The following is a 70,682-nucleotide window of genomic DNA, read 5'->3' as shown; positions in this document are numbered from 1 at the left end:
TATGAGCCTCTGCCCTCTATCTCGTCTTCGAACATATCTCTTGCAAAAAACTTCCTCAGAGCCTAAGCTGCCCTTTGGGCAAAAGGTGGTGAGGGAGTTGCCGTAGCCTAGAGGCGTAGGCCGTCTCGTAGCTCGGCCGACCTTTTGGCCGTGGGACAGACTTTCGATCCTTAGGGTTTTTACAATCGATTTGTCAGAGTACACGAGAGAGTTTGGCGTAGAATTTTTTGAAAATGACTAAAAACAGTGTCTAGGACTTAGGGGGGGTCCCCCCTAAAAAACAGTGTCTGGGACTTAGGGGGATCCCCCCTTCTAGCCCCTGAGGGAGGCTCGGTTCTACAGAGGCAGAGCCAAGTCTAGTTCGAGCTCCGCGGTGGGCACCTCTGCAGAGGCAAAGCCGAGTCTCCCTTATAGCATTATCGTAACGCTGAGCCCTGCGATGGGCTCGAGGGGTTTCTCAAAAAATTAGAACAACTAAAGAATGCTTCTTTATTTTATTTTGAGAAACAATGTATACAATGCTTGGAAATTTAAGGGTAGAAGAGACGTAGCTGTTCTATGTTCCAAGCGTTGGTGAGGATTTCACCCTTCTCGTTGGCTAGCTTGTAGGTCCTGGGCTTTAGCACTTGGGCGATGATGTATGGCCCTTCCCATGGTGGGGTCAGCTTGTGGCGGCCCTTATTGCTATGCCTCAGTCTCAGCACCAGGTCGCCCACTTTCAGGTCCTGGCTTTGAATGCGCCAGGCTTGATAGCATCGTAGGGCTTGCTGGTACTTGGCTGAGTGTAGCAGCGCAACGTCTCGGTCTTCCTCTAGTTGGTCAAGGGCGTCCTTGCGGGCAGTGCGGTTGCTCTGCTCGTTGTAGGCCTATAGCCTCGGGGAACCGTACTCCAAGTCAGTGGGGAGGATGGCCTCGGCTCCATAGACCAGGAAGAACGGTGTGAACCCCAAGGCTCGGCTCGGAGTGTTCCTCATAGCGATCGCCTTGGTGCGGGTGGTAGCCTCAGGCAGGCCCATTGTTGTCGTGGCGCCGTCGCCTGCTGACCACATCATGGTCGCCTTGCACCTTGCGTCAGTTGTTGAGGCGGTCATGCACCGAGGGGGCCTTGTTGGCTGTCGGTGCCCAAGCAGGCTCGGGACGAACCGAGGCCTCTCTATTATGCCGAGGCGGTGCCATGGGTAGTTCCAAGGCGCCCCTGCGCCGTCGAGAGGCGGAGCTTTTGGCTAGCTTTACCGCGGCGGCGTTGAGGGGGTCTCGGAGCTCGCCATGGACCTATCACCCCTCTGAGGTAGAGGGCTTGGGCATTGTTCAGAGTAGCATCGCCGCTGCTGCGATGTTCTGGCTAGCACAATTGAAGATAGGGGGTTGCTCGCCTCCTTCGTCGTTGTTGATGCGGTGGTTGACATCATGAGCCCTCCATCGGGCGGCTCCACCATCACCGCAACCCTGCTGCTCTTGCTCGAGAGTGTCTCGAAGCTGCTGCAGAAGGAGTTGGTCTTGTTCGACCTTGGCCTGAAGCTCACAGAGCTGCTCTAGGTCCAGGCGTCGAAGTTCCTCAGGGGCAAGGTTCTCGTCCCGCACTGCTCGGGGCTCAACACGTGGAGGTGCGGCGCCGCCTGCCCCCTTAGGGGGCGGGGAGTGATTGTCTACCCCTTCATCCTCATCGCTCACGCTTGGCATCTTGAGCTTAACGTTGAAGCACTCATGAGTGGGATCATAAGTGCCTCCGTCATTAGAGTCGGATTAGCCGAAGTAGTAGTCGCTCGTGGCCATGAAGCGGCGCATGGCTTCAGGGTCATGAAGCCTAGAGAAGTCCGCTCTAGCCCATGCCTCATCCTCCTCCAAGGAGTCAGCATGGGTGTGGGTCGGGGTCATGGCGATGAGGTCAAGGGCAAAATGTTGGTAGGTGGCGGTGGCATTGCCCAACCTGAAGGGGTACGGGGATGATGTCATCGCCAGGCTCCACTCCACCAGAGTCGACTCCTCAGGAGGTGGCGGGGCAGAGCTTGATGACGGGGCGTCGCTGCGTGCCACTAGTGTCTTTCCCTTGCCCAGGCTTAAGCTAGACAGGTCCCCAGCCAGGGACTCTATATAAACAGCCGGGCATGGGATACCGGTGGAGCGTGGTGCGTCACCCTAAGCTCATGTGGTGTCAAGGTGGTCCTACCCGTGTCATGCCTGGCAAGCGCAACAAGAGCGGTGGCCTGGGCGTCGCCTGCGCCTAGGCTGCTGGTGCGTGATGTCGTCATTGGTTGATGGGGCTCTGGGTGGGAGGAGTACCATATCGTACTCATGTCCTAGAGACATGAACTCTAGGCTCCCAAACCAGATCACCATGGCGAGACGCAGTGGTCATACGGGGTTTGCCATCTGGAACTTGTTGGGATGACTAAGCTGACACACAGTAGCTCCCCTATCTGGCGCACCAACTATCGGTGTTTTGGGTCCGACGGATCCTCAACCGGCTAGTGAAAGTGTACTGTGTGCCCCTAATCCTAGATGGTGATGCAAAGAGACACAAGGTTTATACTAGTTTAGGTAATAGGTGCCCTACGTCTAGTCTAAGAGAGCGATCTTGTATTCCTTGCACCGAGATGCTTGTAGTAGGGGCTTACAAGCTGAGTGAGAGAGAGAGCTAGTCCCAGGTCTCTACGAGGAGTGGTGTGGATTGCTTGAGATATTGATCTCTTGCAGTGAGGGAGCGCGTGTGTTTTAGAGCGTTGTGCGTTGCTTGTCCCTGTGAGTCCATTTGTCTCTCTTGCCTAGAAGCGGCCCCGGTCACTCCCTTTTATAGTCGAAGGGAGGCATAGGGGCGGTACATGGATTTGCTACGTGGCGTTTGTGAGCAAAGGCGGCATGTCCGAGCCCTATAGCTCGTCACTATGGCAGTATGGTCGGTGGAGTGGCCTTGTCCTCGGTGCACTGGAGCGATGCGCCGATCACGCCTGATCCTATGCGACGTGGGAGCTCCTATGGTGGCATGCATGCCTTCTTCTGTTGGAGGCATGCTGGTCACTATACGTTTGACCGATGCGAAGAGCCGAGGCTAGGTAGAGGCGACGACGTGGGTGTGCTGACTCCGAGGATATAGGAGCTTGGCCCTGTGCACGACATGGGAGCTCCTGCGGCTTGACGCAGGGTATGGTGCGTACAGCGGACGATGTGCCGATCGCTGTATGTTGACAACATAGAGAGCCAAGGCCCAGTCGGTGCAGAGGCTAAACCATTGTGGGGGGCTCGGTGGGCGCGAGTCCCAAGGCTACAGGGGCCCGGAAGCGGATAGCTGAGGCTTGGAGGGAGCAGTTGGTCTTGTACGTCGATTCTTAGGCTACAGGGACCCAGACTTGACTCTCCACGCCACACTGTCCTTGGAGCAGGGGTTAGGCAGCACAATGCAGCATCGGTGTCAGTCATGGGCATAGTGCCAAGCACAGCGGCTGGTAACCCCTGCCTCATCCTGTCCCGGACGGCATGGCATCGATGTGACTCCCATCTTGTTGGCCAATCCACTGTATCGAGCCATCGTTCGGCTGATGTTGCGGGAGTGGTTGGACGCGTTGGTTGGATGTGACGACCTGTCAGAGAAGTCGGTCAAGGCGGAGGTGACAGGGTTGATGCCGAGCCAGCCTCGAGCGAGTCAGAGAATTGGTATCTCATCCAAGGCCTTACGGGCAGGGCCTCGGGCGAGGCGGAGAATCGATACCTCGTTTGAGGCCTTACGGGCGGGGCCTTAGGCGAGGCGGAGAATCGGTACCTCGTCCGAGGCCTTACGGGTGGGGCCTCGGGCGAGTCGGAGAATCGGTACCTCGTTCGAGGCCTTGCGCACGGGGCCTTGGGGGAGTCGGAGAATCGGTACCTTGTCCGAGGCCTTGTGCGTGGGGCCTCGGGTGAGTCGAAGAATCGGTACCTCATCCGAGGCCTTGCGTGTGGGGCCTCGGGCGAGGCGGAGAATCGGTACCTCATCCGAGGCCTTACGTGCGGGGCCTCGGGCAAGGCGGAGAATCGATACCTCGTCCGAGGCCTTACGTGCGGGGCCTCGGGCGAGGCAGAGAATCAGTACCTTGTCCGAGGCCTTACGTGCGGGGCCTTAGGCGAGGCAAAGAATCAGTACCTCGTCCGAGGCCTTACATGTGGGGCCTCGGGCGAGGCGGAGAATCGGTACCTCATCCGAGGCCTTGTGGTTTCATTCTAGGCCGAGCTCGCTTTGGGTGAGCCTGGATATTGTTCAAGGTGGGCCGGGCGGTCCAGCCGAGCCTCGGATAAGGTGGCGGTTTACCGGTGGTTGTCTCTTGGCTTTGATTTTTATAAGGTCTAAGCAATTTTTTCAGTTCTTGCTTAGGGGACCCCTTTTTATGGTACCCGACACCGAGGTTCCCTTTAAGCTATCCAGTTATCAAAACACCAAATCTCACAGTCATACCCACAAAGGGTCCAAATTACCTCCTAGGCGATTCTATCTAAATCACCCAGGGGCTCGGGGGCTACACTCGATGGGTGCGCTCACGCACACCCTCTGGCGAATTGAAATACCCCCCAAGTGATTCTATCCGAATCACCCTGGGGCTCGAGGGATACACCCATCGGGTGCGCTTACGCGCACCCTCTAGCAAGTCAAATCACCCGGGGGCTTAGGGCTACTATCGGGGACCAAATACTAGGGTACCCCATGAGGTGGAGCTAATAACCATCAAATGCTGATGCTTCCGAACAGACAAAAACATAGCTACGCTTCTTGCTCGAATGACTGAAGATTGGCTCCGCCTCGCCCGATGTCTAGGGGGCAAGCTTCGCCTCGCCCAATGTTCGGGGGTAGGGCTCCGTCTCACCCAACGTTCTGAGCTGGCTCCGCCTTGTCTGATGTCTGAGGGTAGGCTCTGCCTCGCCCAATGTTCGAGGGCAGAGTTCCACCTCGCCCGACGTTCCGGGCCAGCTCCACCTCGCCTGACGTCTAAGGGTAGGCTCCGCCCCCGCCCGACGTTCGAGGGCAGGGCTCCACCTCACCCGATGTCCAGGGCTGGCTTTGCCTCACCTGACCCTCGAGGGTTGGGCTCCGCCTTGCCCAGCGGCTGAGGGCTGGTTTTGCCTCGCCTAACATCCCGGGATAGGCTCCGCTTCGCCCGATGTCCTGAGGCTAGACTCCAGCTAGCCCGACATCTAGGGGCAGACGCCGCCTCACCCAACGTTCGAGGATTGGCTCCGCCTTGCCCGACGACTACACCATGCTCATTCATAATGATGAGCACATGGTAGGATAGGACATTCAAGTCAACCGCAGTACCGAGGACTATGCCCTGTATGCCTATAGGAAAGTATCATTAGGACACGATGGGATGGGTGCTTTAAGCCCTCCTAGGCGTGACAGAGTCCGAACAGTGTTGTAGGCGCTGACTTTATTCTTATAGTGTTGTGGGTGCCGCCATCAGCCCTAGGACGTGGATCCTAACATAGGTATATGACAGCCACTACAATCCAGGAGGGAACTCACATCATCTACAACAACGAACATAGGGTCACTTCCCCATCTGCTCCCTGTTGGGTCACGGCTTAGCACCCTGGCATGTCATACCATCTGCCAGAGTAGGATGGGTCACGACCACTTGCTGAACAGAGCCAGATCATAGTCCTATCAGGATCGATGAACGTGCTGTCCCTGGCACCATCTGCCATGTCAGCAGGGTAGGGTCAAGGTTAAAGGAAAACCTGGGACCTTTGAAGGACCTTCTCTACCACTAGTTTTTTTCCTTTTTCTCCCATATGTAATCCTTGCTCCCCCTTGGTCTATAAAAGGGAGGGCAGGGCACCCCCACTAAAGGGACGGATCAATTCAACACACATCACACTCTCAGCTTAGCAGCAACCGAGCTCTTGGCATCCTTTCGATCTTTTCATTAGAGACTTGGGACATGTCCCTCTCTCGACCATTTGTACCCTCTACTATGAACCTTTTTTGTGCTAATAACACGAGCAGCAGCAAACTGGACATAGGGACATTCTGCCCGAACCAGTATAAACCTTGTGTCCTTTAGCACACCATCCGGGCCTAACGCGCAACAAATATAAATTTACTAGATGGTGTTTGTTCGAAACACCGACAAGGCGTGTTGCTGCATACAGGGAGGAGAGGGAGGAGAAGCTTGAGCGTGCACGCCAAGCGAAAGCAGCGATGGAGGAGAATCCCGATGCCCTGAGGAAAAGAAAGTGGTCTCGTTGCACTCAGTAGTCTCCATTACTTGCTAATTCTGTGGTTTATTCATGAACAGTGTTGTCAACTGTTGGATTTTTTATTGTGTTGTCATGTAATGCACTTTAAGTATGAGCATGCTTAGGTCATGTACTGCGTTTATTTAGTTTGTCGGCACGTACTTCTAGTATTATTGTGTTGTTTAATGTATTATAGTATTGGACGCACAACCACGCACATTGCAGCTGGCTCTTCATAGTCGATCTCACATAGTTCTCTCACTGATCCGCACATTCAATTAGGATCATTCGCCTGAGAATCTTGGGAGGAGAACCTAGGTGCAGTACCCCCTCAACTGCAATGCCATCATCATCATCTCCAAGGCAATGCAGCTCCTCCCAAGCCCTTGCAACCATCTCACTAAATGAAGGCATATTATTGAATAGCATAGACACACTTTGCATGTGAACAAACTCAACATATCCATAGCGATCGCTTTCAACGGTGCCTTCATGATATATGGTCACTAGCTTGTCCATCTAGTTCAAACACATAATGAAACACATGTCCTTTAGTTCAAATTAGATGATAGATAGTACCTAACAAATACTTTTTTAACTACAAACTAAGTAAATAAGATAATAACTACATGTATATATATATACAGTGTACTCACTAAATAGTTAGATCCTATTTAGTTAACTAAATATATAACTATATTTCTAGGTAGCTATCTAACTATATCTATGTACCTATGTATCTATGTTTTAATCTATCTATATATCTATCTCACTAGATCACTAACTAAATCAACTACCTAAGTCATCACATTAACTAGTAAATAACAAATAATCGAACTACTACACTACAATCAAAGCTAACTAAATACCTACATTGCATATTCATAATTTTTATTTGTCTGACGAGTTTAAGAGCTTGAGCAAGCGACGATGTAGGCAAATAGCCAAATCCAAATTGTTCGGGCATGGCGGCTGCTGCATCCTTCTAGGCGGACATCACCCCCTCCCCTCGGCCCTTGCCAAAGGCCATCGCCCTCGGCCCTTGGATGGCCGACGGCAGGAATGTGGATGGGGTCGCGGACGTCGACGGAGTCGCAGCGGACGCCGGGATCGATGGCCCTAGGACGGAGTAGCAACGGACGCCGGGCGTGGGTGAGGGCGACGAGCCGAACCGGTGGTGGCGCGGCCAGGCGCTGCAGGGGCCGGGGCTGGCGATGGCGGGCGGTAGGCGCGGGACGGTCGGCGCTCCGTGCGGCGAGGCGGCGCGAGCGGGTTGGGGCCACGGGCGGCCGGCACGGCGGGCGCAGGCGTGGGCGCGAGAGGTGACGGCCGCGGCAACGCGCGGCTACGGGCGCGGCGGCGCGGCAGCGGTGGCTCGGGAGCAGTATAGAGAGAGAGGAAGAGAGAAAGTAAGGGAGGGTCCATACGTAAGACAGGGCTTGGCGCCAATAATCACGGTGTCAAGCTCTTCGCCAAGATCCACGGCGTCGAGCTTGGCGCTAAAATCCATGGCGCCGAGCTGGCTGTCATGTCAACGTCCACACGCGCCAACGTGGCCTTGACCTAGGCGCCAGAATCTATGGCGCCGAGATATATAAGCTCGGCGCCACCAACGATGGCGCCGAGTTAAGAATCCAGATTTTAAAATCATAGCTCTAGGGGCATATTTATGAAAAAATTTTAAAAAATAAAAGCTAAAAATAAAAAATTTGGCCGGCCGGCCTGCCACCGGTGGATCGCGGCCCAGCACCCGACTGCCCTGGCTCCATCGGCACCATGCACCCAAAGCGATCCCACCCCCGATGCATCCTTTTCGTCTCCCCTGTCAGCTGGGGCCCATCCAGCCAGGTGCCGCCCCGTCCCTTCTCGCTTCGCTCCGGGCGGGGCTCGTCCCCGGCACAGGCTGATCTATATATACGCCCCCACGAGCTCTCCCACTTCTCCACGTGCACTTGCTGCAGCAGCCGTAGAACACAAGCACACCACCACCTCGACTCCACCTCCCCTGTTCTCAGCGTGCTTGCCCTGTTTCGACCTCCTCTGTTCATCCGCCTCGCTCGCCCGCCGTACAGTACAGTGCAGGCCAGGCCAGACAGCCATGGTGGTGCTCGCCAATCCGCCTGTCATCGACCAGATCCCGCTCCTGCGGTCCCCGGGCCCCAGGGACACCTTCTCGGGCGTGCCGGTCGTCGACCTGTCGAGCCCCGGCGCGGCGCGGGCGATCGTCGACGCCTGCGAGCGCTTCGGCTTCTTCAAGGTCGTCAACCACGGCGTGCCCGCGGCCACCATGGGCAGGGCCGAGTCGGAGGCCGTCAGGTTCTTCGCGCAGGCGCAGGCCGACAAGGACCGCGCCGACCCGGCGTACCCGTTCGGCTACGGCAGCAAGCGGATCGGGCTCAATGGCGACATGGGGTGGCTCGAGTACCTCCTCCTCGCCGTCGACTCCGCGTCGCTCTCCGACGCCTGCCCCGTCCCCTCGACCGCCGCGTTCCGGTGAGCATACTGCTATACGAGTGCCTTGTCTTCGCAGGCAAGCCGGTGCAGCACCGATTGAGATTAACCGCTGCTTGCTGTTCCTGCAGGAGCGCGCTGAACGAGTACGTCGCGGCGGTGCGGAAGGTGGCGGTGCGTGTGCTGGAGGCGATGGCGGAGGGCCTGGGCATTGCGGACGCGGACGCGCTGAGCTCGATGGTGGCCGGCGCCGGGAGCGACCAGGTGTTCCGCGTGAATCACTACCCGCCCTGCCCAGCGCTGCAGGGCCTGGGCTGCAGCGCCACCGGCTTCGGCGAGCACACCGACCCGCAGCTCATCTCGGTGCTCCGCTCCAACGGCACGTCCGGCCTGCAGATCGCGCTCCGCGACGGCGCTCAGTGGGTGTCCGTGCCCTCCGACCGCGACGCCTTCTTCGTTAACGTCGGCGACTCGTTGCAGGTAGGCGTTTTAATTTGGCACGTGATGTGACACCGATTTCTTTTGTTTTTGAGGCCCGCGCTCGAGTGCGTTTTTGTATCCGCCTTTCTTCTACAGTGCTGCACCAGCAAAGCTAGTTGCTAGATTCTGCCTTCAACATGCTATTAAAAATCTAGCGCGCGCTTTCGTGAACAAGTCAAACTGAAAAGGCCACACACGGAATGCCGGCCGGGCGGGCGGCCAGTCAACTCATCAGTCATCACGCATGAGTGGCATTAAAATAAGTGAACCACACCACACGACGGCAAGAACGCGTTAGATAGCTGCAGAGCAACGCACCTTGATCTGCATGTCTCACAGGGATGCGTGACTGGCTTTGTGTGCAGGTGCTGACCAACGGGAGGTTCAAGAGCGTGAAGCACCGGGTGGTGACCAACAGCCTCAGGTCTAGGGTTTCCTTCATCTACTTCGCGGGACCGCCGCTGGAGCAGCGGATCGTGCCGCTGCCGGAGCTGCTGGCGGAGGGCGAGGAGAGCCTGTACAAGGAGTTCACGTGGGGCGAGTACAAGAAGGCCGCGTACAAGACGAGGCTCGGCGACAACAGGCTGGCCCAGTTTGAGAAGCATAGTAGTGGCATCTAGCTACCAGGACGGCGACTACTCCAGTAGCTAGATTTTTGTGGTGGGTGCAGGGTTTCCGCAAGTTGCTAATGGCCTGTGTTTGGGGCGTGCGGTGGGGTTACTTGCCTATTTCGGTATGCTGGAGCCGGACGGGCGATGAGCCGCCGCCGCCGCCGGTAGTTAGCGTTAACCAAAATAGCATGGCAGCGAAGGGACCATCCTTCCTCTCTGGCTCGTTAGCTTGCTTCTGCTTTGCTTTTCTAGTTTTTTTTGTGTGTGTGTTTTTAAGCATAAAAAAATCGCGTGTATGTATTGTCGTGTAAATGGAGGTTTGTGTGTGCGCCTGCCTATGTGGACCTCCTGTTTACCTCTTACTCGACCTGCTGCCAATGTTCCATCCACTGATCCACCGCCATTCCTCTCTCCGTCGAGCAATCGCTTTCGGGCACTGGACTTCCTAGCGCACTTTTTGGCCGTTTAAATGCACTTGATGGCAAGATCTCTGTATTCAATGGACTACGTACAACATAATTGTGCGAGCATATGCGGATCAATCGAGCAATGAGCACCGCTCCTGCAATATTACCTGTACCAAAGGAGTTGGATCCGCATGCCTCATATGTATTGTCATGTTGTCTGGTAGTAAATTACCATGAAGCATGAAGCAGTTACTCCCAAGATGATACTAAGCTCCTACTCCTAGAATTACCATAAGTAAGGCTATGTTAAGTTTGACCAAATTTTCAAAACTGACAGCATTATGACACCAAACAAACATATTATAAAAAATACATTTTATGATGTACCTAGTGATACTAATATGATGTCATAAATATTGATTTTTTCTATAAATTTAATCAAATCTAAAGTAATTTGATAGTATAGGACAATTTTACTAGTTGTTTTATTTCAGGATATTTTTTTTTTAATTGGGTCAATCTCAAAATAATTTGACTATGGATAATCTTAGAAGTTGATTTATTTTAGGATGAAGGAGCAATTAACCTTTTTTTAGATGACTCCGTGATTAAGGCCAAGAGACGATAGAACAGGATGTAATTTGCGCACGTGCCGAAGGCGTGGTACAGCGAGACGTACCTACTGTACCGCAGATCTACAGTACAATGTTTACGTACATACGGGTCCCTCTCCCTCACGACGGACAAGTGTAGGACGCGACGTGTAACCGTAGGAGGTGGGGGGCCTGGCCCGCCTGGGGAGAGCAGAGAAGCCCAGAGCCGCGGCCTGCAGGACAGAAAGGGGCCTGGACCCGGACAGCGACGCTGTGCCCGGCCGGCGGCTGCGACCAGGCCAATCGGAAACTACGGTGACCGGGCACGCGCATGTGGCGGCACTGGTGCCAGCCCAATCGCTGCCGCTGCGGCCGCCTGCCTTGCCTGCGTACCGTCCCCTGCCCGTGCCCGCCGTGGTCAAAAGATAAGCTCGAAACAGGTGGACGCCGCTTTCAATTCACCAACGTACGTGTCGTGCTCCACTTCACTGCACGTCGTTTAATTTTACTACTACACGATGCCGTGCCAGGAGCATGCAGTATCGTGGTGGCGTGCAGCGTACGATGCTGCATGCCACCGGTACTACCAGTATGTGCGTGTGCAGTGCAGCAGCCATAAAACACGTCCGACCTAGAGAGCGATCGATCGAGACCGAGACGAGAGCTAGGCGATGGCTCACGCGTTCTGTGTTGCGTGGCAGGCGGCGCTGGCCAGTAGGGCATTGCTACCGATGAGTGATGACTGCTGCGGCCGGGCCGGGTCCCTGTGCATTGCGGAGTTTCTGGATTCGGAGGGGCCACGGCCGCTGCCGCTGCCACTACCGGCTAGGGCGCTAGGAGCACCACCCGGACCGGGCTAGGGAGGGAGGAGTGACCTGTGACATGCTGTCTTCTTATCTTATATCCACGATTAAGTGCTTGTTTAGTTCAAAAAAAAAATTCCCAAAAAATGCTACAGTAGCCATCACATCGAATCTTGCGATACATGCATAGAGCATTAAATGTAGACGAAAAAAAACTAATTACACAGTTTGGTTGCAAATTGCGATACGAACGTTTTGAGCCTAATTAATCCATGACTCAACACTAATTGCCAAATAAAAACGAATTCCCAAATTTCATGAACTAAACACAGCCTAAATGAACCACTGTTGCAGTCCCCTTTGCGGCAAAGTTCCGGACAACGATTTTGCATAACTTGTAGGAGTATCTTTATCAGAAATGCTATACAACATACGTATGTTTTAGCATCAAAAAATACATGGATTTTTTATCTATGACGTCTAGGGCCCACATGTCATAACTGGCGTGCATGGAGGCACCACGCCCGTGCCTCCCCAGCCTGCTGCTCGCGCTGCTTCCCTGTTGCTGCCTGCTGCCCCGCGCGGCCCCGCAGTCCTCCTAGCCGGCGGCGGACAAGGCGCAGCTGCTGCTCCAAATCAAGCGTGCATGGGGCGACCCTCCCGTGCTCGCCGGATGGAACACCTCGGCCACGGGCGCACGCTGCGTGTGGCCATATAAGACGTCTAGGGCCCGCGTCGGCCATGGCAGTGGCGGTGGCGGCGGCGGCGGCAGTGGCGACGGCGGATCCGGCTCCATGTAGGCCTCTCCTCCTCCTCTGCGATCTGTGATTTGTCTTTTCATAGAAAAAATGTTTCTTGTGATCTGTGGCCCTATTCGGCTTACCTTATAATCCACAATATTTAGCTTGTTTTTTCAGTTGGAACAGTATTTTTCTCTCACAATAATTCAACCAGAATAGTGTTTTTCAGTCAATTCAACCAAGTTTCAGTAAGCCGAACGGGGCCTGTGATCTGTGATCTTGTGATTTATGATTATCTGGAGATAGAAGAAGGCTGGAGGTAGAAGAAGGGTGGAATATGTTGGATCTTAATCCTATGGTGCAAAAAAAATCATGTGTTGAAATTGCATAAAACACATGGTTATGTAGTAGACAGACTCTTTGGCCTCGTTTGCTTTGCTGAAAAAATAAGCCGAAACACTGTTTCGGCTGATTTATTGTGAGAGAGAAACATTATTCCGGCTAAAAATATCATCCTCCGATCCGCCAACGTCGTCGTTGCCCTTGCAAAATATATACACCTAGCAAGATTTATAGAAAATGTGCCGGCTAAGTCCATGTGGTTTGGGTAGTAGCCTCAAGTCCATGCCGGAGTAGGACGTATATGAAAGTGCATCTAGCCCTTTAGAGGGTTTTGGATGATTGAATGACAACGTGATTAAAGGTCTAACCTATTTACTAAGTGTGGATAGGTAATAGGTTATCTCATAGGTACTTAATGAAAGTCAAAATGATATGTTGTTGTATAAACAATCTAGTTCAAGCACAAGACAACAATGCAAGTGGAATTCATGCAAAGACTTATTTATTGTGGGATTTCTATATACTATATGAAAGCAAGCTCATAAGAATTAATTAATGAGACATGAGGGATTGCATATGGAATGGTCTCATATTTGAAGCTTGCTAAAATTGAAATGAAAAAGATAACAATACAAATGAATGGATAATTCAACACAAGATGTGACTTGATGGCTTGAGATGGCGAAGATAGCAAGGAAAAACTTTGAGGTACTAAGCAAGGGTGAAGGGCAAGCAATGGCTTGGCGGCCGAAGAACCTAGTTAGGATGAAGAAGAAAGTACTTGCATTTAGTTGAGGTACTAATCAAGCTATAATGGTCATATTGATGTGGAGGATCAAATCTATATTGGACAAAGTGTTGAAAGTGACTTGATGCATTTAGAGTTATTCATATTTAATGAATGGAATCAAGTTACGTGCTCAAGATGACTATGCTCAAGTATAAAGATCAATATCAACATGTTGGCAACCTCACTTGATGAAGATTAAAAGAGACGGCATCATTTCGAAAGAAATCAACTCAGGTGGTATAAATTCATTTTTCATTTGATCTTGAGTTTAATAGGTATGCCGTACTATTAAGAGGGATGCATCATGTTGATAGATGATTATTCATAAGTGCTCAAGCCAACCCATGTGAGTTTTGAGTGTTTGAGAGACAAAAGAGCTAACCTGTTTTTGCTGGTCTAGCAATACCGGACTTGATACCGGACGTGTCCGGTATTTGCCCAGCAATGGTAAAGTTGTTGTTCTCGGGTTGGTTCGTCGGCAGTTCCAACGTGAGTTAGAAGTTCCGACGATCAGGAGTTCTGGCAATGGTCGGGAGTTCCGACATCTCATGCTTAACTGACTTGGAGAGTTCACTGTGGTGGTCATACCGGACATATTTGGTATTGATGGCCAGAAGCCAATAGCTAGTTTTCAAATGCCTTGAGGGTCGGGAGTTCCGACATGAGTCGGGAGTTCCGACGGTCGAAAGTTCCGGTATGAGTCGGGAGTTTTGACACCTCACATACTTTAACTCAGTTACCATAATTTTCAAATATGTTGAGGGTTAGGAGTTCCGACGTAAGTCAAGAGTTCCGATGGTCAGAAGTTCCGGCATTCATCGGGAGTTCTGACGCCTCACAACGTTACTATAACTTAGTTACCGTTGGCGCAGTGTAAGTCTAGCAACGGCTATAAAATAGCTAGTTTTTCTATAGGGGCTATAAATACCCCAAGCCTCCACCTTTGGAGGCTACTGATTCTGCTGATCCTCTAGCATGTTTTTGAGCTTTGCCAACTCTCCCAAACCCTCTCTTAGTGAGTGATTCATCCAATTGCCAAATTTATTTATGGGTTAAGAGAGAATTTGAAAAAAAAAAGAGCAAGCCACCACTTGGGCACCTGTACATATTGTCAATCTCGTGATTCACATTTGTTACTCTTAGACTCTTCGATCCTAGATGGTTAGGCATCGTCGGAGAGAACCCGAGAGATTGTGGTGTGCATCAGAAAGTTTATAACGGTCGATTCTGCCGTCTCAGAATCAACTAGTGGAAGAAGGAAAAGGAGTTAGAAAAGACTCCGGCTAGAGTGACCTTCGTGGTAACCTCTAGGGCTGACCTTCACTGGGTCACCCACAGCCCCCTCAATGGAGAGTAGGACTCGAACGAGTTCGAACTTTGGTAAAACAAATATCGTGTCTCAATTCACATTTAATTTGATATTTGTGTTGCTCTAGCTCCTGTGCAGGTTATCTGTGTATATTGTCATCTCCAGTAGATACCTGTAGTTTGGTTTGAAGATAGAAATCAAAAGGAGCAAGTTTGGGGCTGCTCTACAGAAACCGTGCATACCGGACATTTCCGGTATTTCCTGCCTGCGTTGAATATATTCATTCTCTGTTCTAACTTTGTGTTGCAGGGTTGTAGCTTCTATATATAGTCTTTATACCTTGTATACCATGTGTCTAACTTGTGAGGGGTGGTATTACTCTTAATTTGGAGTTTCCATTTTGAAAACTCTCTTTACTAATCGTTTCCGCATTTAAAGCTGTTAATTTTCAGAAACACCTATTCACCCCCTCTAGACGGCATCCTAGGTCCTTTTAGTACAACATCAATTTTCTTTCCATTCTAATGAATCATGTAGCAAGAGGATGGACACTAGCAGTGAAAAGAAAAGAGAGGGAAGAGTCCGACTTATCTACCAGAAGCGCATGTCGTTTAGGCCGTGTTAGCTTTTTTGGGTTTTGAAAGCTAAGAGGACCCACAAGTGTGAGATGAAGAAGTGTGATATAAAGTTGTGCATCTTGATCCCTCCTCATTCTATGATGTTAGGGGGCATGCCCTTCTAACTTTGCCCCTAGAAGTAACCCGGCAACCGGTTGCTCCCCTGTTTTCCACGTTTATCATATATGTTTTTGCATTTCATTTTCATTTTAAAGCAACTATAGAAGTGGGAAGGATAGGCCCGGTTCATTTTCACACCAATAGTTTGTGCCTTCTCTACATTTGTTATATCGTTTTATTGAAGTAATCATTCTGAAGTTCTTATATGGGCTTTTGAAAGCATCTTGGCCCCTAGTTGGGTTTCGGTGATTAATCACAATACAAGATTACTATGACTAATGTGCGTTTTGCAGAGGCAATTAAGTTAGGTCATGGTAATGGAGATCAATTGGGCAATCAAGGTGGTCATGCCCCTACGATGGAAATCATTTTGGTTTTCAAAGGATGGACGATAAGGTTAAGGATGACTAGTTCTAAGTGTCGATTGGAGTTGGAGTGACACTTAGAGTAGTTTAGGACTTTGTTTTTCCTTTGGCCGTACTATTAAGGGGGGTATGAACGGGTAGCTTGACCTAGATGAGTCTAGTAAGTTAGGTGTGGTGCACACTTGTTAAAACTAGCACTAGGTAGCTCCACAACAGCCCTATGATCCTATGGAGCAAACTTAATTCACATATGTTCGAGAGTTGGATGTGAATAGAGGGTCAAATGTTGACCAGACGCTGGCTCCGGTGCGACCGGACGCTGGCCGCAGGGTCCGGTCAGTGCATTTGATCAAGGAATTGTGTTCGGTGTGACCAGACGCTAGAGTGGTCAAGTGACTGGACGCTGAGAGGCAGTGTCTGGTCGACTCCAGTAAGGTTTCAGAGAAGGAATTCTGCGATCGAATGCGACCGGTCAGTACTGACCGGACCTTGAGGATCCAGCGTCCGGTCGAGTACAGTAAGCATCCAGTGAGGGTTTAATGCAATCGGACGCGTCCGATCAGTGGTGATCAGACCCTGCCAGCGTTCGGTCAACACTTAAACACTAGTGTGCGGGTTGAACTGACCGGAGCATCCGGTCACCCCGTAGAGGCACGTAACGGTTCATTTTTTAGGCTGCCTTATAAATAGAAGCTCCACTCGTGCGTGGAGTCACTTTTGCTCATTCCAATAGCTGAGAAACACGTTTATGAGTGCCAAGAAGAGCAAGGTCCTAGTGAGGTGATTGAGATTCGTGAATCCAAGAGAGTAGCCTCATTAGTGAATCAAGAGTAGCAAAGTGTGCATCCACCATTCTCATTAGGCTTTGAGTGGTCAAGTGAGAGTTCGTGCTTATTACTCTTGGTGATTGCCATCACCTAGATGGCTTGGTGGTGATTGGGAGCTTGGTGATCACCCAACGGAGCTTGTGGGTGACCCAACTCAAGTTGTGAGCGGTTTTGGGTGATTCGCCACGACGGAGTGTCAAAGAATCAACCCGTAGAGAGCACTTGATCCTTGCATGGATCAAGGGGGAGCTACACCCTTGCGCGGGTGCTCCAACGAGGACTAGTGGGGAGTGGTGACTCTCCGATACCTTGGTAAAACATCGCCACGTTCCTCTCTCTCTATTTACTTTGAGCATTTACTTTGAGCAATTCAATACTTGTCTTTATATTCATAGAATTGCCATGCTAGAGTAAGTTTAGAACATAGGTTGCAAGTCCTTTGTGTGTTAGATCAATAGAAATACTTTTCTAGGCAGAAGGGGTTAATTGGGCTAACCATAGGATTTAATTATTGCAAGAAAATTTAGAATTAGCCCAATTCACCCCCCCTCTTGGGCATCTTGATCCTTTCAGCTTTCACATTACATTGTTTTAGATAGGAGCTAGTACTATCTAATAGGATATGCTTCCCATATTTGAAAATGAGACTTGCTAAAATCCAAGTGCCTGAATTTTTGATTCCTTTTAGACGATAGTTGTTGCATATATTTTAAACGAAAATTGCAGGTTTAGTTCCTTGCAATTTATGTAAGAATAAAGAACCCAATAGGCAAAACCACAAACCCGACAAAATTTGATCTATGTCGGCACAAAGACAATTGACAATTTACAATTATTTCTATAGTCAGTAAAAGACAAAAAATTGAATGTTCCGATACAAAGACAAATAATAAATCACAAGAGTAACAATTTACTTGTACTAGTTGGTTGTACAAGAGTGTTGCCTAAAATCATCTTAAAATTCAGACACCAGGAATATAGAAGTGTTAGAAAATAAGATGCATGATTTCACTCGGCATTGTTTTAGTTAGACTTTGACCCATAACTTAGTTTGACGCTACAATGTTTATAGCGGTAAAACATGCCCCTCCTACATCCCAATTTTATGAGCATGTCATAAAAGAGAATTAGGATGTTTTATAAGAGCTTTACAGTTAGTTAAATATGTCGTAAGAATCAGGTTCTCTTGTCGACATCCAAACTTTTAATTATGCCAATTATACCTAAAAATTAACCTAAGTAGCCACCATAACTCTAGTAAAAGTCGAGCGTAAATCCAGCATGAGTCGACAGGAACTAAAACCAAGGTGTGGGAGAGATTTATTTCACTCGAATTTAATTTTATATAACGTTCCCATCTCTACATGTTGTTTAATATGTTGATTTTATATAAGATGTGTCGGTGCAGAAAGTGACCAACAAGTAAATATTTGTAGATTTGTCGTATGTTGAGATCGAGGGTGGCCTAGCACTCAATGACACAGGGTTTATACTGGTTCAGGCAACGTGCCCTACGTCCAGTTCGAGTCGGTCGGTGACTTTATTCCTGAGCCCAGGTGCTCGAAGTTTTGTAGTAGGGTTACAAACAAGAAGGAGAAAGATGGGGTGCATGAGAGGTCCCGTTGGCTCCAGTCGGAAGGGCCGAGAGCGACAGGAGCTCCTCTATGAGCTAAGTGTTCAAGCATGTGCTTGAGGTCCGAACCTGGTGGTTCTGTGGTTGTGAGCTAGTGAACTTGGTTGATCTAATGAATCTAGAATGACTTATATGAACTTGAATCTACTTAGTCTCTTGGGAGAGAGTGCATCCCCTTTTATAGATGAAGGGGATGGCCTTACAAGTAAGAGGGAGAGAGTTCATATGCTTCTAAGTCTTGTTGCCCATGCCGACGGGTACAGGAGGATGGTAGGCGCCCACAACATTGTTGGATGTCAATTGTGTGTGGGAGGTTATGTCGTCTTGTTTTGGGTATGGCAGATGTCGGCACCTGCATATACTGTTGATGCCCAGAGGCATGTGAGGAGTTTTCACCATGTTCACTTGGTACGGTAAATTCTGGCGCCCACAACACTGTCGATGCCCAGAGGCATATGGGGGGCCTTACCGTATGGGAGTTAACGACACCCACAATACTATAGAGGAAAATGTCGACGCCTACAGTACTATTTATGTTAGGGCAGTTGTAGAGTACTGTTCCTATAGGTGACAGGATACGGTTCCTAGTATCATGGTTTGACTTGAGCGCCTTGCCTTGCTTTCTCCGTTCATTCCCTGATCCCTTTTGAGTGGGCAGCCCTAGTCGGTTGGTCCTAGTCGACTCTGGTTACACCAGTCAGAGAGGAGCAGTGAGCAAGGTCTTTGCATACCCCGGTTGAAGATGTGGGGTTGGAGTCAGAGGTAGTGCTTTGCTAGGCCTTCTGGTTAGAGAGACCGTCCTGAGGCGCTGGAGACCGAAGTGAGCGCTCTGGTCGGAGAGGTGGTCTAGAGTCGACAAGCGAGCGCTATTCCTCCTTGGCCTGACCTTCTTGTCAGTGACTGGACCACCCTTTTGGCCTATTATTTTAGACACTTGGGCCGGCCCATGAGTTATGCGATGTCTGCTTGGGCCGAGCCTTTGTGGGGAAGCTGGTCTGCAAGGGACCACGGGTTTATGAAGCTGACAGGAGCCTCCGAGCGATTTGGGCAGAATCGTCTGGGGTTTTTTTGTCTCGACAGTGAATGCACGCGAGCGCACCTATGGGTGTAGCCCCCAAGCCACCGGGTGATTCAGGCAGAACTATCTGGGGGGGTTTCGTGTTGCCAGCGGGGGAGGTTTTCGTTTCGTCGGTGGGTGCGCACGAGCGCACCCACGGGTGTAGCCCCCAAGCCCCCGGGTGATTCGGGCAGAACCATCTGGGGGTGTTTGTTTAGCGAGCGTGTGTGAAAGGTCCTTGTTTAGTTTTGGTAATTGAGTGACAACCTAGGTGGACTAATTGTGTTTATGTGAGATACACAGGTGATTAGTCCACAGGTACATGTGTGTGAGCAACATATGCCATGGAGGTGAAAATGGCTTGGAGATGTTGCAAAGCTCACACATGTGATGATGAAGGAGCTTAAATGCACATGAGACATGACATTGAGTCATGTGATCAAGGTGGAGAAGATCAAGACAAGACTTGGCTTGATAGACCAGTTGCAAATGTGAAGGGCAAGTCGAAGGCTTTGGAGTGATGGACTGCGTGGCGGTGAAGCTTGAGCAAGACTTGGCGCCGATGGACGATGGCAATGGTGAAGAGCAAGTAAAGTCAAGATCGATGAACCAATATGATCACGTGATGATATGAAGTGGATCATATCATTGTTGATCATGTTGGTGCATGTGTTGCATCGACATTGGAGGAGATGGAATGGAATGCGTAAGGCAAAGGTATAACCTAGGGCATTTCATTTCACCGGTCATAAGTGTGTAGAGAAGTTTATGACTAGGTTTAGGATAGATGGCCGTACTATCAAGAGGGGCAAACTTGTTTGCATATCGGTCATCTAGTGCCACTCGAGTGATCTAACTTTGCATCGTCGCTAGGATCGAGTGGCGTGGCAAGTTGAGTGGCTAACATCCTTTAGGAAATGATTGTGAAAAGCTAACACACATACACATGGTGGTGTACACTTGGTGGTGTTGGCACATCTACAAAGGAGGTGGTGTTTGCAGGGTTGAGATGGGTTTGGGTCCCTCTTGGGAAAATAGAATCCCTATTTTCTATTGCGCCGGATGCAAATTCTTATGGTTGGCACATTGGAGCAAGGGTGAAGAAGTTAGAAGTGAAAACGAGTTGATCGCGAAGACGCTGGCGTTGGTCAACTGACCAAACGCTGGGTCTAAAAGCACCAGACGCTGGTAGGGTGTGTCCGGTCAGGCTGATGTCCGGTCAGTTGAAGCTGATGTGTCTGGTCAGGTCAAGTGACCGTTGGAATCGAGACACGTGGCCGTCTGTGGGCGACCGGAGCGTCCGGTCGGCCCGATTTTTGCCTAGTGAAGGGGTCCATGCTTTGTGTCCATGCTTGAGAGTGCTTAGGAGCCCTCCATCTCACACATACTTGATAGCGATCATCTGATTGTGTGAGCGATTCTAGTGCGATTGCATTGTGAGGTTGCATCGAGTGGCACTAGATGATCGAGTTGCAAGCCGGTGGTGCGTGTTACTCTTGGAGGTTGCCACCTCCTAGACGGCTTGGTGGTGGTCTCCGTCGAAGCGCGCAAGAAGCTTGTGCGGCGCTCCGAAGAAGTGCTTGTGAGGGGCATTGTGCTCGCCCCGCGGGAGCCGCAAAGAGCAACTCTAGTAAAGCATGTCATTGAGCTACCCTCACTTCCGGGGTAGGTTCTTGTGGCGCCCGACGTGCGGGCTTAGCGGGTGATGCTAATTAGCCGCCGAATCACCAAGTGAGCGGTCGACACAACAGGGACTAGCGTGTTGGCAAACACGTGAACTTCGGGAGAAAAATCATCATGTCAACCTTGTTCTTCCCGTTGGTTTGCATCTCTATTACACAAGCTTGCAATTACTTTTATACATATTAAGCTTGTGTAGTTGCTCTTGTAATTAGATAGCTTGTGTAGCTTACTAGTTACCTTCTTGCTTGTGTAGCATAGAAGTAGCTCCCGTGCGTGGCTAATTTGGTTTGTGTAACCTTGTTAGTCACATTGCTTAGTTTGTGTAGCTAAGTATTTGCACTCTCTAATTTGGCATTGGTTGCCTTGTTATTGAGCATTGCTAGTGAGCTTAGTTGGCTTTGTGCTTTTGCTTACTAGTATGTGTAGGAGCTCCCTTGTTGCTTAAAGTACTAGAGGCATAGGTTTGTGTGACCTTGCTCCTAGCATTGGTTAGGTGAGCTCTAGCTAGCCCGGCACCTTTGTTGCTTGATTAGTATCTTTGGAAGGTGCTAGAGAACATAGATAGAGGGGTGTAGTCTTGGCTAGACCGATAGTTATAATTCCGCACTTGTTTCGGTTAGCCGACACGATTAATTTTAGAAAAGACTATTCACTCCCCCTCTAGTCGCCATCTCGACCCTTCAGTGTGTGCGCATTTTTCAGTCGAGACAGAGTTGTCGACCAAGGCGTCATTACGCAGCCGAGGTGGTTAGTTTCGAGGGATTGGGTGAGACGGAGCTTGTGGGTCCTGGCATCGGTGCATGTCGTGGGACTAGGCGAGGTAGTTAGTCTTAGGGATCAGACGAGATAGAGCTTGTGGATCCTGGCATTGGTACACGCTGTGGGATAGGTCAAGTAGGAGTCATGGATCCTAGCCTCGATGTAGCCCGCACACACGAGGCAGTTATTTTTTGGGATCAGGCGAGGCAGCAAGGCAGTGCTCGTAGATCCTAGCATCGGTGCAACCCGTGTAGCCAAGGCAGTTAGTTTAGTTAGTTTAGGGATTGGGCGAGATGGTAAGGTGGTGCTCATGGATCCTGGCGTCGGTGCAGCTACGCAACCGAGGTAGTTAGTTAGTTAGTTTAGGGATCAGGTGAGGCGGCAAGGCGATACTCGTGGATCCTAGCGTCGATGCAGCCCGCGTAGCTGAGGTAGTTAGTTAGTTAGTTTAGGGATCGGGCGAGGCGGCAAGGCGATGCTCGTGGATCCTAGCGTTGGTGCAGCCCATGTAGCCGAGGCAGTTAGTTTGTTAGTTTAGGGATCGGGCGAGGCGGCAAGACGGTGCTCGCAGATCCTGATGGGGCGAGTTCGAGGTCACAGACCTAGGTGTTTTGTGTCTTGAACCCCTAAGCCCCATTGGGCTTTAGTAGGGGTCGGTGTGAGTTATGTGCATTACCCTATCCTTGGTTCCTCACAACCAAAGGGGCTGAGTTTTGTCGCTTGTCCCGATCGCTCGGGCTCGAGTGACGCGCTCGGTGAGTTCGCTAATGGGTATGATCAAGTGGAATTCGGGTCCGTCGTTCGTGACGGGGTCGATATAGCCCTCTTGTGAGATTCCACTGCTCCTTTACCAAGTAACCTGGCATATGCCTGGGTCATTTTGGAGACCAACCCGGGTGGCCTAACGGCCTCCCCTAGATGGAGATTATGTGGGCTTTGCAAGAGGTTTAAGATCGAACAAGAAGGTTGAGATGACCCTATCTACCAGACTGGGCGAGGGCCGCATGGGGCTCGTCTGCATTTTTCTTCCCTGGCTCTATTGGTTGCTCATGTCGAATGAGGCAACCACCGCTTCATGACATAACACAGAGCATTGTGATGCATTTCGCTGCATGTGCGATGCTTAGTTCCCGAACCCCCAGACGGTTCAAGGCCCGAATCATCCAGAAGGTACGGGCATATGGAATGAATGCACATATGGATGTATGAAATGATTTATAAAGAAATATAGGGGGTGTGGTAGTGTTACCTTAATGACTCGAGTGACAAGGTTTGGAGAGCTCCAGTCATAAATGTCCGACCGGGACCCATGCTCCTCATTCATGGTGGAGTCAGCATGGCCTACATGGGGCGTCCCTTCGCTCCCTACCTATCTCTCGATGTGTTTTTCTGAGCCGTTCAATCGACTTTTAGGGAACCTGATGGTCTCTCCCAGCGGAGATCCTGTTTTGGGTTTTTCCAAGTCTCGCCTAGGCAAGCGGAGGGCCACCTACGTGTGGTGGCGCTTTGGTTCTTGTGCCCGGCATGTGGTAGTGGCTGGCGTGTGGTAGTGGTGGGCCATACCCAAGCCACGTCCTGTCTAATCAGGAGCCATTCCATGGGCACGTCTCATCGGTCAGGGCGCGTCTCATCTGCATTAAATGGGAAAGAGAGAGGGTTTTTTGTTCTGCTATTTCACCTTTCCCGATCAGCGTGCCCTCCCCTAACTATTGTACCCTTTTCCTTAAGTAGGAGGAGGAGAAGGTTTCGCTCTGTTCTTTCGCCTATTCCTCATCTGCCGCCCCCTTTTCTCTCGAGAGTGTTCTTGAGAGCCATGGCGGTTTCTACGAAAGAAAGGGGAGAGAGCGAGGGAGAAAAAAGAAACTCACAAATCCTTTTGCGATCTCAGAGCGAAATGTCGGACTAGAGGTCATCCACCATGAGGGAATCGGTGTTGAAGGCCTTCATCGTGAAGGGGTTCCTACCGCCGAAGGAGGTGGCGCACTCGAGGGCTTCCAGGAGGGAGGAGTTCCCGCAACCTTGGCCTAACGAGGTGGTGTCCTTTCTCACCTTCCATGAGCGTGGGTTAGGATACCCCGCGCACTGGTTCCTACGTGGGCTCCTCAATGAGTGGGGTCTGGAGCCGTAGCACCTTAATCCAACGGGGGTGCTACACATTGCTGGCTTCGTCACCGTCTGTGAGGCTTTCCTCAGGATTGATCCACACGTGGACTTCTTTCAGTGACTGTTCTCTAGGAGAGCCTTGATGGTGGGGAATCTGGCCGAGATCACGCCGGTGGGAGGTTTCGCCCTGTAGAGGAAGCCGAGCACAGGAGGCTCATATCCCACGTACATCCCCTATGACTCCAACTGGGGTGGCATGGGGAGTGGTTTTACATCAGGAATCCGATGGAGGCGCCGTTCCCGGCATTCATCGGTGGGAGGCCAGAGAAGCAGGACAATTGGTCATGGGGTTGTGCCCGTAAAGAGAAGAAGAAGGTGGAGGTCATCGAGGAGGAGCTCCAGAAGATCGTACAACATGGTCTTGATGGGGTGCGGGTGTTCCACACCCTCTATCGCCGCCAGGTTGCATTGTTGGCGAAGAGGACGTGGCCGATGTGGATGTACAGTGGCCCATCAAACCCGGACCGTGTGTCGCCGGAGGAGCTGCCGGACGACAAGGTCTAGAGTCACCATGGTCGGGTGCTATAGCTAAAGCCCAAAGAGAGGGTTGAAGGGAGGCCCACACCTTCTAACTCTAAGATCGTGTCCAGACTAGTATGCTCCCTTTTATTTTGTTCATGCTTCTTCCTCTGCTTTTCCTATTTTTTGATTCTAGGCCACCCATTCTATAGGGGCTTGGAGTTTACAAGTCCTGGTCGCACCTTCCCAAGGGACAGGAGGGCATGGCCTGGCAGGTCGCCCAGAAGGTGGCAGATGCCAGGAGGAAGAAGAGAGCTAGGGAGGTTCGGTAGAAGCAAGAGAAGGACCAGGAGATCACCCCGCGTGTGAAGGTCGGGGAACATCGGAGCGACATTGAGTCGGAGCTCGTGTCAGAGGATCCCACGGATGTGGATGACATGGTTTTCTCTGAGGAGGAGGAAAGTCAGGAGGTCGTTGTGACCTCAGCGGAGCATCGCAACCCGACGGCGACGTCCGCTGGTGATGAGCACGAGGCAGAGCGACGCCTGGTGGTTCCCACGCCGAGGAAGCGTGTGGCGAGAGCAGATGCCATCGGCGAATGGGAGGCAAAGTGAACCTGGTCACCACGCTCCTTGGTGGCATCATCGGTCCTATCACCGCCTGCCGCGGATGCGACCGAGGAAGCCGGGCGATCCGAGGAGCGGACTGGCACTTATGCGTCATTGGGACCGGTGCCAATGTGCGACTCGTAGCCAGAGGAAGCCCTGCCTACCACGAATGCGGTCAAGCAAGTTGGGCGGTCTGAGGAGTGGATTGGCACCCGTGCATCGTGCGACTCGTAGCTGGAGGAGGCCCTACCGCTGCATCGGTCGAGAAGTCCCAAGCTAAGGGTCGTGGTGACCCATAGGCAGGGTAGGAGCCAGTTGGGGCATCTTCGCCCCGGCTAAAGCGAGGGGGCATGGGTCGTAGCCCAGGAGCGGTCCTTGTTTTGCAGGCCCATCATCGTTGGGTCTTGCCTTCAGAGTTGTACCACTCACCTCCTAGTATGTTTTCCTTTGTTTCTTTTTGAACTTTTGTTGTTGAGTCTTTTTGGAGTTTGACTTACCTGCCCTTTTTGTTAGTGGTCAGGCGATGATGGGATTGAGCATCGCCCCAACTCCCATGTAGCAGGCTTGGAGGCCCACCCTGTAGCGTGTCGCGGCGAGCTGCGACGGTGAGTCCTTCCCTTCTAAGGGTGGTGCCCCTAGGTTGGTTGCTGGTACGGTGGCAGCAACAACGGCGATCCTGGTGCTGATGGCAGAGGTTGCGTAGGAGGTAACTCTCGTAGCCCCTCCTTCACCAGCCATGGAGGAAGAGGAGAGGGAGACCGAGCTTCCTGCCTCATCAGTCGAGGAGCTGCACGGCTCACCCTTGCGGTTGGAGCTGAAAGCGCTAGAGGGAGACGTGGTTAGGACGGAGTCTGAATGCCTAGTGGTGGCCCACGCACTCGAGGTGGTGGATATCCCATCTGATGACGAGACGGAAGTCATGGCTGAGCCACCGGCGGCGTCACAGGAGCTGGTGGTGGTTCAGTCTGAGGTGGGGCCCTCTAGTGGGCTACCAGAGACTGACCTAGAGTGGCCCTGCCCCAAGGACCCAACAAAGGTGCGGTTCGTCCTTCGTGATTCATAGGAGGGTCAGCTCTGGGATATCCTTGGGGAGCAAGGACATGCCATGGTGTCCGAACTCGCCAACCTATCCGCAAAGCTCGAAGACATCTAGGAGCAGGTTAAGTCCGCTCAATAGTTAGTCGAGGTCGACCTGCAGCTTGCCACGGAGGTGAGTTTCCCATACTTGTCCTTGACCTTTTGAATCTTTTGTTGGTTGCCTTAGCATGCTTGTTTTTCATAGAGTCTAAAGGGGGTATCGTCCTACAAGTCCTGCTTCCTTCAAATGGAGCATGCCAGGATGGCTGAGCTTGAGCATTAGCTAGAGTCTGCTCATCGCGAGTCCTAGGACCAGGTGGCCGAGGCGACTGCGGCACAGGCAGGGGGAGGGGCAGCGTGCAGCAGAGTGGGTGACCACCACCGAATGAGGGCTTGAGGTGATGAAGGCCTATCAGGTGGAGACCAAGGCAAAGTTGTGGACATCCCTGGCGTACTCCAAGGTGGCGCTCCAGAAATCCCTGAAGACCCATCAGTTGGAGTGGAGCGCCTTGGTGTCGAAGCGAAACACCTTGGAGTTAGCGCGGAAAGCCCTAGAGTTAGAGCGGAAGGCCCGGTCGGAGGTAGACCGGGAAGTGCTCACGCTTTAGGGCCAGGTGATGGAGACTGAGGAGGCGAGCGTCCGACTACGCGAGCAGGTGGCCCGACAGACAGAGGAATTCTCCACCCTTGAAAACTTCTGCGTTGGTACATACCTTTTTTGTTTTTCATCGTGTTAGTTTTTTCCTTCAGCCTATTTCTGAGCTTATCGCCCTTCTTTCAGAGCTAGGCAGAAGGGTGAAGACACTGGAGCGGGACCTGGAGACGATTAAGGTGACTTTCAGCCAGAATGTAGAGGAGCTGGCCAAGTCCTGTGAAGAGTGACGTGCTCTCGAGGGGGAACTTGATCAGATCCACAATGTTGCCCAGCTCATTGTCTCGAAGGTCTTCGGGTCGGCGCCAAGTACTAGCACGCCCGCCATCCAGTTGGCAGAGGTCCCGGATGCGGTCCGGGATCTTATCACAAGCGGGTTGTTCTACGGAGCGTTAGGGGTATTGACTTCAGTGGCGACGCATCATCCGAACCTAGACTTCACTACTATCTGTAGTGGGTATGTTGATGGCTTGAGCACGGAGGACATCCAATCGATCAGGGAGAGCTTGCTGCCGCACGCAAGGTCGGTGGCAGAGCAAGTCTCTGCTCAGTGGGTGAGGGACATCCGCCATGAAGACATGGCCAGAAGCATGCGTGGGGAGGACGTTGCCTAGCCTATGGATGGCACGGAGCCTGGGTCGGAGGTGGACATTGCCCCGGCTTCGATCAAGCCAAATGTCGTGCCACCAGGGAGTGAGCAGCCCGTGCCTTCGCCAGTCACACCGACAGCAGATGCCGCCGAGCCGGCCCGATAGCTTGTAAAATATAAGTTGTTTAGTGAACGTAAAAAGTTTAAGTTCATGGGGGTGCCCTCGTATAAACATTCCTATGTGCTTAATGACTACAGTTGGTTTCGTTTTCTATGATGGAGCCACTCCATTCGGGGAAGCTTGTTCCCTTTTGTTCCTTAGTTTTCCCTTAGCATAATTTTGTTTTTTTTCTTTCTTTCTCGTACCTGCCCATTTGTCCCGTAGGCTACAACCTTGGGAGCCTAGGGCGTGGCCCATAAGGCTGAGCTGCTCATAACCATAGGAAAAGATGGGGTGCAACCGGTCAGAATGTTTTAAAGCAAAGCTACGTAAGGTAAATTAAAGGAACGAACTCCCCTTTTGATTGGGTAGGAAGGAATTTCACCATATGATAGTAAACAAAACAAAGAGGTAGTAGTGCCCCCTAGTGGAGCCCCCAAGCGCCATAGGGCGAAAAGTGTTCAGGTCGAGGGTGCTTTTATAGGTGCATACACTAAGTAAACAATGGTAAGACTGAAACTTAGGGGAAGAAAAATGATATAGTTGTTCCAAGCATTCGGAGAGAATGTCGTTGTTGTTGTCCTTCATTTGGTAGGCGTTCGATCAGATTACTTCAACCTTCAGTCATCTGGATCCTTGCTCGCTACGCCCCCTTTCTCGGTCGCTGCTTCTTCACGTTTTTCTTCCTTTGGCCTGCCAGCCTGCCGCAGAAGGCGCTTGAGGAGCTGGCAGTCCTTGTAGAGGTGTTTGATGGGGTAGTCGTGATTGGTGCATGGGCTCTTCCATGAGCTTGTGGAAATGGCCCGGAGGGTTCTGCTAGGGTTGCGTGCCCGCGTGATAAGCCGTGGCGACCAACGCGGAGTTGGTCGATCGGCGGCGATCCTTTCTATTCTTTTTTCTCCTCTGCATGGAGGGGCCCTCATCCTGATCATGGTGCTTGGCCTTACCTTTGCCCTAGCCTCCGTTGGAGCATGGTGGGAGCGGCGCTTGCTGGAGGTGTTGGACAAAGGTCCATGGTCCCAGGCTATCAGGGCTAGGACTCCGGCCGCTGCTGTGTGTGTCTTAGTTCAGTCCGAGCCACGCATATATAGGTGGTTAGTGCGGAGCGGTTGTCAAGTCAAGACGAGGTGCCAATGCAGCCTCCTATGCCACGCTCGGTGGTTGTAGCGGTGATTGGGTGGAGCGACTCGCCTACTGCATCCTCATTCCCCTGGTGGGGAGAGAGGCCGCGAATCGGTGTTGCGATACGGAGCTCTCCGCCTATTTAATGGTGGTGGTCTCCACTAGTGCCCGAAGGTTTTGGTGGATCGCCAGTTCCTAAGGGTCGTTCGGCTTGGGGAGGCCGTGCAGAAGCATTGCCGCAGCTGCGATGTTCTGATTGGCCCGAGCGAACTATGGGGGATCGTTCCCCCTGTCCATGGTGTTGCACTGGACCCGACGAGCGCAACAATGGGCGCGCTCGCTGGTCTATGAGCGCAGGGCGCAGCGTGGTGCGCCGAGCACGTAGGCGCAGTCGGTGGCCAGTGCAGCCACTATTGTTGTAGTTCATCGTCATGCTCCCATGTGAGATCCGTGGTCTCCGCACGAGGGTCTAGAGGGGTGTGAGTCTGCAAGAACTCCGTTACCACCAGTGGCTGTCATGGAGCGTCTGCCATAGCGCACTCCCAGGACGAACAGTGGCTAGGTGCCATGTCACCGATGCTGGAGCCGTCACTCTCAACATCGTCATCCATGATGTCGAGGAAATATGTGGGAGAGTAGCTCGCCATCCCCACGAATTCAAATGTGAGAGGGGGCGGTGCCGGCATCCTTCAAAACCCCCAGGCATACGCGCCCGTGGGAGACACGATGCCATAGGGGAACCTGTCATACGGCGGTCGCGGCGGGGACAATGGGGTCCCCTGGGTGATCGGCGGAAGATAGAGAATAGCAAGTAAATAATAGCATGTACATTACTTACAGCGAGGTTTGAGTAGAGAGTTTGCTCGGAATAAAGCGCGGATGCCGTGTCGTCAAAGTCGTGCATCCCGGAGTCGATGGGGGGGCGCCCCTCCGACGGGTGCTGGAACGAGTGCCTCCTCGTAGAGGTATAGTACGTCGAGTCGGTCGGCGATGAAGTCCAAGCTTTCAAAGAGGAAGGCCTAAGACGGCTTGAAAACTGGTGGAACATGCATCCCAACCAGTGGGAGCACGGAAAACTCTAATGAGCCAAAGCGAGTTGTCTTGCCTTAGCCTGCCATGGCAAAGGTGGCGGGAAAGTGGGCCATTCGATGACCAAAAAGTGTTGAACGTACAACATCCTCCCCACGGACGGCGCCAACTATCGGTGCAGAAAATGACCAACATGTAAATATTTGTAGTTTTGTTGTACATTGTGATCGGGGGTGGCCTAGCACTCAATGACATAGGGTTTATACTGGTTCAGACAATGTGCCCTACGTCTAGTTTGAGTCGATCAGTGACTTTATTCCTAAGCCCAAGTGCTCAAAATTTGCAGTGGGGTTACAAATGAGAAGGAGAAAGATGGGGTGCACGAGAGGTCCCATTGGCTCCGGTCGGAAGGGGCGAGAGCGACAGGAGCTCCTCTATGAGCTAAGTGTTCAAGCATGTGCTTAAGGTCCGAACCTGGCGGTTCTATGGTTGTGAGCTAGTGAACTTGGTTGATCTAATGAATCTGGAATGACTTGTATGAACTTGAATCCACTTAGTCTCTTGGGAGAGAGCGCATCCCCTTTTATAGATGAAGGGGATGGCCTTACAAGTGAGAGGGAGAGAGTTCGTATGCTTCTAAGTCTTGTTGCCCACGCTGGCGGGTATAGGAGGATGGTAGGTGCCCACAACACAGTTGAATGTTGGTTGTATGTGGGAGGTTACGTCGTCTTGTTTCGGGTATGGCAGATGTCGGCACCTGCATATATTGTTGATGCCCAGAGGCATGTGAGGAGTTTCACCATGTTCACTTGGTACGGTAAATCCCGACGCCCACAACACTGTCGATGTCTAGAGACATGTGGGGGGTGCTTACCGTGTGGGAGTTAACGGCGCCCACAATACTGTAGAGAAAAATATCGACGCCTACAATACTGTTTGTGTCAGGGCGGTTGCATAGTACTATTCCTATTGGTGACAGGGTACGGTCCCTGGTATCATGGTTTGACTTGAGCGCCTTGCCTTACTTTCTCCGTTCGTTCCCTGGTCCCTTCCGGGCGGGCGGCCCTGGTCGGTTGGTCCCAGTCGGCTCTGGTTGCGCCAGTCGGAGAAGAGCAATGAGCAGGGTCTTTGCATACGCCGGTCGGAGACATGAGGTCGGAGTCGGAGGTAGTGCTTTGCCAGGCCTTCAGTCGGAGAGACCGTCCGGAGGGGCTGGAGACCGAAGTGAGCGCTCCGGTTGGAGAGGTGGACCGGAGTCGACAAGCGGGTGCTGTTACTCCTTGACCTGACCTTCCGGTCGGTGACTGGACCGCCCTTCTGTTTTAGACACTTGGGCCGGTCTATGAGTTTCGCGCTGTCTGGTTGGGTCGAGCCTTTGCGGAGAAGCCGATTCATGAGAGACCCTGGGTTTATGAACCCGACTCGATGTTCGAAGAAAGAGAGAATAAAGGAAACGGAAAAAAAATCAGATAATCATAAGATAGTACATGTTTGGGAACGAAATTCTCGCAACATATTTCACATTCCCTGGCATGTTTAGCACTGTGTTCTGGGTGCGCGGACGCGCACGCAGTTTATGGGCCGTCACTGTTGGGGTGCGTCGATAACTCCTGGCCCTCTCCTCGCACGTACTCGTACGTACGGAGGATAATTTTGATGCACATGCGCACCCTGGCGGCGACAACTCCTGGACGAGCATACTAGGGGCGCGTTTAGTTGGCAAAAATTTTTGGTTTTGGCTATTGTAGCACTTTCGTTTGTATTTGGCAATTAGTGTCTAATTATGGACTAATTAGGTTCGAAAGTTTCGTCTCACGATTTCTCACCCAACTGTGCAATTAGTTTTTTTTTCATCTACATTTAGTACTCCATGTATGTGCCATAAAATTCGATGTAACACTTTGGGGTGAAAATTTTTGGAATCTAAACAGGGCCCAGGTCACTAGGTCAAAATGGGTGGAAACTTTACATCGCAACTACTTTTTTATATACCTATTTTATGCAATTCAATATTTTATATTCATGTATTAGTTAACCTGTTCTTCACAAAGTGCAGGGAGAAGAATAATGCTATTTCTTGAGAAGCAGGAATAATTAATAAATTCAGTTTTCAAAGTAAATGTAGCATGCTTGGCTAAATGGCTAATCACTGTGGTCCAGCCATCTTGAATTCAAGGTCTGCCTTTTCTGCTCCGCAGGAGAGGTCAGATCAACAACCTGTTCCGCAGGCCGTAAATGATTGTGAATTATTTACTGCTGACTGATTTAGTGTGAAAAAAAAATATTATTCTAGCTTATAATCCATGATCGTATACGAGCAAGCGAACATGCTGCAAGTTGAAGGAGCTCGTAAAGAATGACATAATATTTTTCTCAGAAAGGAGGTCATAGTACCGAGAACTGCTCTGGTACTCCTCGTCCTAAAAATTGCACGTAGCTCTAAGCAGCTCACCTAAATAATTAAATATTTGGTTCCCGCCTGGGCCCTTCCGGCCCAGATTGTGCCCAGCCAGTTCACTTGTTAATGTCCTCTGATCCCGAACCCCTTCCCACGCCACAGCGCGTCCATGTCACAGCAGAGCAAACGGAGAAATCATTTCTCCACGGCAGCGGAGCTCCATGCACGGACTCTGCAGCACAAGTCGATCTCATCTCCATCTCAGTTCGATGCCCTTTATTTGGTGACATTCCGTACTTCCATTTTGTGTGAGGAGATCCGCCGGCGCCGCTCCTTGCATGTGAGGAGGTGTGCGGCCTCATGGTCGTCATTTGCCGGCTTTCAGCCCGTGGAAGAGGCCGGCCTGAAGGAACCGCCGCCAAGGCAGCACCCTCTAAATCCATTGCCGTCGTGGCTTCTCCTGGAATCAGCAACAAGGTGGACCCGACAGACTGCAGGTTACACCGCGCTCACCAGCAGCGTGGCGGCGTCCACGACGCAGTTGTCGCGATGGCCGCCCTCACAGACCTCCATCATGGCAACAGCCAGTGGCGTCCATCAGAGGCGGACTTCCTCATGCGAACAACAACCAACGGTGAACGGCCCTGACACGTGTCCTCACAGAAAATGGAAGAGGCAGGACCAGTCCAAACTCCCTCGCGAGGAAACGGAACAGCGTCGTCGGAGATTGGAAGGCCGGCCGGAGGGAGACGGACTGACGGAGGCACGGGGAAAGCTCCGAACACAGGGTTAACAAACACACTGGGTTTGGGCTGGGCACGGGCTAGGCGTTGAAGGGTCAGGCCCATGCGGGACTTACTAGTAAAAATATTTAATAAATTATTAAATGAATCGCTCGTGTTATTTCTAGAAAGAGGAGTATCGGAGCAATTCCCGTAATCAAGATGGAAGAGATGCCACCATCACTTCCAACGCCACCACAGCGAGGGGAACATCCTTGTCTAGATTTCCTTGATCCATTTCTAGCCTCAGTTCAGTAGAACATTAACACTGGATTTGAGGTACTTTGGCAGCGCTTTCTGCGAGAGATGAACGCTAGTATTGATGTTTTTGGGCAACATGTTCTCACTCAGTTCTATTAATGCCCGTATGAAATGAATCGATACTGTCAATACCAACTTTCATAGTGACATTAATTTCAGCTCTTTATCTACTCTTGAAAAAACAGCTGTATATCAAAGGAACAAAATAGCGACTAGAGAAAAGGTGAATGAGAGCCGAATAAAATCCTTTGTTGAGAAAATAAATCAATGGCTAATTGACAAAAACAACAAAAGATGCAGCTGAACTGATCTTGCTATTGACATACATGCAGACTACAAAGCTCAGTGGACAAGAGATTAAATACATAAATAAATGGTAGCTATAGTTCAAAAAGAGACAAGGCAACTTTGATTAAACTCAAGTGCTCGCGATGATTCGTCGTGGCTTGGTCCAAACCCGTCTTTGATTCGGTTGACACCGTCTTCATCACCCATGTACTCTTAGTCTTCGTGTACTCGATGACAGCCATTCATGGTCCATCCTTAGCCTCTTGGTCTTTCCGTCCAAGCCTACTCGCCCGTCCTTCACCGCTCCCGGTACATCACCCACAAACTTTTGGTTTGACCTTCTCCATCGCCTGTTAAACACCTTGGTGCACCCAATACCTGCACATTCACAAGCTAAGAGACATGTTGCACCACACGCTCAGCGTTACATAACACGACACCTCTGCTTAGCCATTAGCATAATCAAGTACATATCAAACATGGAGTCAACTGGAAAAGACTTAACCTCTCAACTCTCTTGCGTCAGTCATTCATCACAAATAGATGAGACCAAAGGCAACTTGTCCACTTGGTCTCTCAAATGTTTTGACAATAACTTTGCTGGTTTCTCCTCTTCCTTTAGTAGTCAGTTATTCAAGAGGATGAAACTTGTTTTTCTCTTTAATTATTATATGTCTAATGAAACTCCTATTTGGTCTTGATAGAAGTGATGTGCTTGTCTCGTGGGGTGGTGAAACTCTAGTGAAATAGCAGTTATAGCAATAAATCCAACTCAACATGGATTAAGCGTGATTGGAAAGTCGACACCATAGGATAAATTTATCTCTTGTGTTCAGTTATTTCTTGAGCAAAACTTACTTGTTTTAGATGGTGGTGGCCGCGTGGGGGACGGGGGGATGGCAATTTACTTTGAGCTATTTGTTTCCTAGAATCAAAATTTGTACCTATAATCCTATGTTGCAAAGTTTGGCTTAGAATATCTTATATAGTTATAGATAATTGTTTTTTCTAATAACTTAAATTGTGAAATTTTGCTAAATTGCTTGAGACCACGTATTTGTCCCTTATTTAGTCGGTATCTCGATATTCTTGATCTTATAGGCACATATTTTATTGTTTTTGTCATCTCCATTGGCCTCGTGTGCCTATGACATGTTATTACAAGAAACCTCTTTGGAGAAAAAAAATCAAGATGTTATGGCCATATTTTTGTCCAAAGTAAGAAAAAATGTTTCAAGAATAATATAATAAAACTGTACCATCCTCAAGCCATTAGAAAAAGAATTGTTTTGAGAAGAAAAAATGATATGGTTGCATGAAAGATGTTCTGGTCCAAGAATAAAGTTCTAAGAATTTGGGGGAACTGTTGCACCATTAAGCTATTAAAATTTTGTTTCAAAAAGATCCAAATGTTCCAATTGAAGAGAAAAAATCCCCCAGACCAAAAATATTATGTTATACAATACTGTGGCACGGCTGTTCTAAGATTTTATGTTACAATTAATGCGAGCATGGGAAAACAGAGAAAAACGAAGAAATAAAAAACATGCTTCATGGGCTGAATCTATTGAGTTGATTTAGAGCTACGGGCTACTTCAGTAGGGCTTGGTCCTGGTTGGACCTAGTCCAGGTACATCTCAGTTGGGCTGCTCATTACTATCCACTAGCTGGGCTTGTCCACTCAGAAAGGCAGAATCTTAGGAGACATAGGTATAAATCTAGATTTTGATTTTGAAATATTAATCTTGTCAGTTCTATATTTTTTTGTATTTTAAGTTAATGTTGAAACTCCTATGCTTAACTTATCTTATTAACTCTCCTTTTGTATTTTATGAAAAACAAAGATCTTAGGTTCTAGATTGCACTCTTGAGCGCTATGATAGCATAAATGGTCTTCAGGTCTTGTATCTTTCTTTCTGACTTTTTAAGATTTTTAGAATTTTTTCTAGCATGTCGTCTCGTGAGAATTAATATGGAGACTACATTGTGGACTTCTAGTTAGAGTTTCTAGGACTTCCCTTTTTTTCTAGAATTATTTGTACTTAGCTGAAACCTAGTTATATAAGCACTTGTTTTGTTCCCTTCCATGACATCATGATCTATATATTAGCTTTCAGCTTTTGATCTTATTAGTTGCTACATTTTCTTTATCCACATATTAAATCAAAACTATAGTAGCAGAAAGTGTCGTTTCAGCTTGAACTCGTGGCGCTCAAGATGTTGAATTTGCTATATCAAAGAATTGTAAGTGTAGTAATATTGTTTTAGAAAACAAAGAGTGCTTAAAATTAAATTACCAATATTGATATGACATAATATTTTGGTTAAAATGTATTAATTTATTTATAGCAATTTACAAAATTGATTGCTACGGAGTACCTATATAACTTAAAATGAATTGTCAATATCATTGATATGTGATTTGTCAAGAAAACATTTTTTTCAAACTTGATAACTATTCCCTCCATTCCAAATTATAAGATATTTTGGCTTTTCTAAAGCTATGCATCTACAAAAGTCAAAACATCTAGAAAGGTGGAAATATTTATTAAAAAATGAGGAAATATTAAAATAACCATTTATCCTAGTATTGCATGTTTACTTGGTCTATATAGACATATAGTGGCGCATATCATTATACTTAGTTTTAATTTAACAGTGGTAAAGTGTGTAACTATAAATATATATAGTAAAGTTTGACCAAATTTATAAAAAAAGATAACAATGTTTATGCCAAATGAACCCATTATGAAAATATATTGTATTTCGTTGTGTATCTTATGATACAAATTTGGTGTCAAATCTTGATGCTCTTTTTTATAAATTCAATCAAATTTGAAGATGTTTGACTTCACAACTCTAGGAATTGATCTATTCAAGAACAGAGGAAGTATATTGAGATAAACTTAGAACCATTGCTGTTGTACTTTACTCTTCTAATATATTGAAGAGATGAACTTAGAACGATTCTGACATCTCATATTACAAGCTAGGGCAAACAAACCACACAATCCCATATAATTGCATGTTACTTCGGAAATCACAAATGAAGTAACACAAGCAATAACATGTAGGTTCTGGAAGCTTTTTAGCCTAAGCTCATATCACTCAACAAACTTCAAGCTTACTACCAAAAAAAAAAACTAGTAAGCCTCCTCCAACTAACAGAAGAGGTTATACTTATACATCCATACTTCCCAAGACCACAGCCAGAGAGATTCAGATTTCAGAACAGCACCATGGCAATGACACCAACAATGCTAATAACCAGTCCAATACTTGCCTTCAACCCAGCCGCTGCGTTCAAGCCCCATACCCAGACGTCGTCAATCACCGGCCCACACAGCGAGCTGTGGTCGTCACTCCTCGTGTTGTAGTACACACTGTAGAATGCCACACGTGTTCTCTCAGCACGTGCAGTGAACGTCACATTCGCAGCCTGGCTGGTGGCGTTGCCCATTGGGGAGTAGTGGAAGTTCTGAGCCTGATCCCCCGCGAACGCCATGACGGCCATTGGTGGTTGGCACGAGTCCCCCGCCGTGCCCAGTGTGAACGTCAGGCTGTAAACCTTCTGAGGGGTCGTCTCAACCATCTGGGAGATGATACCCTCCTTGCCTGACAGAAGCTCAATGGCACGCTTCCCCTGGGGAACCTTGTACTCATCAGAGTCTATGTAGCGGACGGCGCGGTTTGACTCGATCATCCAACCAGGTATGGCAGATGTCTGCTCGTCAAGGTTAGTTGGGAGCAGCACGCCAAAGCTCGTGTTTGGGAACATCCATGGACCCTCCTCAAAGTCTCCATTCAGCACCACGTTATCTGTTGACAACAGAAACAACATCTCATAACCTAAGAAATGAGCTAGAACACTTCAGATTGTACAAGATTTGCTGAAATCAATTGTAACACACAGCTGGAATGAAATTGCATTTTTGTGTTAACTTCTAATAAGGGCGTGTTTGGTTTGCACCTCCTAAAGTTTAGTCACCTAAACCACCTCCTAAACTTTAGTCACCCCCTGTTTGGTTTGGTGGACTAAAAGAGATTAAAAGAAGCCTTTTAGTCCCTTTTAGTCATGGTGTTTAGCTCCAAAGTGACTAAAAGGTGAGGCAGCCTGACTAAAAGGTGAGGTTTAGTTTCATTTAGTCAAAGTGTTTGGATAAAAAGTGACTAAATGAGACTAAATGGGACTAGATTTAGGAGGTGAAGAGTGAACCAAACACCCCCTAAGTCACATACCCTTTGGTTTGTCTGGAGTGAAGAGCTTCTTGACGGCAACGTTGTCTAGGATAGGACCACAAGTCGGATCATCCTCCATGCCAGGGTTCATGAATTGAAGATGTGCCTGCTCTTCTGTTGCCTGAAAAGCCAACGCGTACGCATCCCAGCCTTCTATGTTGTACAATGTCTGCAAGTCTACTGTCTGTGATACGCCACCTAGCACGGAAACATTCAGTGCCTCCAGTTGTGCACATGTCCGGGCAGCGCTGAATGTGATAGCATACTCCGAGCCCTTCTCAACATCCACCACCTGCCCAACGCTAGCATCATTCCCTAGCCTTACAGCATGGTCCCCTGCCACAGAAAAAGAAATGTTTAAGCACAGCTATTGGGGGGGAGGGGGGGGGGGGGGGGGGGGGGGGGTGGTGGACAAGAGCGCTGAGGGGATACCCTGTGGAACAATGAGGATCATGCCACCCTGGTGCTGGCCTGCTGAAATGAGTTCAACCGTGCCATTGATCGTCCAACCAGGGATTGACGATGCACCCTCAGCAACAGATGCAGATTTTACAAAACCACCGGCTGGTGCTGTCTCAAAGTCACCATTGCTGAGCAGGCCTGTAGTGCAAGAAATCACTAATCATTGTAAGTGTAAATTTAGTATTAATTTCGCTACAATCACAATACTGCTGCTCCTCGGAACACTTTCTGCTTAACGTAGAAAACAATACTGTCACAAAGAGTACTTAATATCTGCTCCATGATTTGTGTACCTTTGCCATCAAGATATTATGCTGGTAGAGGAAATTATAATAAGAGACTAGCTTTGCATTTGTTGCATAGGATGGATAGCAAGTTTGACCAGTGCAATCTAGTACGCTAAGTGATAAACTCCATTTATGGCATAGGTGCTAAACGAGTTTACAGTCCACAAAGAATTAAATGACACTGAATAGACCCAGCCAAGTGCATGGTAGTATCACAGTGAGGAAACCCAACACAGATCTCATTTAGGGTATTCTTACTGGGACTATTCTGTGCTCATTATATGCAGGGGCGGAGCCAGAATTTACTAGTAGGAGGAACCAAGCGCTAAAAGGTATATTATTAGGGGGGATAAATTTATATGTCACTGAATTATATAGCAAAAAATCATGTGCATAAGAGAAATTCATCTAACATAGGGGGTGCTTGGCCCCCCTTAGCCCCACCCTCCCTCCACCCCTGATTATATGCAACTTCAGATGAAACAAACAATCGCAATAGAGTTTGGGAAGGTTGATTTGCAGAGCTTATACAACTGTCCTCAAACAGGAATGAGAAAAGTACAGTCTCAGGAAAATGGAGAAAAACAGTTAAACTAAACAAACCCCCCATAGTAATCGTTTTTTCAACGGCTAGATTCAGCAGTGCCTACCGGCAAAACACTAGGAAACACATGTCCAACTTTTTCTATTGTACCTCCAATGCAGTTCATCGGGGTACTACTACTAGACCACTTTACTATGCTTCATTGTTCTCACAAGGACGACCATGTGACTATGCACATCGATCTTATGTGGTGAGGCCGTGAAAGTGAAACATCTACCAACCAACCATCCTCCCCACTGGGTACCCCATGAGTGGTCCAAACTCCAGACCTAAATGTCCAGAGCACCATAGATCATGGCGTGAATATGGGGAGGTGATGAAGGTACGGACATAAATAGATAGGCATGGACAACCACAAGCACGGTCACCCTCTGAACAAGCTATTTGACTCTCACGAGAGGGTTCAATGAGCACTCTGCAGTATGCAAGGTCAGCTGTGCTTTGCTGTTCCCTCTAGATCTGAGTTTACTACAGCAGCACAGATTTCCTTTTGACTTTCTTCGGACCTCGTCCTTTGCGGTGGTGTCATAAACACCTATTGAACTGAGTAGGTGCGTGTTTTAACTTTAAAATAAAAAGCCCATGGATTTATTTGTGTAAACTTCGTCAAGACAAGATTGTTTTTTTTTTTTGGGGGGGGGGGGGGGCGGCATTGTTTTACATCCACCAGAATGTCTTTCTGAACTTGCAAGGCAGCTCACTTGACGGTTACTAGTCATTTTCAAACACAAAATGCATCACATGATTCACATCAGCAAGTGCGAGCCTTAATAAGTGAATGCACTGCAAGAACGAGCTCATGCAGTATAACGGAGAGAAGAAAGATTTGGTACATTTCCGTTTTGGGGCAGTGGCGCCAAAAATATTCACAGCTCAGCACTTCACATTTTTTGTCTGAACTGAGGTATGAGTTGGGAAGGATTAAGTGTGTGCATAACTACACTGTGTTTGAAGCTACCTAGTATCTGGTTGATCCTCCCTGCCTATGAGCAAACATTTAGAAAGATGCCACTGTACTTAGAAAGGAGGAGGAGCCTCGCTTTGCAGTTTGCACAGCTCCTCCCCCTTTCTCGCCAGTGCAAATATGTGTGTGCGCTCTAACCAAAACCAAATGCACAAAGTTACGTTCTTGTACTACATCAGACATCGCACCAAACAGGCAAACACTAGTGCTAACACTACTTTTCCGCTACCCTCCTAAAACTTTTTGCAGTTAGTGCTTCGCATGCTCGTAAGCTCAGCAGTGCTAACAAGAGGAAGGAGCTGAAATCCCATTTCTTTCAGCCGGTGAGATCTGGTGCAGAGGCAGGCAGAACAAAGCCGCCGTCGAAGCTGTAGCTGAAGATTTCACAACGATGCGAATCGAGCCGGCTCCACTCCAAATGAGCGGTTGCGGCAGTAATGAACACATTTAAGAGCAAAACAAGCAATCGGTGAAGGGAGGGCGAGAACAGAAGGGAGCAGAGACTATACCATCCTCCACCGGAGCCGCCGAGGCCGGGCGGGCGGGCGCCGCCAGGAGAAGCAGCGCCAGCAATGCGAGCGTCTTCCTCGCCGAATCTGGCTCCATCTCCTAAACACCCCCCTCCGCGCTCCCTCGCTGCTCAGCTCCCTCCGACACGGAGCACAAGCTGCAGGGGACGCCGGGACGGGGACGGGGACGGGGACGGTGTGCGAGACCGGGGGAGTGGGAGGGAGTGTGAGACGGACTGGGGAGCGGGGAGATAACAGACAAGCGGGCACTGCGCTCAAGTGCTCAACGCTGGCTGCTACCGAGCGGTGCCGCGTCGTCCTCTCGTCTGGTCTGGGTTGGAGCTGGAGGCAGCTCTGCTTCTGCTCTGCCCCGTCCCACGCCCACGCCCACGCCCTGCTTTTTATGGGGTCACACGCTGATGGCGATTCCCTTTTCCTATGGCACTTTGCTGGCCACTCTCCCCGCTATTCTATTTTCACAGGGCCCCTGCGTGAGAATTGTGTCAACAGTGGTCAATACTACTGCAGGCTCTAGAGACGGGAGTGCGCCTGCCTTTCGCTTTTTGCAGCCGTTTCGGTACCACTTTGTCGAGCACTGAAAAAGGGAATGGGGTGGTTCTGTATCATCGAGTAGGCGAGGTCTTTTCCCCGATAATTACTTGGAACTCTTTTTTTCCCTTCCTTTCCGGCTATTTGGCTCCGCTGGACTTATCCTATATTCGGTTTGTTTGGTTTTTTAGTTAGAACAGTATTTTTCTTTTACAGCAATTCAGCTAAAATAGTGAGTTTTAACCAAGTTTCAGACTAGTGAACGGGCCTTTGCGTCTTTGCTGCTCTTCGTGTGGACGCGACGTAGGAGCAGTAGTACTAGGCGACACGACGAGCTTATGAAACTCAGCAACAATGCATGCAAGCCGATAAGGCCCCGTACATGGCGCAATGCATTCACTTTAGTCAAGCGGTTGGGGGACAAAGCGGCTGAAAACCATCAGCATCTCCAAAAGCGAAACCAATTAAGAGCAAACAAGCGAAGATGCCGGGGATTCCGCCTTATGCAATCTATGGCGCGGCATCCATCACCATTTTTCATCATGCTGCTGTGCTGCACTGCAAGTCTCGCTGAGTTGGCCAACAAGTCGTACTACTGTCTAGTGTCTACTCAAGCACAAGCGAGTCTCGCTGAGTTGGCCAGTACTTACACTGCTCCTAGAGGTTAGGGCACTGATGACAGAGCTTAATCAATCATCAGACAGGCCAAGTTAAGGGCCGTGTCCTCCTTTTGGGAACTCGGGCAAGCCGTGTCGCCGAGCACTCGCTCGCTTCAGCTCACACAAGAGCTGCTATTGTGAATTTGGGTTGTGAAAATTCAAGTTCGGATACCAATGGCAGGAGGAGACCGGACCGTAGTGAGAGGGACGATTTTCTTGCCGTTCTCACATAGGAGCAGTACAACTCCCTCCGCGCCACTGCGTTCTGCTGCTCCCAAAGGTCGAAAGCCATGAAAGCGCGTAGCCGTACTCGCGCACTCCCTCTACGGCCTCGAGGATCGGCCACCAGAATCTCAGGACATGACGTACTACGCGATTCAGACGCCCCACATGCGTGGTATTGACTTCTACCACCAGCAGTCCAGTAAAAAAGAGCCGCTGCCACAGGTAATAAGTACTGTGAGTCTGTGACACGCAGTTACTGTACACTGCTAATCCGTTGACCGGAAAAGCCAAGCAGCCCAGTTCTTGTTCTTCCTTCCGCTGACAGTGCTCACTAGCCACTGCTCGCTGTGCGTGTTGCCATGGAGGCATGGACAAGGAGGTCAAGCCAGGGAAGGTGGCAGCTCCATCCTTTCCAGGCAATTATGCCTATCCGATCCATCCAACCACAGGATCCATGCCAGGGTCACATGATCTCCATCGTACTCTCGGGCGCGGTCGAGTTGGCGAGCGAGCGTACCGGGGGTGGCGCGATAAAGGATCACGGGTTACTTGGGCCTTGTTTAGATGTCATCCAAATTTCAAGTTTTTTCACTCTCTTTTCATCACATCAATTTTTAGCCGCTTGCATGGAATATTAAATGTAGGTAAAAAAATAACTAATTACACAGTTTAGTTGGAAATCACGAGATGAATCTTTTGAGCCTAGTTGATCCACGATTCGATAATATTTGTCAAATAAGACGAAAGTGATACTATTCATCGGGTTGAAATTTTTTCACAATCTAAACGAGGGCCTTGCGGAAATCTTTCGCTCCTCCAAGTCCATGACACGACAGGGTAGAGCAGACGGCTTTGATCGCCTTTTTATGCCCCCAGCCGAGAAATCGGCGCTTGTTTACCACGTCCATTGATTCAACGTCCTGCTTCGGTTGGTGTTGGCGTCCGCACCTGTTGGAGCCAACAATAATCTCTTGCCATGGATTTAGCATGTGCTAAGTACTCTCTATGTCGATCAAAGTAGCTAAAGTTTGATTAAATTTATAGTAAATAGTATTAATATTTATGTTTTAAAATAAATTTATTATGAAGATATATTCTATGACTAATCTAATGATACTAATTTTGTATCGAAAATATTAATTTTTTATATAATTTTGATCAAAGTTTAAATTAATTGATTTCTGGTTGTGAAAACAAACCACAGCACAGCGCACAGCCTGTAAAATTCACTGGTCAGTCCCGGGAAAACAGTAGCATTTTCTTTCCAGGGGTCTATGAGAATTCATGCACCGTGGGCATATTGCACAAACAAATTCAACTATTCAAGGGTCCATCACGTTTATTGGGAAGGAAAGACACTTGCCCGGCTTCCCCGACACACAGGTTTCTTCAGTTGCAAGACTACCTTTGATTGGTCCAGGGCACCTTAGTCCATAAATTCTTTTCTCGATGGACCTTAGTTGTCCTACCGAAATTTTCGTAAACCTGAACAAGACTTGTCACTTGTCCATATATATTTGTTGGATTTTCATAATACGGCGGTCATGAGTATTCGTCCAAGTTAATCCACTGAACTCTGTATAGTCCTCTCGATCAACTCAATTTAAGTTATTATTACTAACTCAGATAATCCCGGAAGCTGCAACTCATGCACTTCGGCACAAAATACAAGATCAGGTTACATTTATACAAACATGACTTGGACTATTTGGAATGCATAATAGTTGATATTTTTCATGAGCTTAATCAAACTTACAATAGTTTGATTTAGACTAGATCCTAAACTACACTCTTTTTTTTAGAATGCAAAGAGTAGCTGACAAGATTTAGCTTACGATAAGACTACTATATTATTGTGAGCTAGAAAAAAACGGTATATTTGAAGGAGTTTATAAAACATTGTAACTCTTCAAAAAATAGCTCTGTATGTAAGCTCTCACCAATTTTAAAAATAGTTCGTGTTTTTAACAAAGACAAAGAATGTAAAGATATTTTATTTGTGTATGTCCGTTGGCTTGTGCAAATTGTATTATCTAATATAGAAAAAATTAGAGTACTAGCTAATGTTGTATTAGCTTGCTTTAAGCATTGTATACAAGCCTATATAAGAGCCTCTACATACAATTAAGCATGGATAAACTGTACTATACTTTCTCATGCAAATAACCAATTAGACCTATTGCATTGCTCTGCCCTCTGCTCTTCCATCGAGTGCAGCACCGCCTTTTCAAACTGTCATCAGCCCAAACTATCACGAAGCGAGTGGTCGCCAGTTTTTTTTTAGAAAAAGGTTTGGATTTTATTAAAACAAAAGTTTTACATCCAGCCCCTGACAGGGCACCCCTAAAAGAAAGAAAAGTTACAAATGAATTCACTGAAGAGCACCCGGAGACCGTCGTTGTTGCCGAGCGTTGTTGCCGCAAGCCAGATCTTCCCCACCTCCCGCAATGAAGAAGACCCAGGATGAAGTTCATGGCCGGATCCCGAATCGATGAAGAGTCAACTTTTAAGAACGCCATCAATAGCACACCCAAAGCATGTAGTTTATCCGCTGAATGCTCAGGCCAAACCTCGATTTCACTAGGATCAGTCGCCGGTCGCCTCACCGGCCAACTCCAGCTGACAAGCAACTGACCCGCAAGGAGGATCGAAGAACACCAACCCGTGCAAAATGAGAAGGTGGAGAAGTAACCTCACGAGACAATTCCACTCAACGCCGCAGCCATCAGAATCACCTTGAAGGGTCAAAACAATCCTCCAGGCTCCAGCAACCACATCGAGGGCTATGGTGCCAGCGCCGCCACTGACGATATGGGCACGGACGGCGCAGTGAAGCTCATATAGGATTCGAACACCAACACAGAAGAAAACATCGAAGAAAACATCGTTGGTGCTAATCCCTCTGCAAATAACACCATCATCGTGCACGACATGTACAACAACAGCCACCCAGCCCCAACCACCTCCGACATAGGAGCCCGAAAGGAAACAAAAGAGTCCCGACGAGCACCCCACCGAGAACAAATCCAACCCTAACATTATTTTTGGGAAGAACAGAAACCAAGGTACAGAACCAAGCACGTCGATGACGCCATCGCCGGAACCATCGGCATCGCCCCAATCCGCATTGGGAGGAGAAGATCCACACCGCAACCATGCCGAAGAGCTTTTCCTCAACGAGGAACACCCCCAGGCATGGATCGAAAGGAAAACTAACGTAGCTTAAAAAACACATACTAGAGCTATGTATGTACACCCATACCTCAACTCTCCGGTTCCTCACACCTCCACAGCCAAGAAGGCCAAGAAGCAGGCACGGAGCCAGCGGTGGGGCTAGGGGGGCTTCAACCCCTCCTACCACTCGCGAGCAAGCGAAGCCTTATAGAGCCGTCGTCTGAAGTTTCAGCTATAGATGTAGAAATATGAGAGACTGAGATTTACTGAACTACTTTTCTTGCTAATTGCTGTTGTTCAGTCCCTCCTAAATTTTTGGCCACCGGCGAGGATGAGCCGAATCGAAGGAACTCCTTTTTCGTCGCTACATTAGCGAGCGAAGGAGGAAGAAGACTCTGGAGAGCACATCAGCAGATCAGCTAGCAGCTCAGGCTTGAGTGGTCGCCAGGTGGTTACGCAGAGCCCAGGGAGGCCACGACGCTACGGGCTACAGAGACAAACCGACACAAGACGACAGCCCAGTGGGCCGTTCAGCCGCCGAGAAGCAAACCCTCTCTCGCCTCGTCTCGCACTGCGTCCTGCCCTGCCCTGCCCAGTGGGTATATGGCCCAGACCGCCACCCGGACCTCCTCGAGCCCGCGGTCCGCATATCTATGAATATAGGTATCTGCAACCGACCAATAGTTTCCAGTCCCATTTTTTCAAATCGCCCTCCGCCCGAAGCCGCCAGCCGACGACTACGAGCGGCGGCGGCACCTCGGCTCCCCTGATCTCCCCCAACGGAATGGACGGCCAGGCTCCACCTCTTCTCGACGCCGTCGTGCCCGAGCCCCTTGCAGCCGGCGACGAGCTCCATCCGCCGCGTCCTGTCGAGGTGGAGGACGCCCTGCCCTCCGGTATGGACGGCCAGGCTCCACCTCTCGACGGCGTCGCGCGGGATCCCCTTACCGTGTCCGACGAGCTGCAGCCCACGGGCGAGGTGGTGGAGGAGGACGCCCTACCCGTCGCGCCCGACATCGTCAAGGGCGAGGTGGTGGAGGAGGACGTCCTAGCCGTCGCGACTGACATCGTCAACGACGCCTCTTCGGAGAGCCCCGAGGCTGGCAGTGGTGGCATCGTGCTCACCGACGAGCTCCTCGACCGCATCGTCAAGCAGGTACGCTCTCTGTGGACCTCCCCTCTGCAACTTCTCTTCCCATATGCGCTGTTTCTTCTCAATACGTTGACTCCTAAATTTCTGTGTGATCGTAAAGTGCTTATCTGATATACTTTGGGTTCTGAAACATGAAACACTTCTACAATTTGCAGGTCGAGTACTATTTCAGCGATGAGAATCTTCCTACGGACGAATTCCCGTTGAAATATGTGAAGAAGAACAAGAAGGGCTTTGGTACGTATTTGTTGCCTTAGGTTATAAATTTTAGCATAGACACTGATAATGCAATGCTGACTGCTTCAGATATTCTAGTTACTTAGCTGTGTAGGGTGTGACTATGAGACTGTAGTTGTAACAGAGTGTCTGGAATTCTGTTGGTAACTGTTTAGTGTTCAGGATGTATTTTATTTTGTTCTACATCACAATTATTTTCTGCTAAGATGCTTGGATTAAAATATCCGGTTCTCCAGCATTGATCAAGGCGCAACTCTTGTTCTCCTGTAGTGTTTTTTCCTGCATTTAAAACACCAGTGGTTTATTTTGCCCTAGCAATCGTACATGCGGAATGGAGATGAAAATGATGAAATGTGACAGGTACTTATGATGAGGTCTTTGCATTGGTACTCCTGGTGCAGCTTTCTTTAAGTTGTGCTGAGAAGCTTGTTTAGATCTCTGTGAATACCAAATTTATGATTTCTGATTCACTCCGTTCCATTAAGAAAATTATGGACTGTGGAATCTTCTGATTGAGCAATTACATAGTGCTTGCTAACTATTTAGAGCCTTTGATACTTTTTCATGTGTGTTACTGAGACATACTATCTTTGGTTGTGGGACCATGAAGATATGCAAATCTGACCCCGGAATTGACAAATGTTGCCTGGTTTTCTGCCATGGTAGCTTTGTCTTTTTGACATCACTGGGAAATGATATGTACCTTACTCATCTGAGTTGTCCCTTACCCCCATCATATTTGATCAAACTGAATGTTTACTACCTTTGAGGTGGATGGCATGTGCGTATCACATATAAAGGATGTTTTATATACTCCAGAGCTGCAGTTAGACGAATTTCTATAATTGATCACATATAGGATGTAAATTTTATGATTAGTATAGTGGTTTCAGGGACACTGTATTCAGTGTTCCCATTCTCAGTTTTTTTTAGCCTCGTCTCAAATTTTACACAGGTCATAATATAATCTGAACTAAAAAAATGCCTTCTTCTATTATCTAAATCAGACATTCAAAACAAGGCCTAACTTATGTGGTGTCCTCAATGGTGAGGACTTAACTGAATAGTTTGCACTGAGCTGATGTTTTTGTTCGTATTGATAATGATATTTGTTGGTTTCGATTCAGGTTTTGTGTTAATACTTTTCTCTCTTTTTTTATAGCTTATGCTTTTTTGTGTGTGTTTCTACATTAGACATTGGTGCATGTAAGCTGTATTTTGTAAAAAAAAAATTAAAAAAATCATCACATGTTGGTTCTCTTACATTGCACACTAGTGGCATTTTGCTGCTTATTAAAATCAGAAGCATTAGCTAAATAACAAGACTACATGAGTTAATCACTGTTTATTATTTTAGTGCTCTATGTTCTATATTGAGAAGGGCGGGCTTGGTGCAAGCGGTAGAGTCTTACCGCCTGTGACCGGAAGGTCCCGGGTTCGAGTCGCGGTCTCCTCGCATTGCACAGGCGAGGGTAAGGCTTGCCACTGACACCCTTCCCCAGACCCCGCACAGAGCGGGAGCTCTCTACACTGGGTACGCCCCTTTATGTTCTATATTGAATGAATACACATCGACATTTGCTGCCACTGGATTTATTTTACAATATGTATTACAAATGTGAGCTCTCTTCTAATGGCTTTTTTTATTTAAATAATAGTTCCTATTGAGACCATCGCATCATTTAGAAGAATTAAGAAACTCGTTCAAGACCTAATTGAAGCTGCACTCAGGACATCACCAAAGCTGGTAATATTTTGCAATTTCAATCTGTGCTGACACTTAGAATTTCTTACCGTTTGTTAGTAATGCATGTACAATTGCCATGCCAGGTTTTATATCTTTGTGACATAATTGTCTGCCCATTCTATTTTAGGTTGTAAGTTCAGATGGGAAACAGGTCAGGAGGTTACACCCGTTGCCACAAAAAGAATTGAAAGATTCAAAGGTAAATAGCTGATTCCCTCCTTATTGGAATGCACTATACCTAGGGTATCTGAATTGCGACAACTTAAAGAGAATACATTGTATTTGCAGAAAAGCACTGTTTTGGTCGAAAATCTACCTCCAGATTTCTCCATGGAGAGTATTCAGGAAAAATTTGGTACAGTGGGCAAGTATGTTGTCTGGACATTCGTAGTTGTATGTGCTTCTTTAAATGTTATTTTTTCGTTTTATAATATATTCTGATACTGTAATCTATCTTTTCACATCTCAGAGTTGTGAACATAACAATTAATGATCCAGAATTAGTGAAAGAATCTTCAACTGCTAAGAAGCCTGATTTCAATTTAAGTTGTAAGGTATGATCTCAACATCATGTTGTATTTTCATTATTGAAGCTATTTGCTAACGTTTTAATTGGAGACTCTTTCAATTGTGCTTCCTACTCCCAATTACCACAAACAATAACATATTTATATCTAAATTCCAGGGAAAAATACTGTTAGATTATGTTTGTTATATTATCTCTGCCAAACAAGTTAATGAAGCAGATTTGCACAGGTTCATGTACTTGTTGAGTATGAAGCAGTGGAGGCCGCTGAGAAGGCTGTGAGTTGCTCATCTCCTATCTAATAATAGATTTGGTTTGTAAGTCTAGAATAATCAACTTTTTATTCGATTATCTGTTCTGGTCATATTAGGTTACTGTCCTAAGTGATGAGAGCAACTGGAGAACTGGGATGAAAGTCAGGTTTCTGCCTAAACAAAGTGTAATGGGATCGGGAAAGTATAACAAACCTTCAAAAGACAATCAGGATAAAGTTTTCAAAAAGATCGATCAGAATCTACATTCAAAAGAAGACCAGTGTATAACCTCAGAAAAGATATCCAATGCTGATGCAGTGGGGAGTGCCAAGGACAAAGAGAATTTGAAATCTGTTTTTACCACTGAGGTCTGAAATTTTCCATACTCCTAACTGCATTTGTCTGTTGACTGTGTTCAGTTATCAGCTTGAAAATAGTATATGATAGCTTATGTAGTGCATCACTTGATGTTTTCACTTTCTTGCTGATAGTTTGGGCCTCTCTTCTTGAACTATTCTATGCTGGGAGCTTGGGACTGAATAGTTGATTTGCATTATTTCCTAGTAGAATTTTTTTCTAATCGACATATTATGACTATTTGCGTCCCAAATATTGCACTAGATATATTTTTGCTTATAGCCTGTTGGTTATACATATAGACTGAGCATCATGACCAGAAGCCAAATTCTAGAGGACGAAAAGGACGGTACAAAGGTCAAGGTCAGATGCAGCAAAATACAAACAAACAAGGTATTCATAAAATTAAATGTACTGAATTCGTGAATGCTATTTTCTTTCGTAGTGATACACCAATGCTATTTTCTTTTACATGTCATGAAATTTATTCTTATATCTATGCCTAGGTTTGCAAGTTCTAATTATTTTAGGTCATTGGGTCGACCCAAAAACTTGCTCAGATGAACTATAATTGCATTTTACGTAATTTGGGTGAGGGGGAAATGAACTAGAATGTCATTCAACCGTAATTAGTTAACTGACCCAAAAAACACCATTGGGTACCCCACTTGCATCCTTATCTATGCCATTGAGACTTTTTTTTGGGTGACTTATGCCATTGAGAGTTGATGGTTAGTTAATTCTCATATTCTTTCTGCAGAGCAGTGAGATGGTTTATGTTCCCGTTATTATTTGTCGAAACCACAGCTTGTTCTGTTTTTGTCTAGACTAAATGATCTTGAATTCCATAGGTTATTTTTTTTTACAATGTCTTGTAGATGAATTTCAGCATGATTTTTTTTTTGTCTAGAGTAATAGCCTGGAATTCCATAGGAACACTTCCTGTCATCTGCACAAAACTTTGATCCTCCCCTGTGATTTCGACAAACATGTAAAAGCTGCTTGAAATTTCAATAATTCATACCCATTCTCAACATATCCGAAAGGACCGAAGCCAATTCCTCACATATATTGTTTGTATTTCTGCTAGTGTGGGATTGATATAATTTGTTTTCTTTATATTATTTGCATATCAGGAAGTTCTGATTCTGAGTCATTAAACAAGCCTATTCCTGGACCGAGAATGCCAGATGGAACAAGGGGCTTTACACTGGGACGTGGTAGATCTCTTCCACTACAGAAATCTGAGAAGGCTGAAGAGTAGAGCTACCCAAAAAGTCCTGGTAAAGAACCTTATCCAAAGAAGCTGGGCAAAATCTAACAGAAGACCTTTTTTTTACAAAAAAACTAAAGAGCATCCAAGCTGTTCTGCATGTAATGGAACACAGAAGAAAGGGAATCTGGAAATGGCTTGTACAGAAACGCACTTTTGTGTGGGATAGTTCTGAGTTCACTCGTTTGGAACGCAGTAGAACCTTTGCATGCTTTCCTGACTTGCATTGTGCCATATTATCATGCAGCATTGCAGCCCTGTTTGCAATTTATGTGGCCTGGGGCCGTGACCCTGCACCATCCGGGTCTACCACGTTGGGAGCCTGTTCTGCTGCGAGGAGTTTGGCCCACCCCTATGGATCTGTAGGTTCTTTATAACACATGATTATAGGATTGAAAAAACATGAATAGAAAAGGCAAAGGAATATAGTAGGAATGCATATGCAAAACAGAGAAATGAAAAACATAGGAATTTTTTAGGAATGTGTTTGGATGTGTTGTAGGAAACAAGAAACCATGAGGTGGATGTTTACCTTTTTGTGGTTTGCCTCACGCAAAAATAAAGTTTCCTAAGTTTGTCCTGCAAACGATTCCTGCTACTCAATACATAGGAATGATTGTCCTGCAAACGATTCCTGTGATATAGGAATGAGAATGTAGCCCCGGCGTCAGTGTCCCTCCTGCCTCGATGAACCGGGGTCACCGCCTCACCGGCGCACTGAGATCAACCAAGCACGAACATAGTCGGGATAATTTACTGTCATCAGTCATGGTTTAATACCATGTCGGATCTTGATCGAGCACGCCCTGTGACCCTAGGGTGGTAATAAAGCATTCACGTGATCACGTCTGATCGTTTCTCAATCTAGATCGCAGCAACCAGGGATAGCCAGCAGCTACGTAACCTACACCTACGTGCATGGCCGGCGCTGCAAGACTGCACTGCTGCTGTTGTCGACTACTATTATGATGTCCGGTGTGCTCGAGTTGCAGTTGATTGAACATTTTTCATCGTGTGTTGTTTGGTAAACCGGTGAATTGTGTGCGCACGCGCGTGCGTGATTGTTGACACTTGACACCAATCACACCAACTAGTTTGTCTTGCACGGCCCTGCGAGGCAAGGATACTCGCTCGAATCCATACAACAATTACGGTTGAAACTTTGATATGCCATCACTTATGGACCAGGCTGATTTTACGATTAGTCAGTGGAATCTACAGTCTATGTGATTATCTTACCGCAGGATAACCTCAGTGCATGCGCGGCGCAATGTGTAGCAGTTTGCTGCCCACCCACCACTTCTTCCCCGGCCCCGGCCGCACCCGCCCGCCAGTCCGGCGTCCCCTGTCCCGGTGAGCGAAAGCGAACGAAGAGCCCAGGCCCGCCATGCGCCATGGGTATCGTCGCCCATGGCCTAAGCCAGGCAGACCATGTGCGGCACCGGAAAAAACGGAAGATTTTTCTCTACAGATTGCCGGCCGATGATTTCCGGTAACTATCGCAGGCCGAAGACGGGCTGGCCATTGACGTACACCGTTGTAGGCCATCATGACCCTAGCTGCTACTACGTCGCCCGTACATTGTCCGCATGCACTCTGCACTCACTGGTCACTGCAAAGCGCCGCAGGACCGCAACGCGACGTCAGAGGCTCACAGCGTCCTGAGTGGCTGAACCTGCACCCACGCCACGGTAATGGCAAACAGGCCGACCCTTGGAGCTGCTAGGCGCGCCTACAGGGTACAGCCCCCCCGCGCCCCCCCCCCCCCCCCCCCCCCCCCCCCCCCCCCGGGCCTGTACCTGGACGATGCAGATTTGAATCTCGTACAGTACAGACACAAAGACGAAAAGCCATTCCTGCTCAATCAATCAGCTCCCTTGAGCAACAGAAGCTTGGTTTGAACGTCTCTAACAGTTTCGTGCTTTCCTCATCCATAATCCATGCTTGCTCCCAGCAAAAGCAATCTCTGATCCAGACCTATGGATGGCGCGATCAGCAACCAATGCTGCTGTCGAGTGGTGATGTCCGGTCCACATGCCGCGTAGGTGCGAGACCGCCCGGTCACCTGGCCCTCAAGGCCTCAACCCCTCATGGCCGACGCAACTCACTCACAGCTCCTGAGCTGGCACGTCCCACCCTCACAGGCTATAAAACACGAGCTCCTCGCTGCCTCAGTCACATACCCTGCCATGCATGATCAGTGATCTGATCTCCTCCTCTCTGTAGGTCGCTCCCACTCCCGCGCGTACATGTAGAAAAAAGAAACACCTAGAGCTTGGATAGAATTTTGATCGATAGCAGGCAGCAGCAGAAACAAGACGGCGTCATGGAGGAGCCGGAGATCCACGGCGACCTCCTCATGGAGCTCCTGGACACGTCCCTCGCCGCCGAGAATGCGGGCCACCAACAGCTTGGTTTGGTGGCCGACGTCGACGGCGACTGCTGGATCGACAGCCAAGAGAGCTACGACATCCACGCGCACCAGGACTGCGAGGACTGCGGCCTCGACGGTGGCATACTGCCCGACTTCGACGTGTACGGCGGGGGCGCGCGGCTGAGGTCCCCGGCGGCGCCGTACGTCGTCTTCGACCACGACGACACCCTGGAGTGGGTGGATACGGCCGACGCCGACGACGCCATGGACCCGTTCACCAGCGAGTGCGGCACAGGGGGCTGGTACATGGACGGCCTGGTCATGGCCATGGAGTGGGAGGAGCAGGACGACGGGGGGAGCGGCAGCTTCCCGTTTGAGCCCTGCTACGGAGGGGAGGCTGCCGCGGAGCAGCTGCAGGGGTATGCCAGCCCGTTGTGGGAGCTGGGGGTGTTTGAACATATGCTATTAAATATAGATTAATTATAAAATTAATTACATAGTTTACGACTAATTTGCGAGACGAATTTTTTTTTTGAGCCTAACTAGTTCATAATTTGATAATGTTTGCTACAGTAAACATATGCTAATAACGGATTAATTAGGCTTAAAAAATTCGTCTCGTAGAGTACTAACGGATTATGTAATTTGTTTTTTTATTAGTATCTAAACACTCCATGCAATATTCTTTTGACACACCTCTTAAATTTTACTAGTGAGATCCAAACACCCCCTTAATTTGTGCTGCACTGCAGCCTACATTACGGCCCCGTTCGCTGGTCTGAAACTTGGCTGAAACTGGCTGGAAAACACTGTTCCGGCTGAATTATTGTGAGAGAAAAATACTGTTCCGGCTGAAAAAAGAAGCCGAACAAACTATTTTTAAGACAAGCGAACGGGGCCTACGTCGTCAGTGTTCTAGTAAATTTGTGCCGCACTGCCGCCTACTAACTACTACTCCCCGTACTTACTTTGCGCCGTTTTTGCAAATTCAGCGTATTATGAATTTGCTGAAGAGAACAGGACTTGTGTGCCTTCTGTGGTTAGTTTTGTGTGGCTCAGAAGTATTTTTAGTTTTTTTTTCTTAAAAAGCTTTGTACTAAATGGAGTGCATTCTCCGCATTAATATTGACTTTGTTCGGCTTATTCCATATTCGGTTTGTTTGGCTTATTTTTTCAACCGAAATAATATTTTTCTCTCACAACAATTCAGCCGGAACAGTACTTTTCAGCCAAGTTTCAGACCAACAAACGGAGCCATTCAGATATGCTTCACTGCCTGCAGTCAGCTTCAGAGCTGTGTTCAGATGGTTTATGCTCTCGAATCAAAACAGAGGCCTTGGAGAATGTAGGTCATGTTTAGTTCCCATTAAACTTCTGAAAAATGCACTATACAAAAAGAAGATTTTCCGTCATATCAAACTTGCGGTATATGCATGGAGTACTCAATGTAGACGAAATCAAAAACTAATTACACAGTTTGGTTGTACTTTACGAGTCGAATCTTTTGAGCCTAATTAGTCAATGTTTGGACAATAATTCACAAATACAAACGAAACACTACAGTAACACATTAATTATTTGGCCACTCCCAAATCCGGAAACTAAACGTGCTCGTAGTGTATATAAGGTATCACCTGTCTTTAGACATTTTTTTTAGTTGTCGATATATACTTGTGTCTTGGTACAGTTTGTACGTGTGTGCAGAGCACTGTTTAGTGTTTCATTCAGGCGGAGAACAGCTAGAAACCGGGCACACAGAGAGCTTGCAAGAATAACAGTAACTATCGCAGCATGCTGTCGCAATAAAAGGCGTAGCTTGACCCGGTCAATGGGGACTGCACGTCTGCGCCACCGTGCGAATCGTTGTACTTGTACGTCGTCGTCCTGATACCGTCGACAGGAACCGAAGATAGCAGGGGAGGCGGGTGGTTGCGTGGATGTTTTTTTGCTCTTGATGAGCTGGGCGCCGCTGCCGAGCGTCAAGCGAAGCTGCGAGATGCTCGATTTGGCTTCGGCGCTAGGCGGCGGCGCCGCGTGGCGCGTCCATTCAGTGCGTCCTCAACGGCACCGAAGAAATCGCTAGCCATTTAAGCCGCTAAAACAATAAAAAACAAGGTGAGAGAGTGCAGCCCCTTGTATGCTGTGAGATAGAATTTCTTGGACAACGTACGAGGCTAGACTAGCGATGGACTCGCTAGCGCTGTGCTCTATCTTACAACCAATAAAAAATCGCTATTAGGTAACGGCTAGTTTAGCTCATAAGGCTATAAATAGAATATGGTCTTTGATTATGGCTGGGGCTAAGCACCTCGAGTGACTTTGTGTTCATATTTGTGAGTGTATGGGAGCCTTCTATCTCACATATACTTCATAGTGATAATTTGATTGTGTAAGAGAGCGATTTTAGTGTGATTGCATCGTGAGGTTGCATCGAGTGGCACTAGGTGATCGAGTTACAAGCCGATGGTGCTTGTTATTCTTGGAGGTTGCCATCTCCTAGATGGCTTGGTGGTGGTCTCCGTCGAAGCCCGCAAAAAACATATGCGGTGCTCCGGAGAAGAGCTTTGTGAGGGGCATTGTGCTCGCCCCGCGGGAGCCGCAAAGAGCAACTCTAGTTGAGCGTGTTATTGAGCTACCCTCACTTTTTGGGTAGGTTCTTGTGGTGCCCGACGTGCGGGCTTGACGGGTGATGCCAATTAGCCGCCGAACCACCAAGTGAGCGGTCGACACAACGGGGACGTAGCGTGTTGGCAAGCACGTGAACCTCGGGAGAAAATCACCGTGTCAACCCTGTTCTTCCCGTTGGTTTGCAATCCCCTTACATAAGCTTGTGATTACTTTTATATATATTGTACTTGTATAGTTGCTTTTGTAATTAGTTAGCTTATGTAGCTCACTAGTTACCTTCTTGCTTGTGTAGCATAGAAGTAGCTTCTTTGCGTGGCTTATTTGGTTTATGTAACCTTGTTAGTCACTTTGCTTAGTTTGTGTAGCTAAGTATTTGCGCTCTCTAATTTGATATTGGTTGCCTTGTTATTGAGCATTGTTAGTGAGCTTAGTTGGCTTTGTGCTTTTTCTTACTAACTAGTACATCATGCGTGCCATCGCGCGCGCCGCGCAATTAAACAGGAAATCAAATGGTACAGGTAAGCATAGCGAGCATCGGTAAACGCAGCGTAGAGATCCAAATTGTACTTATATTACATCCATGGATGTCATGAAGCTGGCAATGTTTGGAGTTGGAAGGTTAGGGTAGTGTTACTGATATATTACAACAGTTGATGCCATGGGTTCAGTCATAGGTTATAGCCTGCCATAGTTGGTGGTAGAGTGCAGTTAGTAGCAAGTAGTATTCCTAGTTTCATAACATTAGATAGTGGGATCCTAGACTATACAAGAATGCTGAAGATGGTCCCAAAAGCGCACAGTTTGCGTGGTGGCATAGTAATTTAGGCAGCCAAGTTTTGAACCGGTGTTCTAAATACCAATGTACATTGTGTTGAAGATAAGCTTGGTTGTACGCGTTGCGACGGCCATGGACAAGACGATGCATCAAGAGGTTTTACAAGCTGTACAAAACATTAGATAGGTTGAGATGATAATAGTAGTATCGAAGAAGGTGACTTTAAAATACCATGCCAGTATGTACCTAAAAGCCTGTATCACTTTTTCTGATTGCCTGACGATGATTTGCGTCCACCAGACTTGGCCTGCGGTTTAGTATCCTGAGCTCTTGGCCTGGAAGCAGTTCATACTTATTATTGTTGAGAAGTTGCACAGAAGGATTATATGGTCATGTTCTAATTTATCATTCTAAACAGTCTGGCAAAAAACTGGAATCTTCGATCTATAGTTTGTGTTTAATACCTTCTTGTTCGGCTGTCTAGGTGGTCCTCCGGATGCTGTTCGTGTGTACTCTTATCATGTCCGGTGATCTGGACGTCTATGTTGAGTTCCTGAGAGAAAAAGTATGTGATCGACAGAGGTCGTTGAGTATAGTTAACAGGAAGTTTGTAGTCATATTTGCTATGTGTGGGAATGCATCAGTCTGTGCGGTGTACAACAGAGGTGGAAAAAGATATAATTTGTGGATACAAATAGGACAAACCTCCTCATGAGTAGATTGCTTCTCAAATAGTTTCCTCTTTGCAGGTTTGTTTTCAACATGGGTCGACGATTTTGGCAGGCTGGGAAACATAGCATCAGAATTTGCAAATTGGCAAGTAATGTTTGAATAATTAATCAGTGGTAAGTGTGAGCTGTAGTACTTTAAATACAGTAGGCATGTATAATATTCAAAGGCAATACTGCATAACAGAGCAATATAGAACAATGTGCCAGCGATATAAGATTATCCGAAGCTATATTAATTGTGGTGATGAAATAAACATAATTACAGAATACTACTACTTTCATGTGAGCAGAAGAAAAGGACGGTTGTATATACAAGGATTTAAATTTATCAACGTGCATTGACCTGATGGTTTGATGTCGTGCTATTGATGATTCGCCTGACGATCTTACAGTACAAAGGTTAGTAGCTTACTAATGTCCCAGCAGTAAGGGAAAACTGTAGTAATCTAATTTTTCGTGACTTACTGAATGTAATAGGAAGATAGCAATTTTTTTAATATATTCTGAGTGCGCTAATTTTGTTAGTATAGTGTACAATAGGTAACTCATTGGAAAAAAGCAGCACATAGTTAGATATTTGTGAACATGAAAGTGGTAAAGTAATTAGCAATTGAGTTAGGAAATGGTAAGGCATGACCATTGTGACAGTAAGGCTGATACAAGAAAGAGGTCCAGATGTCTTGGTTGAATTTCACAAAACTTTTAAAGGTATGAACATTAATTCTCAGAGATATCACATGTCAAGCATTGTTTAGAAGGTCAGACCAAAGCATCTTCTGGACTATATAAACCATCTAGCATTGAAGCTATCTTGCGCAGTCATTGTTAAACAGCGAGCACTTTTAGAAACACATATAAAAGTGCAGCAAAGTACAGAGATACTATATGGTAACCATCCCTCAGACCAAACCATTTTTTATGGTATTATATGAACCGTTTACCATTCAAGGAAAGCTGGGGTGGAACTGTTACACAGTTGACAGATTTAGGTATAGACCTAACAGCGCAACAGGAAGCTGGATGAGTTAGCAAATTATATGTACATAGTTTGTGATATTAGACACATACTCAGCAACATTAGATGAAACATGGGTATGAGCAGGTTGAGGTTCCACTGAGACCTGCACAGTGACGGGAATCAGCAGACATCACAGCATGTGTAAATGAGAGGCTCAGTTTCGAACAGTAAGATTTTGCAGTAAAAGTAATTAGGCTCTACAATGTCATTATATGCGTTAAGGAGATCACCTTGGTAGACGAGGCCTGATCATCTAAATTCTTAGCTATGGACGGTGTAGTTTGTCCAGCAGGTGGTAAAGTAGCTGGTTTTGTTGGAGTAGGAGACTCGGCAGGTGGTGCATGTATCATCAAGGACGATGTGTTGGCTGTACTGGGCACAGTGGTTGTAGCTGGTATGACCATCAAGGTTTTTGGTGGAGGAGTAATCTTGCTGGATCCTTCAAGTGGTAGTGATCTTGGAGTGAACAGCCATTTCTAGAAATCTTCCATAGCACATTTGACTTGGTATTCTCTTGTCTGCTTTGAATAGTGAGACTCGCTTGTCAGGCCTACAACAAATGTATACTTGTTTCCGATAATAGCTGTTAGCCTAGGAGGTGTGGCACTCATTCTATCAGGAAGGTGAAAGAGAGACTCGTAGCTTTTCTTAACAAGCTGCTGAGCAATACTGTCAAAGCAGAAGAACTAAGCTTCTGCAGTTTCATCTCTTGCAGCAAAGGTCAATTTGTATCTGTGAAATAGGTAATGAAATCGAATGGTGAAGAGTGTCATTGAACCTTAGGACTAAACAGCGGCGTGGTGTGTATGAAGAGGTAAGAAAGTAGGTTTACCTTGGCATAAAATCTGAGGATATGCAAGTATCACACCAAGGCGCACCGCTGACCTGATCAGGACTTGATTTTTTGCTTCCTCGGCAGCCTAGATACCACCATGAATCGTCATCTAGCACACCCATAATTGTGACTGTGCAGTGAAAGCCTATTTTATGTGGACACAAACAGGCCAAAATTAGATATATTTTAGCATGCATTGTTTTGTATCAGTAATTGAACGGTGAATGCTTTATAGGACATATAGGGAAGTCATATGGGTCAAGTGCATTTAACTCAAAGATCACTCTGATTATCTAGAATGTACCATAACCTAGTTTCATCTATAGCTGCTCTAGCATCAATCTTGGCCTGACTCAATAGAAGACCATAACAAAGATATGGATTTGGCTCATTCCTTCTATAATGGAAATGGTAACAGAAGTAGTCCCACATAGTAACCTTTGTGCGAGTGTTTTTCCTAGCTAGCATTTCTTCATTATACAGAACACCAATTTGGTATCCACGCTCACCATATGGGAATAACAAAGGATACTGTAACGGCATATAGGCAGGGTGCAAAGAAGATATTTGCTATAGTTCTCCAGAGCGTGTTTGAATGACTATATCATGTTGGAAAGTATCAAGAGAAAAGTCCCCCACCACAAGCATAGCAAGCTGATCAGTAGTCAATAGAATGTACTGAACATGATCTCCTTCTTTAGCTCCTATAATCCTCACAACGAAATCTTCGGTCTGTCCATCCTCAAGTCTATCCCGTGCCATCCTAAATTTTTTAGCAAAAGGATTATGCTAGTCAAGCATATCTATGAGGGTCCGAGTAATATCAGGATCCAAATTGTCATCAGATATGTCAGTAGGCACTAAAGCCCACATTCTGTTATCGACCTCGTTAGCGATGTCATAAATATAGAGCTTAAAAAATTTAGGAGGGCTTCCATCTGGTGGCAAGAGAGACCTAATCCTATGGTGGACTTGTCCACTAATTCTGTAAATTGGAGGGCCATGACCATCGTTAAGCGAGTGATCAACGTTAGCCCCCATAGACGTGAAGGCAAAAAGGCAATTGTATTGCCTAATATTCTTCATGAACTTGTTGGAGCGAGAACCTCCACGAAACGTAGCTAGTGCAGGCAAAGGATCAGGGCGAGGCTGGAACGGCAGGATGATAACCTTTCCACCCTGGCAACAGTTGTTATAAACAATATTGTCGTGATGGCGCGAAGACTCAGATTTGGCTCTCTCACCACACCAGAAAACAGCATGACAATGATGGCATTGATAATCCAGTGGGCCATAGTATGACCTATCTCGATAAGAGGCTACAAATCAAGGTTTTTAAAAGCGACGGTTTAGAGGCAATGAATAGGAGGGATGAGCCTTTTAGGGAATGAAACAGGGATAGGACATCATAACTGATTTTGTTTCAGGAGCGTAAAAAATGTACCTTTGAGCGCATTAACATATTCATCATCAAAATGGCCACACTGAAGAGATGGTGTATAACTTTTTGAACGACCTGTGAGGCGGCTCAATTAAAGGAGTGTTACACGTAGCGTTAACAAGACTTTATTTTGTTGAAATAAAAAGAATAGAAAAAGAATTTGTGGAAGCTGCGTGTCCTATATGCTCAATATGAAACTGGTAATATACCTATCCAGGCAAGGCGGTGTTGATCCAATAGCCTTTTTTGTTTATGGCAGGACTTAGAAGGATCTAAGGTGGGCGAGGCATGCAAAACACGGCCACCTAAGAGAAGAGAAGCAGACCACAGGTAACACTATGATCAGCTAAAAGGTTCGAGAACAAGGACCAAACACAGCACGAAGGACATAGAGGAACACTATACAATCTGTTGCGTGGCGGCTCACAAAACAGGCCGGACCTGAGGACGTTGAGGAGGCTAAACAGAATCGCCATGCACAAGGATTAAGCTCATCAATAAGGCAAGCACCCCAAACATGATGACATAATAAAAGGAAAATTTCAGTAAATGAGCAATGTGTACATTATCACAGGAAGGTAATATTTGGATACAGAACTTTGAAGGAAAAAATGTACACACATGATTGTCCGTTGCTAGTAGAGCGATGCAGCGCAGTGGCCATGTATGTCTAGCAGTTGAGATTATATCAACCAGGAAGGAGAAGAAGGCATGTGGTGAGAAAATATGTAAGAGAACGAAGACAGTAAAGGACCTAAATAATCCATAATTAAAGGTAGTGTCGTACGAATGCGTGGAAGGTACTTTTGTACAAGCGGCGAGAAAGTAAGGACGTCTAAAAAAGAAGGTAACAACAATCGGGACAGAAACCTAAAGGGAACAATTTGGTGAAGCAATGTTGGAGGCCATACGAGAACAATGGAATAGGAAATGATACATATATGCTATTATGACTGATAGAGAAGGTAGAACTACCGAACTAACTGTGCACATGAAGCAATTTGACATATAGTAACTCACAAATGGAGGACTGTTCAGCAGATGGCGAACACCAGGAAATACTTGAGAACTAGCAGCAAGGGTAAAAAGCAGGCATACCCAGCACGACCGAGCAACAGCTGTAGCTACCACAAAAACCTAGAGGACAATAGGCTAAGTTTTTTTAGAAAACAGAACAAATAAGGAACCTTCGTCCCAACGATGGCAAAGAAGTAGCGTGGGAAAAGTTTGTGGGGCCGAAATAAAAGCAAGGATGAGTAAAAAAAGGGTAGGAAACAGGCACTCGCTAGCCACAATGTCATTTAAGATGTGTGTATATGTATGCACGGAACTATACTTTATCATATATAGGTACGTATGTACACAACCATATCTACTGCTAATGGTGTAAAAATCCACAAGCACAGGAATAGAACACGGATATATAGGAGCGGCATCACCCAACAGTACAGGAGCAGCGAAAGCATAAGCATGCAGACTGGATCGTAAAGCAAAATAACATTGCTGGAATCGTCATGTACATACCCGTTAGAGCAGACACAGAAGTCAAACACAGCAAACAGGTTAGTAGATGCAAGAAGGCCGCAATACTGGAAAAGAGTGAGTAGAACACGCTCAGGCACCGAACAAAATCACATGCACGTGTAGGCAATACGTGAATAGAAGAACGAACAACCTCAAAATCCTATGGAATTTTTTCACAGCACGTAGGAACAACAAGAGCTGAGCTGATGAGGAGCACCTGAACAACCAAGCACCGACGAAATAACATAGAAAGGCTATGAGAAAGCAATCAATGATGATTTACGTCACACAATGATACGCATCAGGCGTGAGTCTTAGACAAAAAAACAATAATGTAAAAGTAGAGTGCAACAATGAGAAGGCACAGCCAATTATATCCATTAGACACAGAAGACAGACACCAATGGAAAGACAGCACAAGAATAATAAATAATGTCCAGGACAGAAAGCATCAAGTCACCTTGGATATTTGCTAATTCTGGAGCAGCACAAGGATGAAGAAGTAGGAGGAAAGGCGCATAATGTACCTGCAACACATGAAGCAATATGACGAGATCTAGAAATCCAAGTGTACCGCATAAGCGAACATCAGACATGTACGTGGAGACCCTTGCGCACAACATACAAGAGAAGCAATGGACACAACCAACCGACATATACCCTAACCTCATCGAAAATACTTGGGCAAGTAGGTAACAGAGCGCCGAGAATGAGGAAAGCATGTAATGTAAATGTAAGCATCCCTACGTACGTGTTACATGGGTACGCAAAGCACAGAGGCCGTTAATTTTCCATAAGAAGCATTGATGCGTAAGTACACATACTATAACCTCATTGAAAATAGACTAGGAAGCAGGTGACAGCACCAAGTGAATCAGGAAAGCATGTAAGTTAAATCTAAGCATCCCGACGGCCACCGCACAGCGCAACGACGTACGCTGAGGCTAGGCCAGCATTTTTCGTAAGCAGCAGACAATCGTAAGGAGTCGACAAACATTGTATGTGAGGGCAACCACAAAGACAACAAAATTACCGAGAGTAAGAGGAATGGAAGTCCCGTGCACAGCGCATCTGGTAGAGGCACCTACATAGTGGACCCGGAGCAGCGACGCAACAGCAGGGCCGAAACCTAGGAAGAAATTAAAGCATTAGTACATACATCAGAAGTGAAATCAGTTTGGAAAACAAAAGAAATGGGAAAAGGAGTTAAAGAACGGAGCACAGCGAAGGCAAAAATCGCGGAGCAGAGCACAGAGGAGGCGAGAAGCGATGTGGAGACCACACCAGTATGAGGTGTAGGCCCCCAACCCTTCCAAAACACCAAACAAGGAGAGGTTAATCAACACGGGTCAAAGCAGGGTAAAGGCAGTAGGAGCAAGCAGGGCGACGGCGTAGGCAGACCAAACAGGCCCGCGTGTGTGAGGGGGGAGGGTTGTAGCGCGGAAACCATAGTTGCAAGAAATACGTGTACTGCAGCATCCACAAACACGGTGACACAGCAGGCGCGGTGGAATTGGGCAGTACGTCCATTGTGGAGGTGGCCAGAATAGTGTGGCCACCCACGCCACCGTACGGAAACCCTAGGCGAGAAGAACAGGGGAAGAGCCCTTCGAAGAACGCTGGCAAGCATGGAGGGGTTAGATCCAACATAGGATGAGGCTGGAGGACAAGGACATCATAGGCCACAGAAGCGCAAAAGCATTGAGAAGCGACAGGGAGGAAGAAAGGATGGCAAATGCGAAAGAAGCGTGGAAGATAGAAACCCAATCGACATGGGAAATCACGGAGGAGAAAAGGACCGCGAGGCAAAACCTATCAACGGATGAGCACGGGACCCAGGGAGGGCAATGACAGCGACGACGGAGAGCAGGTAGCGGGCGTGGACGACCGAGATGTGGAAAGCTTGATGGAGACTAGAAGGGTCGAAGGCAGCGCTGCAGTGGGATGTCAACCAGATAGGGCGAAGGCAGGCCAACTAGGGCGGCGACGTCGGCACAGTAAATGGGACGAGCATCAGCCGTCCAACCAAAGATCGGGCCAGCCAAATTAAGTCTGCTACCGTGGACACCCTGAGGAGCAGCCAAACCTCCCTGCTTTGATAAGAAGAAATATGTGTAGGAGCTCCCTCATTGCTTGAAATACTAGTGGCATAGGTTGTATGACCTTGCTCCTAGAATTGGTTAGGTGAGATCTAGTTAGTCCGACACCTTTGTTGCTTAATTAGGATCTTTACAGGGTGCTAGAGAACATAGATAGAGGGGTGTAGTCTTGGCTAGACCGATAGTTTTAATTCTGCACTTGTTTTGGTTAGCCGACGCGATTAAGTTTTAGAAATGACTATTCACTCCCCTCTAGTCGTCATCTTGACCCTACACAGGCACCGACGTCTACCAGACCAGAAGAAGACGATGCAACCTCCCACGTGCATCTGACATTAAATAGTATTGTGGACGCCTACTATTATCTGGTACCCACCGGTGTGGACAACAAGATTTAGGCCATGTTTAGTTCTTTAGGCGCTCCTAAAGTTCCTATCACATCAAATGTTTGGACACATGCATGAAGTATTAAATATAGACTAATTATGAAACTAATTGCACAACTTGCGACTAATTTGCGAGATGAATCTTTTAAGCCTAATTAGTCTATGATTTGACAACGTGGTTGTAAGGAAAATGGACCCTTGACCCATTTACTTTGGATTTTGGTGTTTGATGACCAACACAACCAAATTGGACTAATGAATTTGCAAGTGGTTGTTTTGTAGTTCAATAGGGTGCAAGACATAACTTGGACGAAGGCGACGTGATGATCCGATGATCAACACCTCAAGCAAGACCTTAGGAGCACAAGAGAAGACCCAAAAGATCAAGCAAAGTCCAAGCATAAAGATTGGAACCAAGCCGTACGCAAGATCGCGAAGAAACAAGCTCGCAGAGGCGATCGAACGCTGGTCCAGACGTTGGAAGCGCGACCGAACGCTGGACCGGTGGCTAGGCAGATAGGTGATCGAATGCTGGACCGGACGCTGGTGGAAACCGACCGGACACAGGGAAGCAGCGTCCTATCAAGTACAGAGAGGTTCCAGAGCGGCAAATCTATGACCGGACACGTCCGGTGGTAGGCGATCGGACGCTGGCCAACGTTCGATCAGTACATTGTCGGCTCAACGGTCGAGATGACCGGACGCGTCTAGTCAGGACAATTCTACGTCTGGTCAGTAGCAGTTTCACGAGAATTCGACCCCAATGGCTACTTTCTCAGTGGGGCTTATAAATACAACCCCCAACCAGCCATTTAAGGAGAGTGGAGCTAAGAAAACATACCAAGGGTGTTGATACACTATTTTAGTGATCTCTACATGTATAGTGCTTAGTGTTTTATTAGATGATTAGCATAAGTGCTTTGCGAAGTGCTTAGGTTGATTAGACCACCGCTTATGCGCTTGCTCTAGGTTTATGTCTAGTGTTTAGTGAGGTTTGCATACCTCTTGCCACCCCATGCTTGCGAGCACAAGTGTTGTACATCGGAGGGGCTTGAAGTCTTGCGAGATCACACCAACCACGTTTATGGTGTGGCCACCACCGTGTACCGGAGGAAACAAGGCCCACGGCGTTTCAGTCGGAAGCTTGATAGTGAAGACGGCAGGGATCATCCGGGAGAGGCTTGCCGAAAGGTACGCTAGAGACCCACTTGCACGTGGGGAAGGCCTGAGGCTATCCACGGAGTTACCCGACCAGGAGCTTGCCCCTTGCGAGGGATTCCTTGCGAGGGGCTCCAACGAGGACTAGGGGAAAGCTTGCGCGCTTCTCGATACCTCGGTAAAAATACTGGAGTCGTCGATGGGAGTTTGCATATCTCTACCTTGCTCTTTAGCTTCTGCATTTACATTGATTACTTTAATACATTTGCGATAGAGATAGCAACACACTAGCAAAACCATAGTTGCACATTTAGATAGTTTATCTTTTGCATAGATTTTGCTAAGGTTAGAAAAAGAGGCCATAGTTTAGAGTTAGATTTTTTAAGTTACCTAATTCACCCCCCCTCTTAGGCGTCACGGTCCCTTCAATTGGTATCAGAGCCGGTTGGCTCATATTTGGACCTTTGGCTGAACTGCCGTTGAGCCGACGCTATTGTGGAGTGGTTGGGATGGATACCGCTAGGCCTCCTCAATTTGATAACATTAACTTCCTCTACTATAAAGCTAGAATGGCTTGCCACCTTGAGGTGGTCGATTTAGGTGTATGGAGAGTCACTCGTGACGGGATGAAACCCATCAAGAATCCCGAAAAGCCCACAAAGAGTGACGAAAAAGAAATGCATTTTAATGCTAGAGCTAAGAATTGCTTGTTTGAATCATTTAGCATGGATGTGATTAACCAAGTGTTCACCTTAAATACGGCACATGAAATGTGGTTAAAACTCCAAGAGCTCCATGACGGCACAAGTAATGTCCGTGAGCAAAAACATTGTCTAGCCAAGCAAAATTATGATTCCTTTGCTATGAATGATGATGAGCTTATTCGTGATATGTATTCTCGATTGAATTTAATTATCAATGAGCTCCATTCAATAGGATTATTAAAGCTAGATGATGCGGACATCGTGAGGAAGATCATCTCCATTCTACCACAAAAGAAATATGCAAGCATCATCATCATCCTTCACAACATAGAGAACTTGAGCACCATGACCCCAGGGATTGTCATTGGCAAGCTAGTGGCATTTGAAATATCACGTAAAATGGGTCAAGGAGAAGCATCTTCATCAAGCAAAGGTAAAGCTCTCGCTTGTAGCGAGAAGAAAAAGATGAAGGGCAAGAAAGTCAAGCTCAAGCTCAAGCTCCTCAAGTGAAGAAGAAGATGAGGACGATGATGATGATGATGATGAAGAATCAAGTGATGATGATCAATCTTCCTCCTCCACCTTCGATCTTGATGAAGAATCAATCAAATTGATCAACAAGGTGGAGAAGATGATCCAAAGGCTAAATGTCAAGGGTGTGCCCATCCAAATTCAAGATCTCATTTTCACAAATCAAAGAAAATAGCAAAGGAAAAGAGGATGCTATGGATGCGGTGAATTGGGGCACTTTGTGGAAGTTTGTCCAAACAAGCCCACACCCAAGACAAAGAAGAAAACATGCAAGAATCAAGCCCTCACATCAATAAGATCATGGGATGATTCTTCAAGTGAAGAAGAACCTCATCACAAGAGACGAGGCCGTAAGCACTCATCATCAAGCTCCTCTCATGTGTGCCTTATGGCATGAGGTAATGAAAGCTCTTCCTCTAGTGAGAGTTATAGTGATGAGGACATGCCTTCTTATCATGAACTTGTGCAAGAAAATCTTAAATTTGCTAAAGCTTGCACTAGTCAATAAAAGAAGCTCAAAAGCTTAAAAGAAAAGCTAGATAGTTCACAAAAAGCATACAAAACCTTGCTTGAACAATATAAGAACTTTGCTAATCTCAATGTTGAACTATCTACTAAAATTGAGAAACTTGAGGCTAGTGCAATAACAAATGCATGCATAATCAATGATGAGCAACTTGAAAAGAAAAATGAAAAATTAAAAGAAAAGTTAGTTAGCTCACAAGAAGCATATAATAGTTTGTTTGCTAAAATGGAAACCATGTGCAAACATTGTGATGAGCTAGCTAATAAAGTTGCTAATCTTGAAGCCGTTAGCACAACCCCACCAAGGCATCTAAAAAGAAAAGTTCTATCTTTAACATGTCTAAAAGGGATGTCTCTACTTCTTGCAATGATTTACGTTTAGACTCACCTTTGTGCAATCAAGTTTGTATTGAGAAAGTTGTTGTAGATACATGCACACAAGAGGTTGCAAAGGAGAATGAGCAACTCAAGCAAGAAGTAGCTCGCCTCACCAAGAACTTGACTCAAGTGAAAGGCAAGGCGAAGCAAACCCAACTTCATCAAGATAACACCATCAAGGGAGTGAAGAAGCTTGATGAAGGATAAATCATGGTTTGTTATGTGTGCCACAAGGAAGGTCACAAGTCCTATGAGTGCAAGGTGAAGAATGGAGGAGGAGCAAAGAAGAAGGAGAAAAAGCAAACAAGCAAGCTCTCCAACACCTACACCAACAAGGTGGACAAAAAGGCCTCCACCCCTTATCTCTTGAAGAAGAAGAAAAATGACAAGGTGGTGTCCATTAAGGTGAACAAGCAAGCCAACAATAGGGTCAAATACTTTTGGGTGCCTAAGAAAATCATCTCAAACATGAAGAGCACCAAGAAGGTTTGGATCCCGAAAGGGAAGTGAGAAATCCATCGGACTCACGGGGAATTTGGAGACTTGGCAAAGTTTGGGTGCATTTCATGGGGTGCATCATGGTGGACAAAGATATTGCCAAGTAGGTTAGTGAATATTATGGACCCAAATTCCCCTTCCCATGTTAGGTAACTAGATGCCATTACTTTCAATTAGTATTCATTTCCATTGGTATTGTTTTTCAAGTGTTAGACTCTTAAAGCATCTAGTTATCTTTCATACCTATGTTTGCATTTACATGCTTAAATCTTTTGCCATGCATTCAATAGATATATCATATGGTAGGCTTGCTCGGTTTCATTATCTACCCTTGGAGCAAACCTACATGGTTTAAAATTATTTAGGAGCACGACACATAGCTTGTTTTACATTTTTTATCTAATATGTGCCAAAGTCCAAATTGTAGATAATCTCTTCCAAATATCATCTTTTAAGTGGTATTTTGATACTAAAATCAATGTGCACAAATTTTACATATATTCAACACTTGTGTGCACAAATTTAGGGGGAGCTTTATCTACAAGTTGGATGCCTTGAGACTAACACTCTTTCAAATAGTATCTTTTTTTTCAAACCTATCACATGTGTAGTAGTCTCATTGTAAGGAAATTGGAGTCCCCGGAGTTAAGCATCATTCTTCAATTAGCATCATCATGTTGGTTTCTTTTCATATTTACATGCTTTCTCCATGCATTATATAGATTAAACTCTCTTGTACAATTATTTGCCAATTATGCATATACTATGCTTTCTACCAGATGTATGCATATATTTAGGGGGAGCTTAGTCTATATAATGTGAGAGTCAAGTTTTGTGATCCAATTCACTCTATACAAAGGATCACAAAATTTGACCCTCCCTTGTGCTACTAATGTCTTCCTTTTCGGTGTTTAATGCCAAAGGGAGAGAATTTGAAGGACCAAAGGCAAGCATCATGTTGATGTCTACAAGTGGTAATGGTCCGAGAAAGAGAGAAAAGTGAATTATGGATTAGTCTAAGTAATAGGAGAAATTTTTAGAAAACTAGGCTTTAATCCATAATATCACATGGGACATTTGCAAGGGCAAGACAAACTTTTAAGTAAAGTGTTAATTGATATCTATCAATTAGTATCATATAATCTTGCCCTTTGCATTGCATCCTAGCAAGTAGGTAGTTTTTAACTTCCAAATTCTTATTATTTGCTTGCTTTGGTCGTGTTGGCATCAATCACCAAAAAGGGGGAGATTGTAAGGAAAATGGACCCTTGGCCCATTTACTTTGGATTTTGGTGTTTGATGACCAACACAACCAAATTTGACTAATGAATTTGCAAGTGGTTGTTTTGTAGTTCAATAGGGTGCAAGACGTAACTTGGACGAATGCGATGTGATGATTCGATGATCAACACCTCAAGCAAGACCTTAGGAGCACAAGAGAAGACCCAAAAGATCAAGCAAAGTCCAAGCATAAAGATTAGAACCAAGCCGTATACAAGATCGTGAAGAAACGAGCTCGTAGAGGCGACCGGACGCTGGTCCGGACGCTGGAAGCGTGACCGGACGCTGGACCGGTGGCTCGGCAGATAGGCGACCGGACGCTAGACCAGACGCTGGCGGAAACCGACCGGACGTAGGGAAGCAGCGTCCGATCGAGTACAGAGAGGTTCCAGAGCGGCAAATCTACGACCGGACGCGTCTGGTGGTAGGCGACCAGACGCTGGCCAGTGTTCGATCAGTACATTGCCGGCTCAACGGTCGGGACGACCGGACACGTCCGGGCAGGACGATTCTGCGTTCGGTCAGTAGCAGTTTCGTGGGAATTCGACCCCAACGGCTACTTTCTCAGTGGGGCTTATAAATACAACCCCCAACCGGCCATTTGAGGAGAGTGGAGCTGAGGAAACATACCAAGGGTGTTGATACACCATTTTAGTGATCTCCACATGCATAGTGATTAGTGTTTTAATAGGTGATTAGCATAAGTGCTTTGCGAAGTGCTTACGTTGATTAGACCACCGCTTATGCGCTTGCTCTAGGTTTATGCCTAGTGTTTAGTGAGGTTTGCATATCTCTTGCCACCCTGTGCTTGCGAGCACAAGTGTTGTATATCAGAGGGGATTGAAGTCTTGCGAGATCACACCAACTGCGTTTGTGGTGTGGCCGCCACCGTGTACCGGAGGGAACAAGGCCCGCAGCGTTTCGGCCAGAAGCTTGATAGTGAAGACGGCGGGGAGCATCCGGGAGAGGCTTGCCGAAAGGCACGTCGGAGACCCACTTACGCGTGGGGAAGGCCTGAGGCTTTCCACGGAGTTACCCGACCGGGAGCTTGGCCCTTACGAGGGATTCCTTGCGAGGGGCTACAACGAGGACTAGGGGAAGCTTGCGCACTTCTCGATACCTCGGTAAAAATACCGAAGTCGTCAACGGGAGTTTGCATATCTCTACCTTGCTCTTTAGCTTCCGCATTTACATTGATTAC

At 47.4% G+C, this 70,682-nt stretch overlaps 4 protein-coding genes across 4 annotated transcripts; 3 read left to right on the top strand and 1 right to left on the bottom strand.

The window, feature by feature from the left end:
• Nucleotides 1-8,158: 8,158 nt before the first annotated feature.
• Nucleotides 8,159-10,188, top strand: LOC136453008 (gibberellin 2-beta-dioxygenase 3-like). Its single transcript, XM_066453585.1, has 3 exons — nt 8,159-8,694; nt 8,784-9,132; nt 9,498-10,188. Exons 1-3 carry the CDS (start codon nt 8,300-8,302, stop codon nt 9,750-9,752), a joined length of 999 nt encoding a protein of 332 aa, XP_066309682.1. The 5' UTR covers nt 8,159-8,299; the 3' UTR covers nt 9,753-10,188.
• Nucleotides 10,189-36,279: 26,091 nt separating this feature from the next.
• On the bottom strand, nt 36,280-40,822 carry LOC136453007 (protein BIIDXI-like). The gene is made up of 4 exons (XM_066453584.1): nt 40,442-40,822; nt 38,048-38,215; nt 37,616-37,951; nt 36,280-37,195 (listed from the first exon to the last, which is right to left on the bottom strand). Exons 1-4 carry the CDS (start codon nt 40,536-40,538, stop codon nt 36,603-36,605), a joined length of 1,194 nt encoding a protein of 397 aa, XP_066309681.1. The 5' UTR covers nt 40,539-40,822; the 3' UTR covers nt 36,280-36,602.
• A 4,950-nt stretch (nt 40,823-45,772) lies between these two features.
• LOC136453006 (la-related protein 6A-like) lies at nt 45,773-50,727 on the top strand. Its single transcript, XM_066453583.1, has 10 exons — nt 45,773-46,204; nt 46,357-46,438; nt 48,097-48,185; nt 48,313-48,384; nt 48,474-48,553; nt 48,655-48,739; nt 48,942-48,989; nt 49,082-49,333; nt 49,625-49,715; nt 50,459-50,727. The coding sequence occupies exons 1-10, from the start codon at nt 45,833-45,835 to the stop codon at nt 50,584-50,586; spliced, it is 1,299 nt and encodes a 432-aa protein (XP_066309680.1). The 5' UTR covers nt 45,773-45,832; the 3' UTR covers nt 50,587-50,727.
• Nucleotides 50,728-52,806: 2,079 nt separating this feature from the next.
• LOC136453005 (uncharacterized) lies at nt 52,807-53,482 on the top strand. Its single transcript, XM_066453582.1, has one exon. It carries the CDS (start codon nt 52,922-52,924, stop codon nt 53,447-53,449), a length of 528 nt encoding a protein of 175 aa, XP_066309679.1. The 5' UTR covers nt 52,807-52,921; the 3' UTR covers nt 53,450-53,482.
• Nucleotides 53,483-70,682: the final 17,200 nt, after the last annotated feature.

This window comes from Miscanthus floridulus, chromosome 5, assembly GCF_019320115.1.
Source record: "Miscanthus floridulus cultivar M001 chromosome 5, ASM1932011v1, whole genome shotgun sequence".
NCBI lineage: Eukaryota > Viridiplantae > Streptophyta > Magnoliopsida > Poales > Poaceae > Miscanthus > Miscanthus floridulus.
This window is presented reverse-complemented; position numbering and strand designations above follow the sequence as displayed.

Excerpts from the sequence above, each read along its gene's own strand:
- LOC136453008 (XM_066453585.1), top strand. The coding sequence starts at position 8,300 with ATGGTGGTGCTCGCCAATCCGCCTGTCATCGACCAGATCCCGCTCCTG. Across the intron at positions 8,695-8,783 it reads CCCTCGACCGCCGCGTTCCG|GAGCGCGCTGAACGAGTACG; the intron begins GTGAGCATACTG and ends CTGTTCCTGCAG. Across the intron at positions 9,133-9,497 it reads ACGTCGGCGACTCGTTGCAG|GTGCTGACCAACGGGAGGTT; the intron begins GTAGGCGTTTTA and ends CTTTGTGTGCAG.
- LOC136453005 (XM_066453582.1), top strand. The coding sequence starts at position 52,922 with ATGGAGGAGCCGGAGATCCACGGCGACCTCCTCATGGAGCTCCTGGAC.
- LOC136453007 (XM_066453584.1), bottom strand. The coding sequence starts at position 40,538 with ATGGAGCCAGATTCGGCGAGGAAGACGCTCGCATTGCTGGCGCTGCTT. Across the intron at positions 38,216-40,441 it reads GGCGGCTCCGGTGGAGGATG|GCCTGCTCAGCAATGGTGAC; the intron begins GTATAGTCTCTG and ends CTTGCACTACAG. Across the intron at positions 37,196-37,615 it reads CACTCCAGACAAACCAAAGG|ATAACGTGGTGCTGAATGGA; the intron begins GTATGTGACTTA and ends TGTTGTCAACAG.
- LOC136453006 (XM_066453583.1), top strand. The coding sequence starts at position 45,833 with ATGGACGGCCAGGCTCCACCTCTTCTCGACGCCGTCGTGCCCGAGCCC. Across the intron at positions 48,554-48,654 it reads AAATTTGGTACAGTGGGCAA|AGTTGTGAACATAACAATTA; the intron begins GTATGTTGTCTG and ends TTCACATCTCAG. Across the intron at positions 48,740-48,941 it reads ATTTCAATTTAAGTTGTAAG|GTTCATGTACTTGTTGAGTA; the intron begins GTATGATCTCAA and ends AGATTTGCACAG.